At 45.6% G+C, this 71741-nt stretch overlaps 1 protein-coding gene across 2 annotated transcripts; it reads left to right on the plus strand.

Annotated features, from left to right (window-relative positions):
* The first annotated feature begins 3599 nt into the window (after nucleotides 1-3599).
* DGKE (diacylglycerol kinase epsilon) lies at nucleotides 3600-54911 on the plus strand. Of its 2 annotated transcripts, none has more exons than XM_048492284.1 (13): nucleotides 3600-3683; nucleotides 5071-5210; nucleotides 6599-7076; nucleotides 20731-20890; nucleotides 27660-27779; nucleotides 31226-31369; nucleotides 33823-33980; nucleotides 35215-35266; nucleotides 38086-38199; nucleotides 40834-40905; nucleotides 46729-46856; nucleotides 49057-49168; nucleotides 53450-54911. In XM_048492284.1, the coding sequence occupies exons 3-13, from the start codon at nucleotides 6622-6624 to the stop codon at nucleotides 53639-53641; spliced, it is 1707 nt and encodes a 568-aa protein (XP_048348241.1). In that variant the 5' UTR covers nucleotides 3600-3683; nucleotides 5071-5210; nucleotides 6599-6621; the 3' UTR covers nucleotides 53642-54911. The 2 variants fall into 2 exon arrangements, with proteins under 2 accessions (XP_048348241.1, XP_048348243.1); XM_048492286.1 differs by having other exon boundaries at nucleotides 5071-5194.
* Nucleotides 54912-71741: the final 16830 nt, after the last annotated feature.

A 71741-nucleotide genomic window follows, 5' to 3' on the forward strand; every position in this document is an offset into this window, starting at 1 on the left:
CTAGCCAAGTCTTGCCTTACCCAAGCCAGGACTGTGCGTGTCAACCAGCCCCATGGACAGCAGGATTCACACTCCGGACAGTTCCGTTGTGGAATGGAAAGGGTTACCTTATACTAAAAAAACAAGACACCACCATATAACAATGTGAATTGAAAAGGGAAAGAGGGATTCCATTTGACCACCCCAAAAGGCTATGCTGCGGATCATTGGACCTGCATGGACATCTGTGTGGGCTGCGGACTGTGATGAGAAGGACAATTGCCACAGCAACGCGTAGCCAGGCCCCACTAGTTTAATAATAAAAGGGAAAGGAAGGATAGGGGTATAGACTTGAATATGGGAGTAAATAATTTTAAACAAGAACAAAATTTATAAAATAACCTTACATATCTGTTAGTCTACATTTTGTACCCCTGCTCTTGTATACATTCAGTTTTTCCCGTTTAGCGCCATTCCCTCCTACTGGTGACCATTTTTACAGAAACATTCAAAATCATATATGAATCTGTGAGAATGTATAGAATGCCTTGCCTCACCACTTAGCAATTTCACACAGAGCAGGTCTGTAGTGAGGTGGCATGTAAGGTTTCTAAATAAAGTAAATAATTCTTCCATGGGGTTTCCTTGGATGCTTGGGCCCTGGCCCGTCCCTTCTGAAAAGTCAAACACTGCCTCTGTCTGATCAAGTGGTCACAAGTCCATGAAACCTTAAACCACTATAAATCTATTAATATTTACAGTGCTTCTTGACTCCTTTTTGAAAAGAGTATAGTTTATGGCAGTATTTCTGTATACCAGTATTTCATAGCATTGCCTGAGTGAATCCATTCACCTTCACCACTGGCTGAAGCTCACCTCTTGAACCCCAGTACCCACCACATTTACTCTACTGTACAAAGAATACTGGCGGGGGCGGAGAGGGGCGGAAAATAGAGGCATCATAATGGAAATGAAGATTATGGTAATTAAAAAAACCCCAACACCTTCCATGTGGAAAACTACAGGAAGCCAGTGTAGCCAACAGAGAAAAGTTGTATGACATCTGAGCACTGGAAAGCAATAATGTTGTATAATATTTTGTGATATTTATAATATTATGTTGTATAATATTTAGAACCTCCTCAACAAACTTCAAGAGCAGACCTACAGAGGACATTTTAAAATAGTCAGGTCCTGTCTATTGAATCTTTATGCAGATGAAGGAGGAGTAAAAATTGGTGTAATGAATATTAACATGCGTTAATCTGAGATATGCCAATGATACTGCATTACTACCAGAAAATAGTGGAGAACTGAAATGACTACTGAAGGTTTTTATAAATTTATAAAATTTTATTTTCTCACACAAAAAACAACACATACATACATACAACCCATTATACATCATTAAACCATTTTCCCATAATTTCTCCGACTGTTCCATCTGAATATCATGGCCAACATTTTGAGACCATTTAGTCATTACAGATTTGAGCACCTCATCTTCTGTGTCCCATTTTAGTAACATCTTGTACATTTTAGTGATCAGTTTGCGTTGTATGGTTTTAATTTGTGATATGGAGCTCATACTCCTTCCTTATGCAGAGTTAGCACAATAAAGATGCAGAGACAGTTGCTTACTGAAAATAAGGTTTACTAGCTATAAAACAGGGAAGGGTAACTTGGATAGAAAACAAGAAATATATTTCCAACTAGCTAGCTCCTTCAGTCAGCTTGCTGCTTGACTATCACATGGCTAACAACCTACTAGAGAGCATGTGCAGAGAGTAACAAATACTATATATCTATAGTCTACGTGTAGATCTGCATGTATCCCATGCCACATCTGCTTGACCAATAGGTATCCATTACCTGGTCACTGACTTCTGACCTCACTAACTAATTAGCATGCAACAATTAACTCCTTCACTACTGGATTGTGTGACTGGCACTTGCCAAATCCCAGCAGTTTGTCATTATTTGAACATAGATTACATTCAAAGTCTGTCACTTGTGGACTAAAACCAGCATTCTTATCATCCTCTTTAAACATTTCTAAAAGTTGATAGTAATGGAACTGATGAAGGTTAAGAGAAAGCAGAATTATAGCTGAACACCAAGAAGATAAAAGTGATGACTACAGGACAATTACACATTGAGGTTGATAATGAAGAAATTGCTCACGATTTTCTGTTCCTTGCCTCCACCATCAGCCAAAAGGGAGATTGCTACCAAGAAATCAGAGGAAGATTGGGAACGGTAGCTGTGAAGGAGCAAGAAAAGATTCTTAAATGTAAGGAGATATCACTAGCAACCAAGATCAAGTTAATTTATGCTGCAGTAGTCCCCATTACTATGGACGGGTATGAAAGTTGGACAATGAAGAAAGCTGACAGGAGTACAATAGATTTTCCTAGAAATGTGGTGTTGGGGAAGTGTTTTACAGACACCGCGGACCACCCCAAAAAACCCCACCCAAATCAATAGGTTCTTAAGCCTGAACTTTCTGTAGAAGCTAAATCATGAAACTGAGGCTATTGTACATTGTGAGAAGAAAGATGAGGTATAAATCCAAACTCTTCTGCTATAAAGGAAGCCACAGCCCTCAGTCTGCAAGTCTTGAGCAAGACTGTTAACAATAGGAAGATTGAGAGGCTCACCATACATCAGAACCAGCTTTACAGCATTTAAAACACAAACACACAGGCACATACACAAAAGCCCTAGGCATAAATAGTATTGCTATGTACCTCAGTGTTGCAATTGCACTGGAACCTTTGGCATTACTTGTAATCACACAGTGGCATTGTTGTGGCCACACGACACAGAAGCTGCTCTAGGGAACATTGCCGGAAATCCAAATTTATCCCTTACCAAGTTGTTTTAATGATGTTTTTAAGATAACATGGGCGAGGTACTCGTAGAAACACCGGGGCAACAATCAGGGCAGGCTGAAAGCGATAAGAGTCTTGCAGCATCTTCAACACTAAAAAGTTTTTCATTCAAGTGTAAACCTTTCTGGAGTATGTATTGTCGAAGGCTTTCAGCACCCAAACTTTCTGGAGTAGACTCTTCTTTGCCAGATGCATGTGTTAACTTCTCCCTGGGCAGACATTTATATATGAGGTTTTGAAGAGAGAGAGATTATGTCCCATCCAGAGGTCCCTTACTTTATCCCTTACCAAGTTGTTTGAATGATTTCTTAAGGTAACGTGGGAAACTATAGGGCCATCACAGCAGCCTGAAAGTAACAGGAGTCTTGAGGCATCTTAAACAATAAGACGTTTTTCATTCCAACATCAGCTTTTTTTTTTTTTTTGGACTACAGTCTACTTTGTCAGAGGCTTTGCCGTGCTAGTTACCATTGATGCTAAGTGGCTGAGGCGCCCTACGCTGCACAGTAATCCTATTGGAGACGGTGAGGCTTATGAACGAGCATGCGCATGCGCCGAAGGCCCGTAATTCACTCCATCCTTTCCACGCCTCTAGGTTTGCCCTCTAGCATCCTCCGCCCGACCTCTTTCTTCGACAGAAGGCTTGCGATTGGCTGCCCGTTTCCTAGCAACCCCTCATCCGCAGCTTCCCTGCTGTCGCCGCGGATGCTCCGCCTCTTGGTAGAGCTCAGCCGTGCAGGCCGCTTCCGTTTCCGCCTCCCATCAGTTGGCCCGCGCCGGTTGTGTTTGTTGCTGCTGTAGTCCTTCGAGGTAGGACTGTGGGCGGGAGCCAGGCCCTGTTTGGGTAACGTGGGGTGGGGGTAGCAGACTTACTACTAGTGGTGGTCCAGGAGCAACCTAGTAGAAGGGGGTTAACTGCCCCTGACTGTAGTTGCTGCGAAGAGTAGTAGGAGCAAGAGATACATCATGACCTACTTAACTAGTAGTAGTAGCCCTAAAATAAATTTAGTCGTGGCTGTCCCACGTGAGCCAATGGGGGGTGATGTCCTTAAGGGTATTGAAAGGATAAACCTAATTTTTGTTGCTGAAGTTTTTATATTTTTAGAGGAGTTTTTTCAGTCTTAACTCGGAATATTATTTTTAGAGGGTTGACATAACTCCGAATTTTTCATACTTACATCTTGCCCTGTGCTTCTTATGAATGGATGTGTTTGTATGTAGCTGTAGGCCATTACAAATACATTGGCGATTGTATCAAAATATTATGAGTATGTGTGGTAAATTAAATTAAAATATGCAGCACCGTCTTAAAATATGCAGCAGTATATTAATAAAACATAACAACCAAGAATCAGCTCTAAAGGCTACTCCCTTAACTCCATTTTGCATTCTTATATTTCACCCTGTGCTTCTTGTGAAATGAATTTATTTATATGTAGGTGTAGGCTGTTACAAACACATCAACAATTGTATCAAAGCATCACGAGTATGCATGATAAATTAAATTAAAATATACATGGCTTAAAATATAAGCAATATACCACTAAAACATAACAATCAAAAATCAGCGCTGAAAGACTATTCCCTTAACTCAGTTTGGCATACTTACATTTCACCCTGTGCATCTTGTGAATTAATGAATTTATTTGTTTGTATCTGTAGGCCATTAAACACAGCAGCAATTGTATCAATATGAGAGCAGCCATATATATAACTGGCTAAAATATACCAGTAAAACAGCAGCCAAGAATCATTTCTCTCTTAGCAACCACATTGGACCATATAAAGACATTCTTTGAAAAACATACTTATCCAAATCTGATAGCAAAAATATTAGTTTCTTGACATTAGATACTGAAACCAGAAGCTATCCTGGCAAGACATTTAGCCCTAGGTTCTGCGTACAGTGATCAAATATATAATGGGGGAAATCCTCCAGTGTCAGAGATCCACAGATACAAAAGTTCTGATATTTTGGCATGTGACAGTAGCGTCCAGCCAATACAACCATTGGCATTGCCCTTTGCATCTTGTGTTTATATTACACATTGGCGTTTTCCCATATTTTCTGCATAAAAGCACTGCCTCACGAGGAGCTGCTGTGTTGGACCTGAAGGACAAAAGCTTATGCTAGACTAAAATGTTAGTTTTTAAGCTGTTGTGAAACTCACTGTTATTTTTGCTGGTTTGTTTTCAGGTGACTTAATCTGGAGTTGCTAAAGTTTCCCATCTTTGGCTTTGCCCTTGTTGATGAGAAGTGACACAGGATGCACAAATGCACAATGGAAGTGGGCAGAATCTCCGTTTGTACCATCGTGGTTGTGAGTGTGTTAAGGGGTAATTTAACTAGTCATCATTAACCTTGTTTCTTTCATTACTGGTTGTCTGTAAGCATTAAAAAAATTGCCTGTGTTGTGTATTTATAGATGTGCAAGTGCAGTCTAGAATTTGGGATGTCTGTTATAATTTCCTTTTGTCAGTAGGCTTTGTGCAAGGTTTTTGTTTTGTTTGTTGTGTCATAACAGGAAACAAATAAGCTATAGCCAGATAGTGAACATACTCATCTGGCTATATCTTTAGCTTTTGGGATAAAGTGTGGTTTACTGGCTAGGAGTGGTGAGCTCTAATCTGGAGAACCAGATTTGATTCCCCACTTGTCCACATAAATGGCAGACTCTTATCTGGTGAACTGAGTTTGTTTCCTTGCTTTTACGCATGAACTCTGCTGGGTGACCTTGGGCCAGTCACAATTCTCTCTGAACTCTCTCAGCCTCACCTATCTCACAATGTTCTGGGGAGAGTTTGTAAGCCACTTTATGACTCCTTACAGTTGAGAAAGGCGGGGTATAAGTCCAAACTCATCTTCTTCTAAATTGCTATTAGAAAACTGAGATATGGCAAATAGGAAATGGAGTGTCAATATTCTAGTAATGTTTAATTTACCATTCTTTCTAAGGTGTTTGAGGAGAAGAATGTATTTGTTTTCAAGAAAACTAGGATTGAGAGCCAGCATGGCATAAATGGTTAAGAGCAGTAGACCCTAATCTGGAGAGCCAGGTTTGATTCCCAAATGGTTAAGAGCAGTGTACCCTTATCTGGTGAACCAAATTTGTTTCCCGCTCCTATACATTCCTGCTGGGTGACCTTGGGCTAGTCACAGTTCTCTCAACTCCCTCAGCTTGACCTACCTCACAAGGTGTCTTTTGTAGAGAGAGGAAGGGAAAGGAATTACTGTTTGATCCTAAGCTGAGATGGGTGATCACTAGAGCAAGAACGAATACATTCCCTCTTACTCTATCCCCAGAGAGATTTATGGCTCTACACCAGACATTGCCCAACCACTGAAGAGAGCGTATTTTATTTGCTTGCCCCAGATTCACAGAATTCAGACCTAGCTTTTTTTCTGAAGGCCCTAACTCTGGCACCCCCGTTCTCTCCAAACTGAACTACCTCCTGAACAATCAGGATCCTAAGATACTGGAAATGGTGGCCAACTTTCTGGTTAATACCTTGAAATAATTTTCTGACCTTCCCCTTTTGTATAAGTGACTCCTGATACTCCTATCAGCCGTATTATTCTGTCTAACTAGCCCTATTTGCTGTACATTATATATTTTCTCTCTCTTTTTCATCCTGATGCCTAATAAAGGTCTAGTTTGAGTTTGAATACAATTTATGCTAAAGCATCCTTTGATTGGGCCTTTGATTGTGTTCATCATTTACAGAAGAGAGAGTAAATCAGTAGAGGATGGAAAAAAGCAAAAGCAGCGGACCGACCTCCTCTTCAGGACTATTGGTGGAACGGAGTTTAGCCTTCTGGACTCTTTGCTCGATCGTTGTGCCCGTACTGATCACCTTGTGGTGCAGCTTTCGGCGGTCGCGGAGACAAGGCCTGGTGCAGGACATCTTACGCAAAAGCAAGCATGATTGGCAGTACGTGGACCTTTTCAGCCAGCCCACCTACTGCTGCGTCTGCTCTCTGCACATCCTGCAGGGAGCTTTCTGCAACTGCTGCGGTCTGTGTGTCGACGAAGGGTGCCTGAAGAAGGCTGACCGTCGTTTCTCCTGCAAGGAGATCATGATGAGAGGGGAAGGTGGGGCCTGGATGACCCACCATTGGATCCGAGGCAACGTCCCGCTGTGCAGCTACTGTGTTGTGTGCAAGCAGCAGTGTGGCAATCAACCCAAGCTTTGTGATTACAGGTAATGCTGACGATATAAATGTAATGGTGGCATTAAGGCAGTTATGGTAGCAGTGCTGTGTTCATATATTTGTATCCAGGACTTGACTGCTGAAGTATATCCTTTTGAGGTCACTCCTTGGAGATTGTTTTGTTGGCTCTCATTACAGAACAGGGTTCCCAGTGCACAAACGTTCTGTACATTTCTCAGTCAGCTGCACTGGCTTCCGGCAGCTTTCGTTCTTCAAAGTGCTCTTCAGTGGCCAGAATCATCTTTATGTCCTTTCAGGCTATCTCAAGTCAGCTAAAAGCAGTTTCTTCGAGCCTAGGGCTTCCCAGCTTCTGGAGAATGTGTAAGATGTTCGTGTTGATTTGACGCTGAGTGCTAAACTTGTGATTGTGATTTTAAGGGATTTTAATTTATATTGGTAATTTATAATTTGTTTTTAAATTTGCTATTGTATTGTATCTGGATTTGCTGTTGTACACCGCTCAGAGCCCCTTGGGGATTGGGCGGTCTATCAAATAATCATAGTAATAAATTAAAAAACAGGAACTAATTCTAGTAGCTTTAAAATATCTTTGTGTGTAAATTTTCAGGAGAGACGTACAGATCCATTTTCTTAATACTGTAAAGTGGCATAAAGATCCATCCATCTGGTTCCTTGTGGCAAGTTTTGCTCGTACCTAGCCATGAAAGGAAATTCTACTAAACTGAAAAAAAAAAGGCAAGTAGGAGCCGCGTGGCGTAGTGGTTAAGTGCTTGCACTGCCACTCACACTGTCAGGAGTTCGAGTCCCCTATGGGTCAATATCTTGGCAGGTGGCTTATGGTCAACTCAGCCATCCATCCATTTCTTGGTCAGTAAATGAGTACCTAGCTCATAGCTAGGGGGTAAAGAATAGCCAGGGAAAGCAATGGCAAACTACCCCACAAAAGAGGCTTGCCTATGAAATCACTGCTCACAGTGGTACCCCAGGGCCGGACATGACTGAAGGGGAAACTTTACTTTACTTTATTGCCTCCACCTAACCACGAAGGGAAGCTTTACTGAACTGAGAAGTTACTTGTCATTTTCATCTTAATATAATGATACTGTTAATGACTAACATTTACCAGCATTTACTGTTAATGACTAACATTTACCAGCAGCTGGTAAAAAATGGTCTGGCTTTGCACGTAAGGCTATCATGTTGGCCTATTGGAGTATGAAAGGTGAAATGGGAGCATATTGATTTTTTAAAAAGATGACTTGCGTTATCACTTAATATATTGCTTGAGTGGTTTACACAGCGCATGTAATGAAGCAAATAGCTTCTGGAGCACTATGTGAACATCCGTTTTGAATGACCGCTCCAGGGCAATTGTAAACCGAGTTGCATCTTTCTAAGTCAGATTGCTTTGGATTGTGCTGCCCCTTGCAAAAGTCAGGCCAGTTTGGGAGCTTTTACATACCATGTAGTTCAGTCTCATTTCTGAGTCATTTGTGTGCACGTTCCTCAGCTTTCTGATTGGTTGCCCCGAGCCTCTGACATGGGCTGTTACCTTAACAAAACAAATACCTTTTCTCCACAAATGCCAGTGGTGGCATGCATCTTTGCTTCCATTCGTATACAGTTTTTTTTCCCCGGATTTATATCCCGCCCTATCCCCGCAGGGCCCAGGACGGGTCACAACAAATTCATACAATTCATGAAAACGTTTAATTAATACAGTTCACTAAAACGTTTAAAATAGAAACCATCCAAAAATTTAAACAGTATTGCTATAAACTATAGCCCAATCCCAATTATATATTACAAAAAATAGGTGGCAAGATGTAGTCCCTTCTAGATCACCCTGTTCTCTTCCTGGCCCCCACCCCACCCCGGAGGCTGGAATAAGATGACTATATTCTGTGCCATTCGGCTGGCTGGCTAGGTGGAAAAGGCATGGTGGAACAGCCAGGTCTTGCAGGCCCTGCGGAACTGCGAAAACTCTTCCAGGGCTCTGACCCCCCCCCCCCCCCCCCGGCAGCTTGTTCCACCAGGCCGGAGCCAGGGCTGAAAAAGCCCTTGCTCTTGTCAAAGCCAGGCGGAAAGCTCTTGGCCCGGGGATTGATGAAAGGTTCCCCTCCAATGAGCAGAGGGGCCTTGTAGGGCAATATGGGGAGAAGCAGTCTCAGAGATATGTGGGTCCAACACCGCTCAAGGCCTGAAAGGTCAATACCAAGACTTTGAAAATGATCCGGAACTCGATCGGCAGCCCCCCCCCCCTCCTGCTGCTGCTTTGGGCACAGTCCTTTTGTATTCTCCTAAAAGTCTGTTTGCTTGTGCAGGCCATCTGAGGCTATTTATTCTGCAGTCATCTCATCTCTGTGCAGTACACTTGGCACATGCTTCCAGCCTGCAGTGATCCTACCTCATTTCAAGAAACCTCCATGAGACAGATTCCTTTCTCTCTTTCTTAAGGCCACTATGCATAGTGCTAGCTGACATGTATGTGTATTAAAATGGCTGTTTTTTTGCAGGAATTCTGAGTTGATCATCTTAAAAAACAAACAAACTATGAACCAGGCTCTTCCAAGTAGAAGACTCAATCCATTTCTGAGGTTCCTTTTTCTGTCATTGCCAGCTATGCATGTAGGGTTTGGAGAGTTCTGGTGTATCATTAGGGGCTAAACCTGATTGCAGAGTACCTTCTTAATATTATATTGACCTGGAGGGCCTTATTAATATTATAACGACCTGAAAGCATGGCACTATTTCCATTCAGTTTAAATGCAGATGGGAAAAAGATGAAGACTGCTAAGCAATGATTTCTGGGTGGCATGTTCATTGGAATGCATACAACCTGGGTCATGAAGAAGAAGAGGAGGAGGAGGAGTTGGATTTATATCCCCCTTTCTCTCCTATAGGAGACTCAAGGGGGCTTACAAACTCCTTTCATTCCCCCCCCCCCCGTGAGGTAGGTGGGGCTCACAGAGCTAGCTCAGCTGGCATGTGTTGGAGTGTACAGGCTGATCTGAATTCCCCAGATAAGTCTCCACTGCTCAGGCGTAGGAGCAGGGAATCAAACCCGGTTCCTCTGGATTAGAGTACACCTGCTCTTAACCACTACTCCACTGCTGCTAAAATGATGACATTTTATAATGTGAGCTAGAAAAAATAAATGCAAGGAGTAAGATTTTTTGGTATTTTAATGCTATACGATAGGATTGGCCTTCTTCCCCTCTTATGGAGTTATTCATAGCACTGAATTAACCGCATAAACAGCCACCATATGAAACTGAAATGCTAGATTAATCCTGGGGAAGAACATGGAAATTTCAGTTTTTCAACCAACGTGCACCAGTTCATGGTTTTGGAATTCCCCCATGAACTTCAAAAGGCCAGTTTGCACAAGTATGTCAGCACATGGCGGCTGTGGGAAAAGGCAACGCTATTCAGAACTAGCAGGATAGTATGTGGCTTGTATGTCATCTCAGCAGGCACTGGGAAGTTGACAGTGTGGTGTAAAGAGCAGGTGGACTCTCATCTAGAGAACAGTGTCTGTTTCTCCACTCCTCTACATGAAGGCTGCTGGGTGACCTTGGGGCTGTCACAGTTCTCTCAGAACTCCTTCAGCCCCACCTAACCCACAAGGTGTCTGTTGTGGGGAGGGGAATGGTAGGCGATTGAAACCCAAACTCGTCTTCTTCTAAATTGCTCTTAGAAAACTGAGATGAGTCAAATAGGAAATGGAATGTCAGTGTTCTAATAATGTTTAATTTACCATCCTTTCTGAGGAGTTTGAGGAGAAGAATGTGTTTTCAAAAAAACTGGTATTTTTGTGTTCTAGGGGAGCCTCGAATAGAATACAGAAGTCAGACTTGTAGTAATGAGTCGTAGTCGTAACGAGGGAGAGACCAGCAAGGGATTAACCAGTAATAAAAGTAGAGACGGTGGATTGCTGGAATGAACTTTGGTTAACAGTGGTGGACTGTAATCTGGAGAACCAGGTTTGATTCCCCACTCCTCTACACGAGCGGCAGAGCCTTATCTGGTGAACCAGATGTGTTTCCCCGCTCCTACGTTCCTGCCGGGTGACCTTGGGCTAGTCACAGTTATCTCAAAACTCTCTCAGCCCTACCTACCTCACAAGGTGTCTGTTGTGGGGAGAGGAAGGGAAAGGAGTTTGTAAGCCACCTCAAGTCTCCTTACAGGAGAGAAAAGTGGGGTATAAGTCTAAACTCTCCATCATCCTGAGAAGGGGGTTTGCTGTGCTCTTACATAACAAGACATGGTGGACTGAGGAGAACCAGTGGGATGCTGTTATCCCAGGTTACAGGCTCTACAGGAAAGATAGGACAGGGCGTATTGAGGGTGGGGTGGCCCTCTACATCAAAGAGAGCATAGTGTCACATAAAATAGACAATGCAGGGGAAGCTGATTCCTCTACAGAAGCACTGTGGATATCAATACCAGGGGTGAAGCATAGTTTAACATTAGGAATATATTATCGTCCCCCTGACCAAAGCGCACAAAAGGATTCTGAGATGGAAAAAGAAATTAGAGAGGCCAACAAAAACAAAAATGTCATGGTAATGGGTGATTTTAACTATCCCCATATAAACTGGAAAAATGCATGTTCAGGTCATAGTAAGGAGAGAACATTCCTGGGATATGCTTACTAAATGACTGTGGCTTAGAGCAGATGGTTGTGGAACCAACCCAGGGGAGATGTGATCCTAGATCCTAATTCTATGTGGGACCCAGGACCTGGTGCTTGGGGAGAGTCGAGGAGAGTGTTGTTATTGAGCCGATAGGGGAACAGCGACCACAATGCTGTCCCGAGATTCAGTATCTCTGCATCTGCTTGAACAGGAAGTGACAACTACTAATGTAAAGGTTACATTTGCCTTCAGAAAGGGAAATTTCTCAAAAAGATGAGGGATGAGTCTTAGGAAGCTGAGAAAGGAAAAAAATCAAGAGAGTCCAAAATTGTCCAAGATGCTTGGAGGTTATTTAAAAACACAGTCTTAAAAAAAGCTCCAGCTGGAATGTGTTCCATGAGTTAGGGAAAGGCAGCGCCCAGTCCAAAAGAAGAGCCACCATGTGTTAACAGGGAGGTTGAGGAAATTATTAAAGGAAAAAAAAGATATCTTTTAAGAAAATGGAAGTCCAACTTAACTGATAGAAGAATACCCAGAGAGAACACAAATAGGTGGCAAAAAAAAAGAGAAGCAAGTTAGCTGTAAGGGAGGCAAAAAAAGGATTATGAGAGAGCGCATGGCTGCAGGAACATCAAGAGACCAGCAACAAAACAGTTCTTCGAAATACATCAAAAGCAGGGGAAGCCAGCTAGGGAAGCGGTAGAGCCCACGTTAGATGATGAAAGGAACAAAGGTGTGCTAAAAGATGACAGGGAGATTGTAGAGAAGCTGAATGAATTCTTTGCATCTGTCTTCACCCAAAGAGGAGGTGAGGAAAATTCCTGCACCTCAACCAAGCTTCTTAGGAAGTGAATCCGAGGAACTAGCGAAAATAGTGGTGAGACAAGGGAAGAAGTTCTGGCAGCCATTGATAAAACTAAATGCTACCAAAATCCCACTGGCCCCAGATTGCATTCATCCAAGAGTTCTTAAAGAGCTCAGAAGCACTGAAACTGCTGAGAATGTTCCTCACATTAATATGCAAACTTATCCCTGAAATCTGCCTCTCCATCCCTGAAAGGACTAAGGGAAGAGAAGGCCAATGTCACACACCAATCTTTACTAAGAAAGGCTCTGGGAGGAGGGACCCAGGAAATTACAGAGCCAGTCAGTTTGACATCTGTTCCTGAGCAATCAAATTCAGTAGGAATTTATCATTAAAAGATAAAATTATTAAACATGCTTAGAAAAGCAAGACCTGCTGAAGGAAGAGTCCAGCATGGCTTTAGAACTTGCAGAGAGCAAGTCCTGTCTTACCTAAACTTACTAGAGAGTTCTTTGAGGGGTGTAAACAAGGCATGTATGGATAAGGGGGGGAACCAGTGGACATTGTCACTACTTGGATTTCCAAAAGGCTTTTGACAAAGTTCCTCACCAGAGACTGTTGAGAAAACTCAGCAATGAAGGAATAAGAGGGGAAGTCCTCCTATGGATTAAAAACTGGTTGAGGAACAGGAAACAAAGGGTGAGTATAAATGGGAAGTTCTCACAATGGAGAGATGTAGGGAGTGGTGTCCCCCAAGGATCCGTATTGGGACCAGTGCTCTTTAACTTATTCATAAATGACCTGGAAGTAGGGGTGGGTAGCGTGGTGGCCAAGTTTGCAGATGATACCAAATTATGCAGGGTGGTGAGAACCACAAAGGATTGTGAAGAGCTCCAAGCGGACCTTGATAAATTAGGTGAGTGGACTAAGAAATGGCAAATGCAGCTCAATGTAGCCAAATGTAAAGTGATGCACATAGGGGGGGAAAATCCAGACTTCACATACACGCTACAGGGGTCAGTGCTATCAGTCACAGACCAGGAAAGGGATTTGGGCATCTTAGTTGATAGTTCCATGGGAATGCCAACTCAATGCATGGCAGCTGTGAAAAAGGCAAACTCTATGCTGGGGATAATTAGGAAAGGAGTTGATAATAAAACTGCAAGGATTGTCATGCACTTATATAAAGCAGTGGTGCGACCGCACTTGGAGTACTGTGTTCAGTTCTGGTCGCCACATCTCAAAAAGGATATCGAAGAGATAGAAAAAGTGCAGAGAAGGGCAACGAGGATGATTGAAGGATTGGAGCACCTTCCTTATGAGGAGAGGCTGCAGCGTTTGGGACTCTTTAGTTTGGAGAAGAGACGTCTGAGGGGGGATATGATTGAAGTCTATAAAATTATGCATGGGGTAGAAAATGTGGACAGAGAAATTTTTCTCTCTTTCTCACAATACTAGAACCAGGGGGCATTCATTGAAAATGCTGGGGGGAAGAATTAGGACTAATAAAAGGAAACACTTCTTCACACAACGTGTGATTGGTGTTTGGAATATGCTGCCACAGGAGGTAGTGATGGCCACTAACCTGGATGGCTTTAAAAAGGGCTTGGATAGATTTATGGAGGAGAAGTCGATCTGTGGCTACCAATCTTGATCTGCCTTGATCTCAGATTGCAAATGCCTTAGCAGACCAGGTGCTCAAGAGCAGCAGCAGCAGAAGGCCATTGCTTTCACCATCATGTGAGCTCCCAAAGGCACCTGGTGGGCCACTGCGAGTAGCAGAGTGCTGGACTAGATGGACTCTGGTCTGATCCAGCAGGCCAGTTCTTATGTTCTTAAGGGAGCAGCAGTGGCGTAGGAGGTTAAGAGCTCGTGTATCTGATCTGGAGGAACCGTGTTTGATTCCCAGCTCTGCCGCCTGAGCTGTGGAGGCTTATCTGGGAAATTCAGATGAGCCTGTGCACTCCCGCACACGCCAGCTGGGTGACCTTGGGCTAGTCACAGCTTCTCGGAGCTCTCTCAGCCCCACCTACCTCACAGGGTGTTTGTTGTGAGGGGGGAAGGGCAAGGAGATTGTAAGCTCCTTTGAGTCTCCTGCAGGAGACAAAGGGGGGATATGAATCCAAACTCTTCTTCTTCTTCTTCTTATGTTCTTATGTTCTAAGTGTTGTGACAGGCACATAAATAAGGTGTTTTGGAGCAGATTCTACTGTGACAGCTATCTGGCTTTTGTTTTTTAGCTACCCTTCAATCTTTTCTGAAGCCACAGTTGCATGTCAAACCCCCTCTGTGATGTGTTGGCTAGAGCAGCTCTGCCAGAGGGCAAGGTGACTAGCTGTGGACGCAAGTGAGAAACAGCATCTCAGTGTTAGGGTGGCACTTCAGAGGTTAACCACGTCTGACTAGAGGCCACAGGTTTTTATTTGGAAGCCATTCCCCATGTTCCAGATGTAAAAAAATGAACTGTGGCCACTTAACGGTGAGGAAATGGCATTCTGTGCATTTGCAAAGGCATCTTTTTGCTGGTAACTTTCATACTGTAGAGCAGAACACTAAGAGTGCAGTCGGGGCGAGGGGAAGGCTGAAGCCAAATTGGAAGTGGCAGGGACCTCCGTCGACATCCGTGCCCATCATTCTATGGAAAGGGGCACCGACGCCAGTGGCTGGCCACTTACCTTGCCATTGGTCTGCCTCACCAGTGCACGGTGACCGAACATCGAAGCTGGCACCTGGAGTGGCTCCCAGTGTTTTTTCAGGCCGATAATACACACACACACACGCACACCCGAGCAGCGCAGACTTGTGCTACTGAAAAGCGTGTCCTAAGTCACTTGGCACAATGGGCTTTCCCAGGCAAGTAAAGGTTTTCCCCTTTGCTTGTGCTGATTGTCCCTTTGGAGGCAATGTGGTATCCCCAGTGGTATCCCAATGTGGTATCCCCAATGTGGTATACCCACCCTTCTCCTCCATTTGAACTGGCCATTAACTCAGGAAGAAGGTTCTTGGCCAAGCCTTCGCTCAAAACAAGCCAACATTGGGTGGTTATATAAATACCATTTTTAGTGCTTTAGCTAATGAAGTATGCCGCTACTTTTTTATTTTTATTTTTTAATTTTAAAAATTTTATTTATATCACAAACAATTAAAAAAATCAATTCCCATTGTACAGAAGTGTAATCCAATAGTAAAACAATATCTAAAATATTGCATTTTTAAAAAGTAAGGGGAAGGGGTAAAAAATAGGGAAAGGGAAATAAAAAAGATAAAAGAAAAGAATAAAATGAAAAGAAAAGAAAAGAAAAATGACCATGAATAATATGAAAAAGTAACTCATCTTGTTACTTTTTTTTAATTCAGAAGTGGTCTGGGGATATGACATGCAGTAAGGTTTCCGTATCACAGAAGGATGAGAATTGTTGTATTGTTAAAAGGACGGTGTGTTAGTCTTGCAACAACTACTTATTCAAAACTCCCGTATCTCCAGCTCTGTGGAATGCACCATTGCGGTTTTAGTTTTAAGCCGGGTTAGCGTAAAGGACACTATAAATGTTGTCCAAGGCTTTTTGAATTGTGTGTTCAAGTTGGAATTGTACTTGGATAATAGGAGTTTACGCGTTCTGCTTCTGGTTTTTCTTGTTTCTGGGATCTTGGTCTTTTTTTTTTTAGCAAATCTTTATTGGCATAGACAACAGCACAACAATAATAAAAAACATTAAAAAGGAAATCTACTGGCGTTTAGTAATTTCCAGGAGAAAGTCTGCCACTATCATACAGAGAGAAGGATCAGGATTGTCCAACAAGTAGTGTAATCTAAATCGGGGAGATGGGGTAAATGTAAAGGAGTAAGATTCACATACTTGGATCTGATTTCCTTGAACCTGAGACAGCGTAGTAATTGGTGGGCCAGAGATTCAACTGAGCCTTTGTTACATGGGCACAATCTTTCAGCCTTTTCTTGCTTATTAAATCTGCCATGTAACAAGGCAGAAGGCATAACATTAAACCTGGCGAGCATTATGGCTCTCCTTTGAGCAGGGTTTATTAAGCAACACAGGTAGTGTGCCAAGTGGCCCCGTTCAAATGGGAGAGAAAAATACAGGGGGGAGCATGTTTTCTTGGCTGCGTTGATTAGGGTGGAGAACTCTCTATCCAATAGTTGACCTTTTAATTTTCTATAAGCTTCTGAATAGGACAAAGGGTCTGAATAGGACAAAGGGAGGATCTTGGTCTTGCTTCAGTGGTACAGCATCAGAGCTGTATGGAACTTGAGTACTAATTCTACAAAATTCTGTGGACCCAGTCCTTTTTTTCAACTTAATTTTAAGAGAACTAGTGTGGTACAGCGAATGAAATGTCAGACAAGAACCTGGAACAGTGATGGCAAATCAATAACATGCAAGTCAAAGGTGGCGTGCCACAACATTTTGGAGGCACGACAGCATTCACCAACACCTGGTAACAACCTTTCTCCCTGTTGGAGTTTGAGTCATTTTTGTAATTATTTGTCGTTTCTTTACATCATACACAGCACCACACGTGAATATAAATGAATATCTAAAGAATATTTTCTTTCTGGTTCGCGGCACGGGATGCCGTGCCAGTAGAGTCAAGTTAGGCATTTACCATATTTTAGACATGCCAGACCCAAAAAGTTCACCATCGCCGGCCTGGAACAACCTGATTCAAATCCTTTTTGAAGTCATGAATCCAGGAGCCAATCACTCAGCTTTTTAAAAAATTAAACTTTATGGTGGCTTTCCATGCTGAATTATCATTGGTGCGTGTAAAGTGCCATCAAGTCGCAGCCAACTTACGGCGACCCCAGAAAGGGGCTTTCGAGGCAGCCGATGAAGCCTTAGAAATCTCCCTTCCAGTTGTCAACCCTGCTTCCAAGATTGGGCTATATCAGGAGTCTGCAACCTGCGGCTCTCCAGATGAAATTGGCCATCCTGGCAGGGGCTGATGGGAATTGTAGTCTATGAACATCTGGAGAGCCGCAGGTTGCAGACTCCTGGGCTATATCCTACTTTTTAAAGTCTGTGAAATATGCTCCTTTTACCTGCGGAGCCGTATGTTGCCCACTGGAAGCAATGAGTATTATACAGCCGCTGACAGGAACGGTTTTTCCACCCCCTACCAGGTGAGCCTGAAGCCACTAATGCCAGACGAACTTCCGTGTTTGTAGCCAGGCCTGAGTTAAAAGTTTTACTGTCGCTCAGACTGTTCAGCTCGTATTAAGGACCTCTTTCATATTTTTTTTTGTCCTCTGTGAATCCCAAATATGTAGCAGTTCGTAACATTTTAATATTCATAAGCTGAAACCAAAGCACACAGTGTGCCTTTTCCAGCAAGAACACCCAAAACATTTTCCTGAATGTTTATACCTGGTCTCTTCTTCCGTCTATGCTATTTAAGGATGTATTATATTAGCAGATCAGCGTGGCTTCCTGGGCGTTGTTAATGCTTGAATTTCCCCCTAGTCCAGTGGTTCCCAGCCTTTTTTCACTCACTTACACCTTGCCAACCCCTTTCTCTAAAATTGTACCCCCATATTAGCAAACCCATTATGTATTTTTTTTCACAGATCCCCAAACAGTCTGGTTCCAGACCCTTGAGTCTGGAAATAACGGAAACTGCAGATTTGCCTTTATTCCAAAAGATGTGAAGGGCAACAATGTAAAGAGGAATCTGAGCCCCTCACTCTGATCCGTCACCTATATCCCCTTGCCCCCCCCCCCCCCTGCCAATTGGCCTCTACAATTTCCACTACAGGCTTGGGAACAGGTCACACTCCTTTGCAGATAAGATCTATGTCCGGGAAGTCCTGGGGTGGAAGGGGAGGGGGAGAGCACTGGACATCTTCAAAGTAACAAGCAGTAAAACATCCCCCCCCCCCCCCCATCCACACTGGCAGGCTCAGTCCTGACAATTCACACCCCAGGCTGGGAACCACTGCCCTAGTCTTAGCATTTCTTTTATCATAATAACTTCATCTATACAGTTATCCCTTCCATATTGTTAGGGTTAGGGGTGTGGTGCCCCTCGCGATCTGGGGATTCATTTTAAAAATTTTGGCCTTCCCTTCATACCAGAGAATAAATATGATTCTTTAAAAAAATTATTTTACCTTTTTAAAAGCAATTGCGTGTTCTTATGGTGTTAAAAGATAAAATATGTTGCTATTATACAATACCAGACATGTATTTTATGCATTTCTGAGCTTCTAAGCTTTTTCCATGTCATCTGTCAGCCTTCACGTGTCGTCTGTGACTTCCTTGAAACTCCCCAAAATTCCCGTTTAATTTCTTATGCCGATCTCTAACGTATCAAAACGGCAGTGGGGAAACTCGGGATGTGGAAGGGATAACTGTACACAAAAACATTTCATTTAAACCACTGATTGGTTCGCATATTTCAAACTGCCGACACCTTTTGCTTTTTGAAACAGAACACATGAAATGTTCTGATTAACAGATGAGCATTTTTTTAGGTAGCTATACCAGACCGCATATAAATGCAGTATCCTGAAGGCTCCAACAAGGTGAAAAGAACCCCGAAAAACAAACTAAAATAATAATTTGTCCCTGAGTGAACCCTGGCCCCAGGGACCCACTCAAGCAGATAAGTCTTGTATTGCTTACAAAAGGACTTGGTTTCTGGACTATCTGTAGTAGGAACCAATGATGTAAAATGGCTAGGGTCCTGAATGTTGATAGTAAAGTCCTGGATTCAAATCCCTACAACAGTGGTGGTGAACCTTTGGCACTCCAGATGTTATGGACTACAATTCCCATCAACCCCTGCCAGCATGGCCAATTGGTCATGCTGGCAGGGAACTGGCTCGGAGGTATGAATCCACTGGAGTGGAGATGTCTCCTGCACCCTAAAGAAGTACTGCACTGGGTCCGCATACAGTCAATGTAAAGAAGTCTGTCTCAGAAAACGATGTTAGTAGGATTGTATATTCCTCAATTTGCCGAACCTTCTTTGTTGTAGAATGTGCTGCCTGGGTCTTAGAGCTTGCTTAGCCCTGCTCTCCCTCCCCCCCCCCCCCCCAATCCATTTGAAAGTAAAAATATAATGAGCTATAAATGCTCTTATATAAAAGTGCCATGTTCAATAATATCCAAATAATGATTTTGACAGGCAGCTCATGAATGATAATTCTCATATTCGTTTTGGATTATATTCTAGTGTGGAAGCATACAACTTTCTTGACCATTGCGCCTCAATTGATCCTACTAACATCTTTTTCTGAGACAAGAGTAGCTGTCTGAGAGTGTATGACTGGTAGGCCAAGATTACTCCTGATTAGTTTTTCACTTGGCAGTTTAAGGAGTTTGAACTTGGATCTCCATGAATCCCTAAGTCTCAGAATGCTAATGTGACACTGCTATACCACGCTGGCTCTCTCAGTCTAACCTCCCTCACGGGGTTGTTGTGAGAATAAAACCTGGATAGGGCCACTATATATACTGCCCTGAACTTCGCCCTTGGAGAAATGGTGAGATTACAAAATGGATAATTGTAAGGCAGCCGATGGAAACTGTTCTCATTGTGACCTTGTTAACCAGACAAAAGACTGGATACTCTTTTTAAGAAGAAGAAGAGTTGGATTTATATTCTCTCCTGTAAGGAGACTCAAAGGAGAATACCAACTCCTTTCCCTTCTCCCCTCATAACAAACACCCTGTGAGGTAGGTGGGGCTGAGAGAGCTCAGAAGAACTGTGACTAGCCCAAGGTCACCCAGCTGGCGTGTGTTGGAGTGCACAGGCTAATCTGAATTCCCCAGATAAAGCCTCCACGCAGCTCAAGTGGCAGAGCAGGGAATCCAAACCGGTTCCTCCAGATTAGAATACACCTGTTCTTAACCACTGGGCCACTGCTGGGGAAGGCAGATACCTTAATGGCAGACATTAGGACTTGGTTACGTAGAGCCTTTGCTGTGTTGATGCTTTGTAATTAATCATACCTTGAGCTATGCCTGAATGGAAATATTGGAAACAGCTCAGATGTGAGTAGAGCATATAATTTTTTTTGCACATAATAAAAGACTTGTTATCAGGCAAAACCTTATGGCTGTTTGCAAGCTGTAAGAAACAATTGGGTGACAGAGGATTTCCTAATTCATTTCGGCTCTGTGAAGCTTGGTCTCTCTATGTCTCTGTCTCTCTCAAAGAAGAACCCTGCAAAACACACACACCCACTGAACACTTCATTTCTCCTCTTCTCTTCAGGTGCGTTTGGTGCCAGCACACCGTTCATGATGAATGTATGCAGAATTCCCTGAAGAATGAGACCTGTGACCTGGGAGAATTTCGCAACTTAATTATCCCGCCATACTACTTGTTCAGTGTCAGTCAGATGCGGAAAGACAAAAAAATGGACTACGGCAAGGTGAACATTCCTCCTTCATTGTATACCTGCAGGCCGTGAAATGTAGTGTATTAATGAATCCCTGTTTTCCATTATTCCAGCCTAATTTTGTAAGGTCCTAGCTTTCCCTGTGGCATTGGGGTTGGTATACGAGATGATTTTTATTCATTGATTTTATTTAAAACATTTTATATTTCATTAAACCTTTGATTGAAACACTTAACAGATCTCTGCATCTGCTTCCAAGTACCCTCGCTGGGACCTGATTTATGCAGGGAAGGAAATGAGGTGGTCAAATGGACCACGTCATGTCAAACTACCAGTGGAGAATTCTGTTCTGGAATGTTCTGGGTTAATTCAACACAGAGTAGAAAACCAGCTAGAAACGGAGGAGAGGGGTGGTCACCTTCTCCCTGCTGTACTAGTGTTCTGAATCCAAGCATGTTGTTAACACAAAGGAGCTTTCCAAACTGAAATTGTATCACCTCCGTTCCAAGTAGTGTAATTTGTTCTTCTGCTTCAATGTTTACTTCCTGCATATGTAGATCAGGCCCTGAGTGGTGGTGGTGGGGGCGGGGGGAAGGAGGAGGAGGATTTATATCCCCCTTTAAGGTGACTCAAAGGGGCTTACCAGCTCCTTTCCCACCTCACAACAGCCACCCTGTGAAGTGTCTGGGATGGGGCTTGAGAGAGCTCAAGAAGAACTGTGACCCTTCAGCCCAAGGTGCACGAGGAGCGGGCAGTGTGTTGGAGTGTACGAGGCTGAATCTGAATTCCCCAGAGAAGCACCTCCCACAGCTCCGGAAAGTGGCCAGTAGCGGGAATCAAACCATGGTTCTCTCTGGAATTAGAGTACCTGCCTGTTCTTAACCACTACGCCACTGCTGCTCTTGCTTGGATCCATGTGCATTTTTAAAAGAAACTATATATTCTGTATCTGCTTGGGTTTCTCTTAAAGCATTTGGACTTTGCTTCCTTGTGGTGCTTAGTGTAGATGACATTAAATTGGAGAGGAAAGAAAAGCAGGCACTTGGCACCAGGAAAGCATGAAAATGTAAGAACTGATGGAAGCAAAATAGACTAGTGGATAGATAGCACAAATGCAGTTCTTGTAGGGTGGCTTTTTGTACCTATGCCAAACTCATCCAGCTTGGCAAAAGGCCGTAAAACTAATGCTTTGACTTGAAATGAAACCTGTTGATTTCAATCAGAGGGCCTTGCTTAAGATCAATATGGTGCAGTGCACTGGTGTAGAACATCCCAGCTTCTGTAAGAACTCATTGGTAGTTGAGACCAAAACATGCTTTTTTGTGAATTAGTTCCCCATCTGCAAATATATCTGAATATATCCAGAAAGTATCAGTAAGGTAGTAGTAACCTTGTGGTTACTACCTTCTGGTGGTCCCTGGCCCCAAGTACATTTGGCTAGCCTCAACCAGATCCAGGGCCAAAAATGCCTGGTGGAACTCCCTACCATCTGATGCCAGGGCTCTGTGGAATCTTAATCAGTTTTGCAGACCCTGCAAGACCAAGATCTTCCACCAGGCCTTTGGTTGAGACAGCCATGGGTCCATTCCATCTTGCTGGGCTCCCAGCTTTGTTCCACCCCACCCCCCAATACTGATAGAGATTGATTGGTTCTGTGACAGGACAGGGGTTGATGATGTCAAGTCAAGTATTTATTGTTTGAGCCATTGGCTATAACAATACAGAGATACATGCAGTTAAAACATTTAAATTAAAAAGCTGTACTTGAACCCAGTTTTCCATTAAAATATAAATTATTTGTATTCATGCAATCTCTAAATTAAAATGCCCTACATCGGAATACTTTCCACGATCAGATGTTTTTGCAGCTTCTTCAAAAGCTAGTCTACAGGTTTAAGCCTCCAATACTTTGGGTAACATCAAGGTCAAACAAGCTTTAGAAGTACTTTGCTTTCAAGTAATTTCCTAGCAGCTAGAACAAAGAGCCATCTTGTAAAGAAACATAGGAATCCAATATCAGATAGTAAGAAAATCAGTTTCTGCATCATCATCGGACAAAAAAAAACTGTCACAAGGTAGTATTGGCTCCAAAAACCTTTTCCTTATTTCTGAATATAAAGGACAGGAGAGTATGTAATGAAAGAGATCCTCAGGCTCTTGTTTTCCACAGATACAAAAGCACTGAGAAAATGGTGTTCGTGTGTATCTGCCACTAAGCACTGCTGAAGGCATTGATTGAAATATAATAGAAGTATAAGCTATTCTAAGGTTTCTTGTTAGTGTAGTGGTCAGATATGTAGCTCTAATATGATCTCTTTTAAATAGTTTATACCAGGGGTCCCCAAACTTTTTAAACAGGGGGCCAGTTCACTGTCCCTCAGACTGTTGGAGGGCCGGACTAAAAAAAACTATGAACAAATTCCTATGCACAAATGATTGCAAAATGTTTGATTTCACCTTTCAGCCTTTCTGTCATGGTCTATTTTTAGAACAGTGACCAAAGTATGTCAAGTACAGGGTGGGCTCCAAATATTGTTGGGGAGGCTGTGGAATACCTTCCCCTGTAAAAAAAAGCAGAACTTTCCCAATGAAGCATTCCATCTAACCCAGGATCAGGTATTTTCCTGGGTTCTTTCCTCCCTGGCAGCCAGCAAAGCTGATTAGCCAGCCTGGCTGATGCCAATCAATGGGAGTGAGAAGCGGAACAGAAAGCCTAGAGAGCAACCACATGGAGTGGCCGAGGAGAGGAAGGGGTGGAGCAGGAGGTTACTGCGATATGTAGGTTTCCAACTCTGGGTCCAGAAAATTCATGGAGATTTGGGGGGGGTGCCATCATGTAAGTACACGTCTTAGCCCATTGGGGCCAGTTCCTCCTACCATGAGCCCCACTGCACATGAATGGAGCCATGCAGCCTGCCATGCCTACTGCGGGACCCGGATAAATGCCTTCCAGGGGGGCCACATTTGGCCCAAGACGTGGTTTGGGGGACCCCTGGTTTATACTTCATGGAACAGTTTTTTTGTCCTGGACTACTAATTGTCTATTTATTCTGGCATCTTCTCTGTACACCCAGTCTCGGAGTTCAGCATTGGATGTTGAAACTCTTAATAAATCATCTGGAATAGTGTACAGGGTTGATGATGACTTTTAGGTTGTGCAGGGGTCCTTTATGGATACCCCGGTTTGTCACCATCAAGGATATTAATGAATTGTATTTTAAAGTTTTAAATGTTACGGTTTTGGCAGTCTTAATTTCTATGAATTGATGTTCTTAAGTTCTGTATGTGAGCCGTCCTGAGTCCGGTTTCAGCTGGGGAAAGGGCAGGGTATTAAATGTAATAAATAAAATAAAATGGCAGTACCTGAGCCCTTCGGGGGAGGGCGGTTTATAAATACAATAAATAAATAAATAAATAAATAAATACTGCAGCCCTTGCCGGGTTATTGCGAAGCTGAAGCCTTCTGCGTGCCGCGCAACTGTAGGCCAGCTTTTTGCGGATTAAAACTGGAATTTATCATTTTATAAAGCAGGGTTGTACTTATGTCCTCAGGTCCAATGGCCTGTCAGACAATGTTATGATGTACTTGCTTTTGGGTTCCCACTGTATCCTAAGTAAAGTCTTAAAGCCCATCTAAAATGATAACAATAAAACAGCAAAGTGAATAAAGAATAAAGATGCCTTCTAAACTGGAGGGTTCGGGCGGGGGGGGGGGGGGGGGGGGGGGGGGGAATCACTGATCATGTGTCTTTCACAAAGGCCTAGTCTGGTAGCCATGTTTTTTTGTAAGGAAACTTTGACCCAAGCAAGCACCTCATCCATTTTCTCCTAGAACAGGGAGGTCAAGGCGGTGGCAGCCAGGGGCCGTGTCTTAGCCTCTTCACACAGGGCTTATAAGACCCGTGAGTAAACTGAGGCAACCCCTCCCACTCCTGATCTGGCCAGATGAGCCCACTTTGGACTTTCCAGTCTGGGCAACCACCTCCTTTCCCTGGTGCTGATCTGGGCTGGCAAGATTGCTGCAGGCTTGCCAGATTTGGCAGCCCCCCACCCCAAGTGCTGACCCCCAGTGCCATTCTGGGCTGGCAAGCTGAGGTAGCCCCCCTCCCCCATTGCTGGTCTGTGCTGGTGAGCCTGCTCGGGGCTTGCCAGCCTGGGTCTCCGCCTCACACACACACATAAAGGGCCCAGGCCAACCAAATCAGATTCATGTCATATCCAGCCATTGTAAGGAATGAAATTGGCACCCGTGGCCTAGAAGGAATGGTGCTCATTTTCCTTGCCTGCAAATGGTCCCATCTGAATCTGCATTATTTTCCCCGTTTCCCCACCATTTTCCCCCCACCATTTTTCCTGCCATGCCACTATGGGGCTTTTTGCAAACTTCCAAGAAAACAAAATGGTAACTGCTATTGCAATTATGAATTCATTGCAGGAACAAGAAGTAGGAGTCAAGTTAACACTTACTGGCACATTTATTAAGTAGCAGCAGGGGCAGGCTTTTACTGCCATGTTGAGGCCCATTCTCCCACCTGTTCAAACGTGTTTCCTTTAGAGCAGTGGTTCTCAACCTTCCTAATGCCACGACCCTTTAATACAGTTCCTCATGTTGTGGTGACCCCCAACCTGAACGTTTATCCATTTTACAGATGGGGAACACACTGATGCAGAGAAGCTGACCCAGGGTGCAGAGTTGATTCCCCAAAGGGGTCCCGACCCACAGGTTGAAGAACCACTGCTTTAGAGGTTGTTGGTATGTTAGAGCCACAGCATCAGTATGGGTCCTGCAATTTATTCTTTGGCAAATCTGCAATTTATTCTTTGGCAAATCTGAACCCCGTGGCGCTTAGAAGTGGTCCTGCCATCAGCTCCTGCTCACCACCTGGAAGTTCAATCCCGAGTGGAAGTTGGTTTCAGGAAAACTAAGGTTGGCTCAGCCTTTTCATTTCTTTCAAGGGTCAATAAGGCAATGGAGGTACCCAGCTTGCTGGGGAGGTCAAATGTCAGACGACTAGGGAAAGCAATGACAAACCACTCTGTAAACAAAGACTGCCCACTGGTTGTTGTGAGTTTTCTGGGCTGTGTGGCCATGGTCTGGTCGATCTTGTTCCTAACGGAGAAGCGACATGAATCTTCAGAGGTGCATCACAGAAAGAAGTCTGTTACACACAGTGTCCTCTATCCCTTCAGGCAGTGATGGCGACAGCACCCCCCCAGAGACGAGAGTGCCCAAGGTGCAACCCAAACCCCACTTATTTATCGCCATAGAGGTGCCAACCAACAGCGACAATTTAATCTGAATACTAAGGTTTTGGTTTTAAAAAAAAACAGTTGGCTCCGAGGCGTCCATTACTCGGCAGTAGGATTGGTGGTAGTCAGTGGCTCTGCTTTGAAGCAACCGTGGAACTCTTCCAATGGGTGAATCACGACCCTAGGATGGTTTACTCAGAAGCAAGCTCCATTGCCAGCAACCAAGCTTAATCCCAGGTAAAGGATCACGTTTCAGTTCTTCGCATGAAAATCAGTGGGGTTTAACAGCGCTTAACAGGGTTACCTACACTGCTTCCCCAAAACTAGGTCTTAGGTTTAATGCTAATAATTGAGCCCAGCGGCCCAGGCCAGCCTTGGTGGTGGGTGTGTGTGTGTGGGGGGAACTCTGTTTGCGCATGCCCACAGAGAGGGCTCTGAGTGCCGCCTCTGGCACCCGTGCCATAGGTTCGCCACCACTGCCTTAAGGTCACTAGACACAGTGTGTAACAGACTTCTCGCTGTGATACATCTCTAAAGATGCCAGCCACAGATGCAGGCGTAACATTAGGAACAAGATCTATCAGACCACAGCCACATAGCCCGGAAAGCCCATAACAACCAGTTGAGTCCAGCCGTGAAAGCCTTTGACAATACAGTTAGCATTGTGATGTGGCATCACCCCATGGGTCAAGAATGACCTGATGATTGCCTTTACCTTTCTCTAAATGTTGCTTCAGCAGATGTTGTGGATAGCTGCAGTCTAGAAGCAGATTCTATCTTTCTTGTTTCACACTTGCATCTCCATAACATCCAGCAGTCCAGATATGAATCTGTCCAAGGCTTTCTGGACTACAATGTAGGAGTTGCTAGTCCTTCAGATGTTTTGAAAGAACAAGTGAATTAGATAAATACACCAATACCTGTTAAATAGCTGATGGCAGGTAGCTGTTTGAAAAATCCAAAGAAACCTTCAAACTTTTCGCATACCAAAAAAACATCGTCTTTTACTCCCCTCCCCCCACCCAAACAGTGCATTGTTCTGGAATAACTGAAATGCTACTTTGCTGATTTTCAGCAATTTGGCATTAAAATATAGTTAATTTCACCGTTCTTGGCTTCATTTCGTGATTTTTAAGAAAATGGAACAAGGCACTTTTGAAACAAGCCATTGGTGTGAATTAAATTCCATTGTGAACTGGAAAATGAGGGCTTGATACAAATGGAAAAGCTGTCAGTTTTTATGCAACTGTTGTTCTGTTCTGGCTGTAAAAACGCCATATCCCTTACATAATTGGCGCGTGTGAGCTTCCAAACAGTTTAGAGCAGGGGTAGGGAACCTGCGGCTCTCCAGATGTTCAGGAACTACAATTCCCATCAGCCCCTTTCAGCATGGCCAATTGGCCATGCTGAAAAGACTGATGAGTATAGTTCTGAACATCCTAGATTCAGTTTCTAGAAGAGGAAAAAGAGAAAAATGTCCAAGCCTCCATTGCTCTGCTTTATCACTCAGATGAAATTGTTAAGATTGGGTTTCTTTTTCTTTTTCTTGCAGTTAGCTTCCTCCTACAGAAAACACTGGACTCCGTTAATAATCCTGGCTAATACACGAAGTGGGAACAACATGGGTGAAACATTGCTGGGACAATTTAAGACCTTGCTAAACCCAGTCCAGGTAATTGTGGGGGTTCAGTGAAATTGTGGGCAAAGGCATGTTGTTGTCACACTTAAAAAATGAAACATATTTTAATCTATAACTTAATTTAGGCACCCTCCTGTGGAACTGGATTCATGAAAGCATGGTAGTTCATTTTTGGAGCAGCATTTAAGGTCTCTGTGTTTGTCTCATAAGCAGGGACATAGGTATAGATTTTTTATGGGGGGGGTTCGGGGGTGGGGCCACACCCCCACCCGCCCCTAGGACATGGCCACGCCTCCCCAAGCCCCGCCCTTGGCCTAGCGCTTATAAAAGCACCTCTCCGAGGCCGGGGACGGCAGACTCCCCTGCCCTGCCCTCCCCTGCTCCCCACCAGCTGGGCTCCCAGCTGGCAGCCGGCAGTTCCTTCTGCCCTCTCCTCTGGGCAAAGGCATAGAGGGAAAATGGAGCCTGGTGCAAATCTGAGTTTTGCCCCCCCTCCCCCTGGGCAGCCGTTGTGATGCTGGAATCCACCCCCAAACACCATCACTTCAATGGTGTTTAAACTAGAGAGCCAAAATTCTCCTTTTAAATCCACCTTAAAAGGAGAATCTGGGGTCCTGGCCTAGTTAAACATTGAAAGTGATGCTGTTTTGGGGTGGATTATCCCCCACCCTGAAACAGCATCACTTTCAATGTGGCGTAGTGGTTAAGAGCAGGTGCATTCTAATCTGGAGGAACCGGGTTTGATTCCCTGCTCTGTCACTTGAGCTGTGGAGGCTTATCTGGGGAATTCAGATTAGCCTGTGCACTCCCACACACGCCAGCTGGGTGACCTTGGGCTAGTCACAGCTTTTCGGAGCTCTCTCAGCCCCACCCACCTCACAGAGTGTTTGTTGTGAGGGAGCAAGGGCAAGGAGATTGTAAACTCCTTTGAGTCTCCTACAGGAGAGAAAGGGGGGATATAAATCCAAACTCTTCTTCTTCTTCTAAACCAGGGGTAGGGAACCTGCGGCTCTCCAGATGTTCAGGAACTACAATTCCCATCAGCCCCTACCAGCATGTGGTGTAGCATGCTGACAAACTGATGGGGTGTATGTTCCCTGGTATCTGGAGAAACACCCTATTCTAAACCAGGAGACTTCAGATTCTCCCTTTCAATCCATGCCGAAGGGGGTGGATTTAAAAGGAGAATCTTGGGAAATTTGGGGGGTGCCTGCTGTCAAGGGTGCAATTGTTAAGCTAGAAGCACCAAACTTTCAGAGTATCTTTAGGAGACTCTCCTAATGATGCCACCCAGGTTTGGTGAAGTTTGGTTCAGGGGGTCCAAAGTTATGGACCCTCAAAAGTGTAGCCCCCATCTCCTATTAGCTCCCATTGGAAACAATGGGGGATGGGGCACCCCCTTTGGGAGCCCATAGCTTTGGACCTCCTGGACCAAACGTCACAAAACCTGGGTGGTATCAGTAAGAGACCCTCCTGATGATTCATCCCAGGTTTGGTGAAGTGTGGCTCAGGGTGTCCAAAGTTATGGACCCTCAAAGGTGTAGCCCCCATCTTCTATTAGCTCCCATTGGAAACAATGGAGGATGGGGGACCCCCTTTGGGAGTCCATAACTTTGGACCCCCTGAACCAAACACCAAACCCGGGTAGTATCATCAGGAGAGTCCCCCAAACAATCCCTGAAAGTTTGATGCTGCTAGCCCAAATAATGCGCCCCCTGCAGGCCAAAAACAAAAAAACACTAAAAATGTTTTTAAAACCCACAAACGGAGGGGCGGAGCTTCGGACATGAATGGGGGGGGGGTTGAACCCAAGAACCCCCTCTCTTACCTACGTCCTTGCTCATAAGTGTAATACGAGTGTTTTGTTCCAGAGTTTTATACTGCAATTCTGCAAATTATTTTATTTTTTAAAAAAAATGCTACCCTGTTTAAAATGTTAGTGACTGGCTTTCTGATCCATATGTAAAGAAGGGGTATCACTAATCTAAGGTTGGTCTACATACACAGCAGGTGTGGTAGGATACATTATGTAACTTCAGATTGATATGAAAGGGGAAAATAATACTTCCATATAGACGCTGTCTTGGAAAAAGATGTTAGTAGAGTCAGTTCCGGTGCAACAGTTGAGAAAATTCTATGCTTCTGCATTAGAACGTAGTCTCGAACAAATATGAGAATTATCATTTATTTTCTACACACTGTCTTTGTCAAAACAAATTCACAGAATGGCCATACCCTGTCCAGGTTCAAACGTTCCTGCTGCAAGATTCATGTCGCTTCTCAGTTGTTGTTTTTCAGTTTGCTTCAAGTGAACTATCAGTGCAAACTCCTGCTTGGAAATTTGAGAGGTGTTTAGAAACAGAGGTGACAGACAGTCTCCTGGACATTTCTAAAAAAGCTGTATATTTTCATTCTTCAAAGCTTTTGTAAAATATTCGGCTGGCTTTGGAAAATAGCTGCCATCTGTTCTTTCTCTTGTTTTGTCACTTGAGCCCAACTGGGAGAATGATACAGGACGCCTTGACAGAAACCTGCTGTTCCTTGAGCTTCCTGTTATTCAAATATGTACCTCTCTTCTTCTTAATCTGAAAACACAGTTATTTCAATCTGGGCAAGCCAAGATCTTGATTAAGTTCTCTAACAGCCCAACTCAGAGGGGGCTGGCAGGTGGGGACGGCACTACTCTGATGAGGCCCCGCCCTCTCCAAACAACTTTCCCATGGGATGGGAAGCCCAAAACGAAACAAAACCCAAAACTGCCACCAGAAAATCCCCATAGGAGATCGCAGAGATGCACCACAAAAAAGTGGTGTATCTCCGACATTGGCTCCACTGGTGCACGGGGGCTGGGCGGACAGTGGATACTCCTGCAACGCAGCAGCGCCGTCCTGTGCGGCCCCAAGCGGCGTGAAGGCGCCGCTTTCCACCTCCCTTCCTGAAGGAGGTTTTTGGAAAGCGCCGCCTTCCCATCGGCGCGGTGCGAACCTCACCAAAGACGCCGCTTTCCCTTCCCATCCTCCCATTCACCTCGTCCTCCAGCGTCGGTCTGGAGGACTGCTGAGCCCCGCCCACGCTGCCCTCCGACCCCTGGAGGTCGGAGGGCAGCATGGGCTGGCCCCTGCAGCCCTCCAAACCGATGCTGGAGGACGAGGTGAGTGGGGGGGGGGACAAAGAAGAGGCGGCTCCATGCGGAGCCGCCTCTTCTATGCCGGCCTCCGTGCGAACGGCCCCCTCCCCTCCACCGGCATAATTTCTGCCATCTATCGTCTATCTATTATCCATCCACCAATCCATCCATCCATACATACATCCATCTTTTTAAAATATGGTGGTTGAGCATCACTGCATAGCTTTCAACTCTGTACAGGACTACCTTTGTTGGCCCTTTTATATAGAGGAGCGTTACTTTGCAACTTGCAGGGGATGTCCACCCTGTGAAATGCAGCACAGATAAGCTCTCCCTCTCTTCCTCCATATAGATTTTTGACCTGACCAAGACGACCCCTGCAAAGGCTCTTCAGCTTTGCTCTTGGCTGCCTTTCAATTCTGCTCGAGTCCTTGTCTGCGGTGGAGACGGCACTGTGGGCTGGGTCTTGGACGCAATCGACGACATGAAGATCAAGGTACGGTGTTTCCATGCTGCTCTTCTTTGGCAGATTTATGGAGGAGAAGTCGATGTATGGCTCCCAATCTTGATCCTCCTTGATCTGAGATTGCAAATGCTTTAGCAGACCAGGTGCTCGGGAGCAGCAGCAGCAGAAGGCCATAGCTTTCACCTCCTGCATGTGAGCTCCCAAAGGCATTTGGTGGGCCACTGTGAGTAGCACAGTGCTGGACTAGATGGACTCTGGTCTGATCCAGCAGGCTCTTTCTAATGTCCTTAGTCTTGTCCACAAGTTCATTTTTCTACGGACTTGACATTCGGTTTCTACCAACTTCTGGCACTGAAGCATTTAGTTACCTGTTAGGATTTTTTTTTAATCTTGCCCAGGCCCAACGCACGTATACTTTATGGTCACAATAACCAGTTTGCTTCACACCAGAGTGAGAGTTTAAACCCAGGCTTCCCTGTCATAGCCTGCCTCAGAACAAGGTGGTAGTAGAATGTATATTCCTCCGCCTCAGAACTCAACATGCCGGACCTTCTTTTTTGTAGAATGCTCTGCCTGGGTCCTAGTGCCTACCTAGCCCTGTTCCTCCCCACCCCCCAATACATTTGAAAGTCAAAATACATTTGGTGTGTCAGCGCCATGAAGTCAAAAGCAGAGGCACTGAATCTGAAGGTTCCTTTCCTCTAAGCATGGAGCCTTCCTTGATGGCAGAGAACATTCCTCTGGGGGAAACACACCTCTTCCACCAGAAGGCGTCTCCTCTGAGCCAGCATGTCATGGTGGTCAAGAGTGGCGAATTCTATATCTAGAGAACCAGATTTGATTCCTCACTCCCACACACGCAGGTGGACTCTAGAAAAAGAAGAAGAGTTGGATTTATATCCCCCCTTTCTCTCCTGTAAGGAGACTCAAAGGGGCTTACAAACTCCTTTCCCTTCCCCCCTCACAACAAACACCCTGTGAGGTGGGTGGGGCTGAGAGAGACGTGAAGAACTGTGACTCGCCCAAGGTCACCCAGCTGGCGTGTGTGGGAGTGCACAGGCTAATCTGAATTCCCCAGATAAGCCTCCACAGCTCAAGCAGCAGAGCGGGGAGTCAAACCCTGTTCTTCTAGATTAGAGTCCACGTGCTCTTAACCACTACGCCACTGCCGCTCTAATCTTCCCCACTCTTCCACATTCTGCCTGTGGGGTGACGGGCTAGTCACAGTTCTCTCTCTCAGCCCCACCTAGGTGCCAGTTGTGGGAAGGGAAGGAGTTTGTAAGCCGCTTTGAGACTCCTTCAAGGTGCAGAAAAGCCAACTTGAGGTTATCCAGCAAGGGGCTTTCAAGGCAAGTGAGAAGCAGTGGTGATTTGCCATTGCGTTCCTGTACAGTGTCTTCCTTGGTGGTCTCCCATCCATGAACCAATCTTGCTGATCCAAGAAGATCAGCCTGTGCCGTGCCCTTTCGTATCTCCTGTATTTCTGTGACTTATTCTGAAAAGTAACTAACTGGACCCAGCTTTCCTCTTACAAGCTGTGTTCCCTTTACCCTTCTGTCCTTGGTATATAGCTCTGCCATCTGCTTTTGTTAAACTCTTAGCTGAGCCACATACTAACGGCCCTTGAAGCAGGTTTTCAATTAACAGTATTTGAAGTCGGCCCGCGGGGGTCGCAAGGAAGAGGCGAGATGCGGTGATATCATCCGGTGGAGAGAGCCAGCAGCAGGAAGCGCGGTCCTTGGATCCGATAGCTCTGATCCGTGGGCCTGGCTAGTCCTGCCGTGTGCTAGTCCTTGGCACCTTTTATTAGGGTTTCTCTGGGGGCATGTAAAGGAGGTGAATAGGCAGGAGAGCGGGAGATCATCATGTGATGCATGATCTCATGGGGCTGCTACGTGCAGGAGGAAGCGTCCGCGTCTGGGTCTAATCCATACCTGGGGGCAAGAGCCCTTTTGTCCCTTTGTCTGGGACACCTGGTGACCGTGAGTCAGGTAGTTCATGACCTGTGACTCACGGGGGACCGGGGGATGGGGGAGCGTGTGCGCCCAGAAGGCCGCAGCTGGCACAGGCATTCCATGCGCTCTATCTGCGGTTCTGCTGGGTTCGCGGGCTCACCCCTACAAGTATTGAAGCAGCGTGTAACAGTAAGAACATAAGAACAAGCCTGCTGGATCAGACCAGAGTCCATCTAGTCCAGCACTCTGCTACTCGCAGTGGCCCACCAGGTGCCTTTGGGAGCTCACGTGCAGGATGTGAAAGCAATGGCCTTCTGCTGCTGTTGTTCCTGAGCACCTGGTCTGCTAAGGCATTTGCAATCTCAGATCAAAGAGGATCAAGATTGGTAGCCAGAGATCGACTTCTCCTCCATAAATCTGTCCAAGCCCTTTTGAAAGCTAGTCCAGGATTAAGCACGGGAAGACTTGAGTAGCGACCAGCTATGTAACATTGAGAGCCTTTAAAAATTGAGTCCTTCTGTCCGGCAGGGGCAAGAGCGGTATGTCCCCCAGGTTGCCATCTTGCCCCTGGGAACGGGCAATGACCTATCCAATACCCTGGGCTGGGGCGCTGGCTATGCGGGAGAGGTCCCCGTGGAGCACATTCTGCGCAACGTCATGGAGGCCGATGGAAGCAAGCTGGACCGGTAAGTGGCAAAGCAAAAAGTCTTCATATGTCTCAGCATCAGGGCGCTGATGTTGTGTGTTAGGGACTGAATGCTGCACCTCATTCATAGCGGGCTGGAGTCAAAGGTTCAGTTCTCTTAACAGAAGGAGAGTTGTTTTTCATCCAGCCACTGGTCGAAGGCTGCCATTGAGGGGAAGCTCACCAACTCCCCAGGCAGCCAATTCCACTGTTGAACAACTCTTATTGAAAAAAAGAATTCCTAATATCCAGCCGGTACTTCTCCGCCCATCATTTATACCCATTATTGCAAGTCCTGTCGTCTGCTGGCAACAGGAAAAGGAACAGCTCCCTGCCCTCCTCTTAGAGGCAGCCTTTCCAATACTAGAAAAGAGCAATCATAAACAGATCACACAGACTATGAAACAGCTATAGAACTGGATCCAAAGGTTTGTGTAAGCATGGAGCTTTCCTCTAGGGCAGTGATAGCAAACCTTTTTGAGACCAAGTGCCCAAATTGCAACCCAAAACCCACTTATTTATCGCAAAGTGCCAACAGGGCAATTTAACCTGAATACTGAGGTTTTAGTTTAGAAAAAATGGTTGGCTCCAGGGCGTGTGTTACTCGGGAGTAAGCTTGGCGGTAATCGATGGCTTTGTTTTGAAGCAACTGTGCAACTCTTCGAACGGGTGAATCATGACCCTAGGAGGGTTTACTCAGAAGCAAGCCCCATTGCCAGCAACTGAGCTTACTCCCAGGTAAAGGATCGCACTTTAGTTCTTTGCCTGAAAATCAGTGGGGTTTAACAGCACTTAACAGGGTTACCTACATTCCTTCCCCAAAACTAGGTCTTAGGTTTAATGCTAATAATCAAGCCCAGCAGCCCTGGCCAGCCTAGATGTGGGACGGGGACGACTCTGTTTGCGCGTGCCCACAGAGAGGGCTCTGAGTGCCACTTCTGGCACTCGTGCCATAAGTTCGCCACCACTGTTCTATGGGATCCTATAAAGAGCTGTCCTCACTACAGGTGAAAAGACACCCCACTTATGCACGGATAGAAGATGGCACCTGTCCATCTGCTGATTCAGACACGAAAGGTGTCTTTGAAGAAGGAGCTTGTAATGTGCTGCAAGACAGTAGAGCCGAGTTCGTGATCTTTGTAATGTTTCGGGCGCCTCTTTTTATTAGTGTGGTTTGGGGGTGCATTTAAGGTTCATTTGGTAAAACTGATTTATATGCGAACTGTTTCTTTCAGGTGGAAGGTCCAGGTGACAAATAAAGGATACTACAATTTAAGAAAACCAAAGGTACGACTTGAAAATGGGTGCGTTCATATTATTAGTAAATTGCCGCAAACCTAAGTGGGCCAAAGGTACACCACGATCACTGCCAACCAATTTCTAGTAGATCACCTTGGGTCTGCTGGGATCCTTGCAAAAGATGATGGGCTACGCAGATCTTGGTTTGATCCAGCCAGGGCATTTTTTATGTTCTGAAGCTACCACACATATTAGCTATGACTTGTTGCAGCCTCTTCCAACTCTTTAAAAAATATAACATAATAAAACCTTAAACCTTATTAAAAATGCATTAAAAGCCCAGCCACAGCATAAAAACACAGAGCAATTTTAAATGAATTTAACCATTTCCAGGTTAAAGTAAGAAAATGAGGGTATTGGAAATTAACCCCTTAATCAAAAGCCTGGCGCAGCAGTGGTGTAGTGGTTAAGAGTAGGTGTACACTAATCTGGAGGAACTGGGTTTGATTCCCTGCTCTGTTGCCTGAATTCAGATTAGCCTGTATACTCCAACACGCGCCAGCTGGGTGACCTTGGGCTAGTCACAGTTCTTCTGAGCTCTTTCAGCCCCACCCACCTCACAGGGTGTTTGTTGTGGGGGGGGGGGGAAGGGAAAGGAGATTGTAAACCCCTTTGAGTTTCCTACAAGAGAGAAAGTGGGGGATGTAAATCCAAACTCTTCCTCTTCTCTTCTATCAGAAACATGTTTTGACCTGGCACCTGAAAGAGAGCCTCATGGGAAAGGGCATTCCATAAGCAAGGAGCCACTGCTTTAAAAAAAACCCTGTCTTTGGTTTCTGCTGGTCTCATCTCTGAAGGCAAAGGCACAGAGAGCCTCGCTTATGAGGCAGGACTTAAATGGTGCAGTGGGCAATATGGGAGGAGGCTATTCTTCGAGCACTCTGGCTCCAGTTGGCCTTAAAAGTCAGAACCAGCACTGTGAATTGTGCCTTGAGGGGGAAAAAAGTGAAAAGGCAATGCAGATCTTTCAGAACGAGAGTGATACGATCTTCTATCGATGCCTCATTTTAGACTATAGCCCAGGGGTCTGCAACCTGCGGCTCTCCAGACGTTCATCGACTTACAAGGGGCTGATGGGATTTGTAGTCGATGAACATCTGGAGAGCCGCAGGTTGCAGACCCCTGCTATAGCCTGTATCAGAAAAATACATTAGTGGGGTTGTATATTCTTCCACCATAGAACATAACGTGTCGGACCTTCCCTTTTGTAGAATGTTCTGGCTGGGTCTTAGTGCCTCCCTAGCCTTCTCTCCACTCCATCCGTTTGAAAGTGAAAATACAGATTGGCATAATTGCTCCTGCATCAAAGTACCATGTTCAGTAATGCACAAAATAATGGTTTTGACAAAGGCAGCATGTAAAAACGAACGATAATTCTCATACTCATTCAGGACTTTATTCTAATGCGGAAGCATACAATTTTCTCAACCGCTGCTCCCCAGCTGAGCATACTAACATCTTTTTTCTGAGACAGAGCAGAACTGGAGTTTCAAAGGCAGCTCCACATACAGCACGCTATAGTAATCTAGCCTGAATGTAGTCGGAGCATTGATTGCTTTGGCCAGATCGTGTGGCTTCTCCAGAGCTGGGGTTTCAAACATGTGGGTTTATCAGACCCATGAGCCAACTGAGGCAAAAAAAAAACCCCTCACTCCCAATCTGGCATGGCAAGCCTTCTCCGGGCTTGCCAGCGAAGTCGGCCAGTGCCCCCAGCCTGGCTAAGTCACATCCAGCCCTCGTAACAAACACATTCAACACCCCTGCTCTGTAGGATTCAATTGCATTTGGGAACAGTTGAAATTTCTGGACTTTAAGGAGGCTCAAACTTGTGAGTATTTCAGAGTATTGGTAGTGCCCAAGCACTGCCAATGGACATAAAGCAGGGCTGAGTCCTGATTCTTTCTTAAACAGAAAGTGGAACACATGGGTGAAATCCTGGCTTCCCCCATCCCGCCTTTTACCTTACTGTCCAGTGTTCTGAATGGGTTTCTCCCAGCCCAGATCCCTTACCAGATACGGAAGGCCAAAAAATCTTATTTCTATAAAGCGGAGAGAAGAAAGGAGCAAAATTGGGCTTCTCTCATTAGCATGCTCCATGATTTACTTAAAATAGACACCTCCTTCCTACATATGTGAATGGGTAGACACATTAATAAAATGTACCTGGATTCCTTCCCCTGATCTGCTGTGTCCAGTTTGATGCTAAGTGTTGGACTGTTTTTGTGCCATGCAACCAGAGCCTGTGTATGTTGAGAGAGCAGCAACAGCATAGTGGTTAACAGCAGGTGTACTCTAATCTGGAGGAACCGGGTTTGATTCCCTGCTCTGCCACTTGAGCTGTGGAGGCTTATCTGGGGAATTCAGATTAGCCTGTGCACTCCCACACACGCCAGCTGGGTGATCTTGGGCTAGTCACAGTTCTTCTGAGGTCTCTCAGCCCCACCTACCTCACAGGGTGTTTGTTGTGAGGGGGGGAAGGGGAAGGAGTTTGTAAACCCCTTTGAGTCTCCTACAGGAGAGAAAGGGGGATATAAATACAACTCTTCTTCTTCTTCCCTTTATATTCAGTGAAGCGTATTCTCATATAAATAGGCATACAATTACTGCCTAAATAGACCCCTAAGGGAGCAAAAAGGTAATCTTCATATCATTTTGCTGTATAGCAAAACAGCCTATTTGTACTGAAACTGCAAATTACCATGATACAATATGTTGTTTTAGTTATATAACCAATGCTTTTGTTTTAGACTTTTTTCCGAGGGATTTTTCCCAAGCTGTTTTTCCATTTCCCCCCCCCCCCCCTGCAGGTCTTCACAATGAACAACTATTTTTCTATCGGGCCGGATGCTCTCATGGCCCTCAATTTTCACGCACATCGTGAGAAATCTCCCTCTCTGTTTTCCAGTAGGATTATTAATAAGGTACGTTGGGTACAGTGGTGGAGCTACAAGGAGAAAGGGGGGCGCTGTGCTTGGAGGGCGGGGGGAAGGGGCCCCAGGCCCCTTCCCCCGCCCCCCCTGCGGTGCCCCCACTCCACCCTTCCCACACTTACCTTAGTTCCTTTCTTTTTCCTAGAACTTTTTCAGGCTGAAAAAAAGGCCTGTTCACAGTTCCCAGGAGACCTTGGGGCTCACAAGGTCTCCTGGGAAGTATAGTTTCCATCAGGCCGTTTTTAAGCCTAAACTGTGAATAGCCTTTTTTTTCCCAGCATGAATAAGTTCTAGGAAAAGGAAAGGAACTAAGGTAAGTGTGGGAAGGGGGGGCGGGGTGCCGGGGGGGGGGGCATGGGTTGTTGGAAAATATAGACTGCGCACCGGGTGCAGTTTGACCCAGCTACGTTTCTGGTTGGGTAAAATCAGACGTTTTTTCCATTCTGTTGGGTTGTCTTTGTGTCTCTGCTGTTTACAAACCTTTGCTACCAGCAGACCACCTAACGACTCCTAAATTGCAGAACTTTCTCTCCATTTTTGATGGAGTTTTAGTGTTATATTTCAAGCAGTACATCAGAGGAATGTAGATACATTTTCATCATGCATCTGAATTCATTGGGCACGATCCGCCAAAACTCCCTGGGAATACTTTGACTGGAATGCAGGGAACATAAAGTCTATTTTGTTTAAAGGGTTTACATACATTTGTCTTAAACTGAGTCTGACCCCAGCCTTTACAGAGTATTATGGTGTTTGCTCTATAAATGTGGCTGTTACTAGCATCTAAAATAGCACCCAATTTCCAGTGTGTTATTTCCAGTGTGTTATTTTCTATTGAGGGTGATCATTTGCAGTAGGAACTGAGATATATCTGAAACTTCACAGCTGTTGCAACCTGGAGGACATGCAAATGCTGAAATATATTTTGAGTTTGAAATTGGATGCAGAAAGACTGTTATCCTGGTTTTATTATCCAGGTTTCATGATTCTGTTCCAAATGTTAACAGTAAGTAACTAACAGGATTGGAAGATGGAAAAACATGCCTCTGGGAAATTCTACTGCACTTTCTTTTCTTCCTTTCCTTAAATTCAAAGAGAAACTCACTGTTATCTTATCAGTGCTTATCAAGAGCAGCCGTTGGTGTAGTGGTTAAGAGCAGGTGCAACCAGAGCCTGTTGAGCTGTGGAGGCTTATCTGGGGAATTCAGATTAGCCTGTACACTCCAACGCACGCCAGCTGGTTCACAGTTCTTCAGAGCTCTCTCAGCCCCATCACCTCATAGGGTGTTTGTTGGTGGGGGGGGGGGGAGGAAAGGAGATTGTCAGCCCCTTTGAGTCTCCTTACAGGAGATAAAGGGGGGGATATAAATCCAACTCTTCTTCTTCATCTTTGTTTAGAATAAGCAAAACAGGATTTATAGGTCCACCATAGATACACACTGGAAGTATTTTATCTCTGAGGTGAATCTTATTGTATGCCTTGTAGGGTGAACCCTGCCTTTGGAGATCCTGGCGAGATTTTCCTCCCAAAAAATAACTGATGAATGTTTGCATTGAATGCCCCCATGGTCCTTGAAAATTTAACTAACTTGCCAGACAAGAAGGCTTATTCTTAATGGGGAAGGGTATTTAATCAGCAGAACACTTCAAAGGTCTGTGGAACATGTGGAATGCACTTTTATGGGATGCATCTGGAACAGTTCATTCATCCTTTGGGGGATGTGGCGGTATAAAAATCTAAATAATAAATAAATAAATAAATAAATAAATAAATAAATAAATAAATAAATAAATACAAGGGAAGGATGATAGAGAGCCAGTGTGGTGTAGTGGTTAAGAGCACGAGGACTCTAATCCGGAGTTTGATTCCCCACTCCTCCACTCTTATCTGGAGAACTGGATTTGTTTCCCCACTCCTACACACAAAGCCTTCTGGATGACCTTGGGTCAGTCACAGTTCTCTCAGAACTCTCTCAGCCCCACCTACCTCACAAGGTGTCTGTTGTGGGGAGAGGAAGGGAAAGGAGTTTGTAAGCTCCTTTGAGTCTCCTTGCAGGAAAGAAAAGAGGGGAATCCAAACCCTTCTTTTTCTTCATCGAGGGGTTGGAAGAAGGAAGGGTATTTTTGCAACGATTATCTTTACGAATATGCTTTTTTTAAAAAATTAAGGCTGGAGGCCTGTTGGCAGATCATTTGGAAACACCTTCATGTTCTCTTAAGAATATGGAACGTTCTTAAGAATATGGAACATTCTAAAAGAGTTTGTTCATGTGATATGACTACGGTTGAAACACTTGACCATTCTTTGTTTCTATGCCCTAAATACAATAAGATACGCATGAAATACATGAATTCCATTTTCTTGCAATGTTCTCAGTGGCATGAGTGTTATAAGATACCCAATCTCCTGAACAGCTCTGAGGTGCTCTTTTGTGAAACTGTTGCAAATTTTATACTGGAAATTAGTAATTTTAACTGTATTTCTTAACCTTGTTTTGTTTTAAAATTTTGTCCTGTTTTATATGCCAATAAAGGCTTGTGTTGTTGTGTTGTTGTTGAACCTTCATGTTTTGTTGTTGTTGTTGTTGTTTTTGCAACATTCCTTTCTCCTTATTTTTTTTGTAGGCAGTTTATTTTTTCTACGGAACCAAAGATTGTTTAGTGCAGGAATGTAAGGATTTGAACAAAAAGGTTGAGGTAAGAGTTATTTTGGCTTCTTCTTCCTCTTCCCCCTCCCTCCCTCGAAGTCAGTTTGCTTTCCCCCCCCCCTTTCTTCCCCAAGGAAAGCACTTTTAAGGCAGGAGAAGCCACGTGAAACAAGTCTAAGACCTACAGCAGAATGAGGGGGTGGAAGGATCCGTCCGCTTCTGCTTGGCCTTGGTGGGCGGGAGATCGACTTTCCATAGACTCCTTTAAAAATTCCTAACCCATATGCATGCAGTCGAGGCGTCCCAAGAGAAAATGACACCCAGGGCAAGCACTGGAATTGCACCCCTTGGGCACGATTTTCTGTAGCCGTGCCCTGGCAGAGCTGCCAACCACCTCTACGGGAGGGGTTCTTACCTGGCCACTCTGGGGGTGCGCCCTGCCAGGCTGTTCCTGCGCCTTTACTCGGTGGAAGGGAGCACCTTCCTTATGAGGAGCACCTTCCTTATGAGGAGAGGCTGCAGCGTTTGGGACTCTTTAGTTTGGAGAGGAGACGTCTGAGGGGGGATATGATTGAAGTCTATAAAATTATGCATGGGGTAGAAAATGTGGACAGAGAGACATTTTTCTCTCTTTCTCACAATACTAGAACCAGGGGGCATTCATTGAAAATGCTGGGGGGAAGAATTAGGACTAATAAAAGGAAACACTTCTTCACACAACGTGTGATTGGTGTTTGGAATATGCTGCCACAGGAGGTGGTGATGGCCACTAACCTGGATAACTTTAAAAGGGGCTTGGACAGATTTATGGAGGAGAAGTCCATTTATGGCTACCAATCTTGATCCTCTTTGATCTGAGCTTGAAAATGCCTTATCAGACCAGGTGCTCGGGAGCAACAGCCGCAGAAGGCCATTGCTTTCACACCCTGCCTGTGAGCTCCCAATGGCACCTGGTGGGCCACTGCGAGTAGCAGAGAGCTGGACTAGATGGACTCTGGTCTGATCCAGCAGGCTAGTTCTTATGTTCTTAAGGGGCCGGCGGGGGCTGTGGGAACCATTGGCTGGAGCCTCCCTGGATGATGTGGCTCTTGGGCGTCGCGTAGGTGGAGGTGGTAACCACATCTCAAGGCAGGGAGCATTCCGCGTGGCCAGTCATATCTTGCTCATGGCGGCAGCGCCTCCACCAACAGGGCCCACTGTGTGCCAAAAGGACCAGCGGCGAGGGCGACACTGCTTGCCTCAGCTTGGCTGGCCTGGCCTGGCCTGGCCTGGCCTGTGGGGAAGGTGGGGGCGGGTGACCAAAATGTGCCCCCCACGTGACACAGGTGAATGGTGAGGGAGAATACCCGCTCCCACGGTACACCTCTGCATACAATCACTGTAGGAAGAAAAGGCCTCGCATTTTACATCTTGCAAATAATCAAGCACTAAGGGATGGAATGTCCGATGACGAACCCTCCACCAATAAGGAAGCAGGACTGAGTCCTGCTCCCTTATTGGTGGAGGGTTCGTCGTCAGATATTTCATCCCTGCCCCAGAGCAGAGGCACCTTGCCGCTTCTGCTCCAGGGCTCCCAAAGCCCCCTCACCCCCACCCCCAGCAAGCCCTCCTGTCCTCTCCCGCCTCCTCCCCCCGCTCTATCTAGGCCCGCTGTATTTCATACCCTGCAGCGGGCTTTACTGCTTAGTAGCATGCTAATTGTCTATTGCAGGGAGTAAACTTTTAAAAATGTAATTCACTAAGTTTTATTTATTTATTTATTTATTAAATTTATAGGCCACCTCATCCCCGAAGGGCTCGTTTTGTCGTAATAAAAGATAATATAGTCCCCTGCTTGTTGATGGGCAGAGGTCCAAAGACCATGCTGGCAGAGTTTAAGTATCTCTCCACCGTATTTTCCTTAAAGAAATAAAAGCTCCCTAGCTACTGCTCAGGATCTTTAGATCAAAGGAGCTCAAGAAGAAAGAAAAGGAAAGAAAAAATGCAATCCTGTAGAGAGGGGGAAGGGGACCCGTCATCTGGTTGTTATGGAATATTTTCTGCCCAAAAATACTCACGAACAAGGCGGTCAGCAGTAAGCAGTTTATTGAAGACCCGAATGCAAGCGTGGAGAGAGGGCACCTTGGTGGGTGCGGCTGTCTACAGTCTGTGGCGCAGCACAGCTCAATATTAAGGCTCCTACTATGTCCCCGCGGCCCCCTCCTTCGGTCACAGGGCTCACAATCTACCAATCTGCTTCTAACACATCTCCCTAGATACATTGGGGACTTTCCATATGCAGATCTTAGCTAAGCGAGCACAGAATACTTTTATTAGGAAATCAGCTAATTCTATATGTGGCACAAACATGCGTCAATATCCTGTGTTTCTGGCTACCACAGGCCTAGTTCCCTGTTCTTTCCTCCCTTTAGTTCCTCTTTTCTCTCTGTCTCATTTTCCGTAGTGTGACCTTCACACTCAAGAAATACATTTTTCCATATCATGGTCATGGCCCACCCATCCTGTGGGGAGGGGGAGGCGGGGAATGGGAGTGGATGAGGGGAGGGAGGGAGAGGTGGTACAGTCCATTCTGCTGCAGGTATAGACCTGACCTAAGAATTTTTTGATTGGAAGTGCACTCGGAGGACAAACTACTGTGCTGGGCACATGGGAATCGCCAGTGATGGCGAACCTTTTCGAGACCGAGTGCCCAAATTGCAATCCAAAACCCACTTATTTATCGCAAAGTGACAACCCGGCAATTTAACCTGAATGCTGAGGTTTTAGTTTAGAATAAATGGTTGGCTCCGAGGCGCACATTACTCGGGAGCAAGCTTGGTGGTAGTCGGTGGCTTTGCTTTGAATCAACCGTGCAACTCTTCCAATGGGCGAATCACGACCCTAGGAGGGTTTACTCAGAAGCAAGCCCCATTGCCAGCAACCGAGCTTACTCCCAGGTAAAGGATCGTGCTTTAGTTCTTTGCCTGAAAATCAGTGGGGTTTAACAGCGCTTAACAGGGTTACCTACACTGCTTCCACAAAACTAGGTCTGAAGTTTAATGCTTATAATCGAGCCCAGCAGCCCAGGACAGCCTAGATGGGGGGAGGGGGGCGACTCTGTTTGCGCGTGCCCACAGAGAGGGCTCTGAGTGCCACCTCTGGCACCCGTGCCATAGGTTCGCCACCACTGCCCTAACCTGTGCCCCCATATTAGAATTTGAATTGACACATTAATTTTAAACTTAACTGAAAAGGATGACAAAAACTGCTATTTGTGGAGCAAATGTGGAACAACTACCTCGCCGAACACTGCGCAGAGGCCTTCTGAGCTCGAACGTTCACAAAGCAGAGAGGGAGAGCCTGTGAAGAGGCACTGCAGAGGCATGCTTGCCAAAACGACAGCGCCAGGGAAACGCAGGCTTTTCTCAAACTTAAATAGCAAAGGAAACCCACACTGCCACTTGCTATAGCATTGAATTAATTTCACAACTTTTGACTCGTGTTTGTCTTACACCAGCCATTCTCAACCAGGGTTCCGTGGTACCCTGGGGTGCCGTGAGCATGTCCCAGGGGTACCGCGGCAACACTACCGCCCCTCCCCCCTCATCTTTGTGGTGTCTCCCACCAGCCCCAGCAAGGACATGGAGCTGGCCCATGGGGCAGGGCCTGCCACAAGGTCAGCAGCCACACTCCCCCCCCCCCGTGCTTCCCTTCACCCTGGGAGGGGAAGGTGGGGGGTGGCGGCAGGGGTACCATGAGATACGAAGAGTGAGGTCAAGGGTACTCTGACCTCGAAAAGGTTGGGAAACACTGTCTTACACTATTGCAACCCAACTTACACTTGGCACACTGGCAGGCTCTCAATAAAGCTTATTCAAAATATCCAATATTACTCACTACGGATCTCCCGCTTGTTAGATCAACAGTTGAATGGTAGAGCTGGACATTATAAGCACAGTTTTGAGATTGATTCCTTAAATGATTAGTTGTTATGTATGATAGTCATGTTTGTAAATATGTTATAATAACGTGCAGCACTGGGTTTCTGTTGAACAATTACGAAATATGAAAAGCTGAATTGAATAAGCTTTATTGAGAGCCTGCCAGTGTGCCACACGTAAGTTGGGTTGCATTGATTAAACGTGGTACACACACCAAGTATTTGATGTCTTACACCAGTGATGGCGAACCTATGGCACGGGTGCTACAGGTGGCACTCAGAGCCCTCTCTGTGGGCACGCGCAAACAGAGTCGTCCCCGTCCCACATCTAGGCTGGCCTGGGCTGCTGGGCTCAATTATTAGCATTAAACCTAAGACCTAGTTTTGGGGAAGCAGTGTAGGTAACCCTGTTAAGCGCTGCTAAACCCCACTGATTTTCATGCAAAGAACTAAAGCGCGATCCTTTACTTGGGAGTAAGCTCGGTTGCTGGCAATGGGGCTTGCTTCTGAGTAAACCCTCCTAGGGTCGTGATTAACCTGTTCAAAGAGTTGCACAGTTGGGTGCTGTGTGGTTTCCGGGCTGTATGGCCGTGTTCTAGCAGCATTCTCTCCTGACGTTTTGCCTGCATCTGTGGCTGTGGCTGAGGATCTGATGTTGGGAAAGCAAGTGGAGTATATATCTGTTGGAGTGTCCAGGATGGGTGGGGAAACCTTGTCTGTGAGTAACAAAGGCGGCAACCAGGTCAATAGTTGAGGGCATCTGAATAGAAGTATGAGTAACAATGAGGACTATAGCCTGGGAGTAACCCTGTAGATAGCAAGGTCACTGGTGGGAGCATCTGAATAGAAGTATCCTGGCCTTTGTTTCTTTTGTCTATGGTCATCCTGTGTTTGTGTGGAGCTGGTTTGACACAGTCTTGACCCTAGTATTTTTCAACACTGGCAGCCAAGTTCTGTTCATTTTCATAGTTTCTTCCTTCCTGTTAAAATTGTCCATGTGCTTATGGATTTCAATTGCTTCTCTGTGTAGTCTGACGTAGTGGCTTTCAGAGTGGTCCAGAATTTCTGTTTTTTCAAATAATATTCTATGTCCAGGTTGGTTTATCATGTGTTCTGCTATTGCTGATTTTTCTGGCTGAAACCTAAGACCTATCAGCAATAGCAGAACACATGATAATCTACAGGGTTACTCCCAGGCTATAGTCCTCATTGTTACTCATACTTCTATTCAGATGCCCTCAACTATTGACCTGGTTGCCGCCTTTGTTACTCACAGACAAGGTTTCCCCACCCACCCTGGACACTCCAACAGATATATACTCCACTTGCTTTCCCAACATCAGATCCTCTGAAGAATGCCAGCCACAGATGCAGGCGAAACGTCAGGAGAGAATGCTGCTAGAACACGGCCATACAGCCCGGAAACCACACAGCACCCAAGTGATTCCGGCCGTGAAAGCCTTCGACAATACAGTTGCACAGTTGCTTCAAAGCAAAGCCACCACCTACCACCAAGCTTACTCTGGAGTAACGCACGACTCAGAGCCAACCGTTTTTTCTAAACTAAAACCTCAGTATTCAGGTTAAATTGCCATGTTGGCACTTTGCAATAAATAAGTGGGTTTTGGGTTGCAATTTGGGCACTCGGTCTCGAAAAGGTTCGCCATCACTGTCTTACACTATTGACATAAATGTACCTTTTTCCTCCATATATATAGTTTCTGTATTTATTTATTTATTGCCTGCCTGCCTGCCTGCCTGCCCCAAATGTTCTGGAACCTACCCTCGGGGGTATCCGTACCCCAGGCTGGGAACCACTGCTCTGCTGTAAGCAAAATTGCAGTTCTTGTTCGTTGGCCCGGGGAGGCAGGGTTCTGACCTTCCTAAAGGGCTAGCGTGAAACCAGTTCATCATCACCAAGTTGCACTAACCCTTTGCTGTATGTTTTTAAAGCTAGAGTTGGATGGAGAGAGAATCGATCTGCCTAATTTGGAAGGGATCATTGTGCTGAATATTGGCTATTGGGGCGGTGGCTGTAGACTCTGGGAAGGAATGGGAGACGAGCCATATCCTCTTGCAAGGTAAGGATGCTCTCTTGTTGTACCTGACTCCTTTTTACGTAGTCCTTCCATCCAAGGAGTTGGTTCCTACGTAAGTGTGGCGTCTCCCCTGGCTGCCCGTCCCCCTCAGGCGAGTGTGCCGTCCCACCTTTCTGACCTGGGGGTTGTCCTCCCCAGATGATGTTCTAAACAGTCTCGCCCACAGGGCGCCTAGATTTGGACGTGCCCTGGCACCCTTCCCCAAACCCTGTCTTCTCCCTGCGCCCAGTTGCTTCACTGAGCGGGGGCCTGTCCGCCTCCTAGGCTCTCCACCACTCCCCCTTCCCTGTTGTACCCTCACAGGGATAGGGCTCTACACAGGTTCCCCAGCGTGTTTCACAGCACAGCTGGTCTGCAGGACCCTTCCTCTCCCTGCCCTCTTTGCACCAGCACTCTCCTTTCCCTGCCTCTTTCCAGCTCTCCCTTCCACCCTCTTCTCCCAGCCAACGCCCCATTCCTTCCTTTCCCACCCCCTTATATCCTTTTCCCCCTCTCATTTCCCTGCCACGTCCCAGCTGTCGTCCCCCTTGATCCCTTCCATTGTTCTGAGCTGGGGCTGGGCGAGCCTGACCAGGCTCAGAGCCCCGCCCCTTCACTCCCCCGGCATTGCGCGTCCGTGCCAGTGGATCAGCTGGTTGACTGGTCGGAGGATCAACAGGCCGGTGAATCAGCAGCCCGTCCAGATCTCAAGGTGGTTAGTCGCTTTGGCAGGGAGGCTGCATCTCGCCAGGGTGGAGAGGCGGCAGATCGATGAGGCCGCTCACCCCGGCCAGCTGGTGCAGCGCCGCCTCCTCTCTGGAAGCGGCTGTTGTCGCGGCCTCCTTCGGCTCCGTGACAGGTCCAGGCGCTGCGCTGGGGCTCGCGCCCGGACAGTAAGGATGGCAGAACTGGTTTGCAAAAAGCCGAAGCAGCCGTAGATGTAAATGCCGGGGGGGGGGGGGGGGGGGTGTAGTTATTTATTTAATTTGTATGCCACTCTTCCCCTTACAGGCTCATCACTTTACGGCTGTCAACACATTACAAACAATAAAAACATAAGTTATATTACAGTTTTAAACACTCAAACTAAAACATCTCATAGGCATACATTTCAAAAGCCAGAGATTTAAAAAAAAAACAACAGAAAAAGGTTGGGGGTAGGGGAAAGGCTGCCTGAATTGTGCGCCTAGTGGAACGGCTCTGTCATACAGGCCCTGCAGAACTGCATCAAATCCCACAGGTCTTTACCAGGTTGGACTTGTCATGCCCCCAGAGAAGCTCCTACTATTTTCTTCAAGTCTCAGTTGTCCCTTTAGTTACAATGGGTTTAGTTCTCTTGTATAGTGTTCTAAGGGAGGGAATTTTAGTTAGACCCTGTCCCTTTAAGAAGCCCCTTAGAGGCAACAACCTGACAGTCTCTTTTTTATTGCCCAGTAGTGCTTCAGTTCAGCAGTTATAGTCTAAGGTGCCAGTGCAGTTGGAAGGCTGTAATATCTGTTACATCTAAGGTGTATAAGGTATAGAGCTGTGGTGGCGAACCTTTGGCACTCCAGATGTTATGGACTACAATTCCCATCAGCCCCTGCCACCATGGCCAGTTGGCTATGCTGGCAAGGGCTATCATAGGAAATTAGTGAATGATCCACTCTTTAACTTATCTAAGGATAAGGATTCGCCACCATTCTCAGATAAAACATCAAGGATTAAGGTGTGACAGAACGCAAGATTCGGATAGAGGACACTGAAGGAACCAAGAGGAAGCACAGATCAAGTGGACTTTCTTGGAAGAACTCAAGAAAGGATCAAGGTCTCAAGCTTCAAGCTGTTACAGTCAAGCGAGCACTTTGTTTTAGTCAGACCCTGGGAGGAGTTAGGGTCTGAATCCTTCTATGCAATTAAACCTCTCTTTTTTTAAACTGTTACACCTTTGCCTGCGTCTCCCACTCTATTCTGGCTGAGTACAGGGCATCTAGAATATTTTACTTGGAGAACAGGGCTCATGGAAGCCAGTTGGATATCTTTTGAGCCAGGGACCACTAGCAGATTGCTATTTTATCATATTATCATATTTATAAATAGAGAGAAAGACAGAGACGTACATACAGTATTGACTGCCAGGTTCCTACGTTGAATAATTCGTACCCAAGTTAACTTTATTTCTAGTTAACAAACATCTCTGCTTCTCTCCCTCTCTTGTTCTTAGGCACGACGATGGCTTGTTGGAAGTTGTTGGCGTCAACGGCTCTTTTCACTGTGCTCAGATTCAAGTGAAGTTAGCCAATCCTGTCCGGCTTGGTCAGGCCCATACAGTGAGGGTAGGTGATATGTCAAGGCATACCCACGCAACCTCTTCTCAGCCTCTTATCTCCATTTCTCCATTTCTGTCCTTGCAACAACCTCTGTGGGGTAAATTAAGCTTAGACTGTGTGACCAACCCAAGGTCACCCATCAGAGTCCCATGGCAGGATGGAGATTCGAACCAGGATCTCCCAGGTCTTTATCCAACATTTTACCTACTACTTTGCAATGGTTCTCAGCCTGTATTGTTCAGGGCTTTCGAGCTAGGCTTCTCAGTGGCACTGGAAAATACCAGGTGCCTTGGCTGGCATTCCTTGCATCCCTAAAACATATCCTCAGAGGCAACCATGCAGAGTATGTGTATGTCTTAGCCCAGTGGTGGCGAACCTATGGCACGGGTGCCAGAGGTGGCACTCAGAGCCCTCTCTGTGGGCACGTGCAAACAGAGTTGCCCCCAATCCCCCAAATACATCTAGGCTGGCCTGAGCCGCTGAGCTCGATTATTAGCATTATACCCAAGACCTAGTTTTGGGGAAGCAGTGTAGGTAACCCTGATAAGCGCTGTTAAACCCCACTGATTTTCATGCGAAGAACTAAAGTGTGATCCTTTACCTGGGAGCAAGCTCAGTTGCTGGCAATGGGGCTTGCTTCTGAATAAACCCTCCTAGGGTCGTGATTCACCCGTTGGAAGAGTTGCACTGTTGCTTCAAAGCAGAGCCACAGACTACCACGAAGCTTACTCCCGAGTAACACACACCTCGGAGCCAGCTGTTTTTTTCTAAACTAAAACCTCAGTATTCAGGTTAAATTGCCGTGTCGGCACTTTGCGATAAACAAGTGTGTTTTGGGTTGCAATTTGGGCACTCGGTCTTGAAAAGGTTCGCCATCACTGTCTTAGCCACTGTGGTTAAGAGCAGGTGGACTCTGATCTGGAGAACCAAGTTTGATTCTCCACTTCACCACATGAGCAGCAGACTCTTATCTGGTGAGCGAGGTTTGTTTCTCTGCTCCTACACATGAAGCCTGCTGGGTGACCTCAGGCCAGTCACAGTTCTCTCAGAACCCCACCTATCTCACAAAGTGTCTGTTGTGGGGAGAGGAAAGGAAGGAGTTTGTAAACCACTGAGACTCTTCGTCGTTGAGAAAAACAGGGCATAAATCCAAACTCCACTTCTTCGTATTGTGCAGTTCATTCTAGGATGTGGACATGTGGGGCAAAGCAGAGAAGGAAAACCAGCTTAGGGCCCGCGGTGCTGAATAACTGCGTGGTGTCATTTAAGTAAACCCAGGCCCATAAACCAGGGGGCATTGGAGTTAAAGACATATAAATACACGGACCACTGAGACTAGAAGCGTGATCCTTTATCTGGGTTTGTTGCTCCTTCCTGCTTTCTCCGGCTCACGTAACAGCAGCTTTTCCTGCTCTTCTGGCTTTGCTTTGTGTGTGTGCGTATTTAAATGCTACAGATCTAATGCTGGAGCAAGAGACTTCTTCTATAGAGCTTCTTTTGAATATCATGTTGGAATAACTACTCCTGGTATTGGAGTTTATTCCTTTCTTATTTAGCAGAGTGCATGGTAGGCTGAAAGCACAGCAGAAGCCTTACCTTGTGTGCGTGCGCGTGAAGGATCCCATGTGCGTACAAGCTTACACAAAAGAAAGTCGGAGCCAGTTGTCATTTCTATTCTAATAAAAAGAGTATTTATTAGTGAACTCCATTCTGGATAGAAAGGTAGGTAGGTAGGTTCACTAATCTATCCTAATCTAGCAGGATGGTGACCGATGCACGGAGCACCCATCCACCCTCTAGGCATGGTGAAAGTAAGATGGATAGGTCTCGAGAAGAAGCCAGAAGGAAGGAAGTCCCTAAGAGTATCAGTCTAACATCAAAGGGATAGAACCAGCATGATAGAGTTAAGGTGACAATTCCTAGGTCCCTATCTAGTCACTGGCTATCTAGTGAAACCCCATCTGTAGGCTGAGGCAGGAAACAGCGTAAGGTCCTTCTCTTCCAACATATCAAACACCAGGTGAAAAAAGATTGGGGGGAGCCTGCCTTCTCCCCCCCCCCCCCCCCGGCCACTTTCTTTTTTCCTGGCATCTGATAATTCAATGGACCAGTCCCTTGCTCCAGCATTAAACCTGCAGGGTTTAAAACACACACGTATATACATGAAACAAAGCCCTTCTGATTGTTCAGAAGACTCTGCTGCTCCCCTATTACGTGATTTAGTTTGATTCTACTGGGTGGAGCTCTAGGTTTCAGTTTCTGGTTCTTGTAGCGAATGCTGATGGTTGCAACAGGTGCCTTCTTTAGAAATAAAAGCTTTACTTTGTACCAACTTGTCTCTGCTGAATACACCTCAGAACTGAGTGAGTACTCTGGCCCCAATCTCTTGTGTAAACAAAAAACAAAGAAATGGGAAAATCCCACTGCAAAGCAAACAGCCTCAAGACTGATATGAAGTGCACATAAGCCCAAAGCAGACATAGCAGGAAACATGAATCGCTTGATGTAACCTGTTGCTTTGACAGAAGGGAGTCTCTTTCTACCACCATGACAAGCACTTCCCAGTTCCACTCTTGATCTGCACCACTGCAGCTCTCCCTGTAGGCGCAGCATTTGTGTCGCTTTGCTGGTGACCTTCTACCGCTGTGCCATAGAGTGTCCTGACACACTGCATCTGTGCATGGTTTGCCAGTTGCACAGTGGCAGGTAGGAAGGCGCGCCATAGGGCGATAACTGCTGCCCAGAGAATAATTGGATGCCCCCCCCCCTCTTTGGAAGAACTCTATAATTCCTGCTGCTTAAAGAAAGTTCAGAATATTCTGAAAGACCCATCTCACCCTGCATGCTCTTTTTTTGAAATATTACCATCTGGCAGACGATATAGGATCATAAAAGCAAGGACAACTAGGCTCAGAGACAGCTTCTATTCCAGAGCTGTGGCTATGCTGAACTCTGTGGTGTCGCGTTGACGTGGCTGTAGCTGTGTAGGGATGGTTGGAAGGGGGATTGTGGAAGATGGGGTGTGAGGACTGCAGAAATGTGCATTGGGGGATGTTTGTATTTTCGTTGTGCGTGCACAATGACATTAAAGTTTATCTTGTTATCTTCATTAATCAAACTGCATCATCATCATCATCATCATCATCATCATCATTATTATTAATTTGATTTATTAGACCGCCCTACCCCCGAAGGGCTCAGGGAGGTTTACAGGCAACCAAATGCAACTAAAACAATAGAATAATCCCAATTAAAACAATACAATAAAACACTAGCAGTAAAACCTTTCCATAATAAATAAGTAAATTAAATTAGGTAGATGATGTCTGGTAAAACCCCGGGAGGGGACTATCAGATTTTCAAATAAGCCAATGACATATAGGGCAACAGACTTCTTGTACTTGCTCGTTCTCTTTTTCTTTGTGGAAAATTTTATTTATTCTGCACATATAGGCAACACATACAGAAGGAGAAAAAGAAAAAGCCCAGATTTGATCTTCCTTCCCCCCATAATAGTAATAATAGTAGTAGTAGTAATAAAAGGAAAAATACACACATGCACACGCACAGAGACATATGTGTGTACATATGTGTGTGATGGTGACTTCCAGCTACCTCATTATGGATCCAAAAGCAAATCTAGTTTCGTGCTTATGGTTAATCTCTGTTGTTGTTTTTTCACTTTTGGTCCTTTTTACAAAATTACTTTAGTCTGCTGTTTTCATTTAAATGTCAAATCCTGCCATTATTTCTCTATTTGTATATGTTTTCCATGGGTAGTCCTCAAAGGGTTTCCAGTCCTTAAAGAAATTGTCCGTGTTTTTGTCTCTCATAAATGCCATCAGCCTTGCCATCTTTGCATATTCTGTTTTGTCTTGTTGGAATTTTATTCTCCCTCCAGTTGTATCCATATAAAATCCTTGCTGCAGTTGTCATGTACATAAAAAGTGTTCTATGTTGATCAGGAATACTCTCCCCCATCAGCCCCAACAAAAATGCCTCTGGTTTTTTCTCAATTGTATTTTCATAATCTTTTGCTTTTCCTTCAAAATCACATCCCCAAACAATTTGGCCTCTTTACTTGTACACCATGTATGAAAAAAAAGAACCATCATATTGTTGACATTTCCAGCATTTGTTTGATAATCGTTGTTTGCTCCTTCTTAGGAATGGATCTGCGAAAGGTGTTCTTGTACAAGAATAATGCCGCCGTCAGGCTTAATGTGCATTTCCCATTCCCATGACTCTAAAGATTTAATTTTCTTTTTAACGTCTTTCCAATTCCAGTTGATCCTGAAGAATTCGAAGATGCCGATGCAGGTGGACGGAGAACCTTGGGCACAAGGGCCGTGCACTGTCACCATAACTCACAAGACCCACGCACTGATGCTGTCTCACTCAGGGGAACAGACGGATGACGACGTGTCCAGCGTATCTGAACAGGAACTGGCCAAGGATCAGACGGATGAAGACATTTAGGCCCGGGCCAGGTTTTGACACAACCGCTAGCAAATTCGGCTTGGCTCTTGCCGAAAAGCTTTAGTGCTAACTCTTTCCGTCTCACATGAGCCTTTTAATGCCGTACCATCGCTACGTTTATAAATAGCCTAGGAGTGACAAAAGCCATGCTTCCAGCAATTAAAACCAGCCTGTTCTGGGCTTCAATTAAGCCTGCTGTAGGCTTAGATTCAGCAAGCACTTTTGCTTTGGTGTATAATATTAAGTGTGGAGGGGGAGGAAGCAATCCCTTCGTAGTAACTTATATCCGGCGCTCTGCGGGTTAAATGCCTCGTCAGGCGTTCAGAGCTTCTGGCACTTAGTTCTGGGTGAGCTGCCATTATTTTTTTGCAATTGCCTCAATTGAATTTTGAGGAACATGTTACAATATCATGCTATCATTAGCGGGCCACGTGTTCCTGGGGCGGACATGACTCTGCATGATCTCCGAACGTGAATAGGAGATTGGAAACACCTCCCAGTACTCTTTTCTTATCTTCATCCCCTTTTTGATGGTCAGAGCATTATGTTTACACTGGTACTAACATGGTTAACTCTGAATATCAAAGACGGGGTGGGGGTCGTATGCCATCTGTAGTAGAGTCTCCAGTTGTCCGTCAAGTGTTACTAAATCTTAGTCAACTAAAAACAATGGCATATCACAGCGGTTTTATACATTGACCTCCTAATCGCGGACACAGGAAAGTCTAGATCCATAAGGTGGATTTCTCACAAGTCAAGATCTACTCATTGGCATTACTGTACTCACAGCAGGTGGGGGTGTTGATCTTGCCTCCTGATTGGCTGATGAGAAGTTAAGAATAATAAGCTTGGGGAGTTTGATTGTGGTCAGCTGTTACAACTGTGGGAGTCCATAGTTGTGGATGTTGCAAGCAGATCTACCGGAGGTAGCATGCGCACAGTATGTTGATTACTTCCGTAGCGATTGCTGTATTGTTTCTTGAAAATGCCTGCTGACAACAGACCTGGCAGTTGGGAATGTATATCTCGAGGAACTGAACAATTTGTCTGGCACTGATTTTGTCCAGATATCTTGATAGAAGATCTCCAATCAGCAAATGGCAGCATGTTATCAGAGATCTATATGAATTAGAATGGTAAAGGAAGGAGCTGTGTGCACAAATCCTTACCGAAATGAGCAGGGGTCAGGCAAGGATCGCGTTCCTGTCTTGTTTCCTGTGGGGCTTGCGTAGGGGAGCATTCCTCCCACAATAAAGCCTTAGTCTTAACACTGAATTATTCATGTCACTTTAGGAAAGAGTCCTCTGTCTATCTGCCTGTCTGGAAGAGAGTATGTAGTAATGCATGTAATCTACATGGACATAGTGTTTCTGCATTCTAAAACAATACTTTTATGTAGTTTCAGAGAAGGCTGTTTAACTCATTTGAGTGAAGGGAAAGGCCTGTCAGATACTGTCAGTTTAGGCCAGTATCAATATTGATTATATAATTTAATAGTCTTGCATCGGTACCCAGGTCCTAGTCATGAAAAGCTTGGGGTTTTTTAGTTTCACGCAGCATATTTAAAAGTAGTGACTAATCAAGTAATGTTTGTCTGAAGCCAGTGCCCACCCACCCCTTCCCGCTACCCTGAAATCACTTCCCATTTAGATTTTGACTACTTCTGGAGAAGGCTGTGAGCCGCTACAGTAGCACATTTAAAATTGAATTGGTCTTTAGGCAGCATATGTTGAATATTGTTGAAATCATCGGGCGTATAGGTAGAGCAGGAGCAAGCACGCTGGCCCCACCCATGCACAGCTGTTGTAACATGCATAGACTTTATTCCTGTGACTGGAAGCATTAGAAAAAGTGGCATTCATGATACCAAGGAGGGAGCCCTGTGTGCGTATTCTGTTTGCGCGTAAATATTGGATTGACTCCATAAAGGAAGCCGTAGCCCTCAGTCAGCAAGGCCTGAGCAAAGCTAGTAACGATAGGATGTTGAACATTCATTCATACGGTCTCCGTGAGTTGGAGGCAACTTGATGACACTTCACACACACACACACACAAGCACAAGCACACAAAAGCACACACACATAGACATTTGGTTTTGCCAAACTTGTGCAGAGATTTCTGATTGAGTGGCTTCCCATATAGCTTTCTCTGAACTTGCGAAGGAGACAGGTCAAACAACAGATAAACTCTGTAGGACACTCCTATCATCCAGTTAACACCCTTGCTGATGCAGGGAATCTGTGTGTGGTGGGACAAGATATGGCATATGCAACCATGTAATAGAGTATACACATGTATCATCTTTCTGTGTGCGTGATCTACATGCAGACTCTTTTGCAAGGAGAAAATAGATCTACACAGATGTTGTATTGGCAAGGGCTTTCACAGCTGGAATCAACTGTGGGGTTTCCGGGCTGCGTGGCTGTGGTCTGATGCCGTTTGCTCCTAACGTTTCACCAGCATCTACGGCTGTCTGCGCCACAGAGAGAAATATATCTCACTGTGACATGCCTCTGAAGTTGCCTGCCATAGTGTGCTGCTGGCAGGCATCTGCTATGGCCGTGGTGGCGAACCTTTGGCACTCCAGATGTTATGGACTACAATTCCCATCAGCCCCTGCCAGCATGGCCAATTGGCCATGCTGGTGGGAACTGATAAGAATTGATAAGTCCATAATCCATCTGGAAGTGCCATAAGGTCTCCTATGGCGCATATATAATGTCGATTCCAGGGCAGGCAGAGGCCTGGTCAAGCAGGTCCCAAGTCAGGTAGTCCAGGAGTGAAAACAGGCAGTCTAGAAAATGAGGTTCAGAGGAACTTAACAGGAAGTGGAAAACACTGCCATTTCTACTGCTACTACAATTGATTCCCATACATTAACACCTGTGTTGAACAAAACCATTTACAGTGGAACCTCTGTTTTCGCCGGTAATCCGTCCGGTGAATCTCAGCAAAAAGCGAAGCTATGCCGTTTGTGCATGCGCTACGCAAACGGCGTAGCAAATTTACGCAAAAAGTGTAAATTTATGCAAACGGCGTAGCAAATTTACGCAAAAAGCATAAAGTTACGCAAACAACGTATCCAAAAACGGTGGCGCCCTGCAAAAACCGAGGCAAATAAAGAGCCGGGGGTGACCGGCGAAAACCAAAGTCGACGATTACCCAGGTTCCACTGTACTTAGTGAGGTGAAAAAGTAATTAAGGTGCCTTAATAATCTAGCACAGTATAAACACAAAACCTTCCACCATACAAAAGTACACAACACATATATAAATTCAAACAATTCCCTTAGTAACAGTCTTGACTGTATTATAGGGAACTAAAGTGATGCTGTACTTCTGTCTGTACCTTCTATCTGTACTTCTTCCTCAGTAGATGTAAACAGTCCTCTGCGAATGGATAATTCAGTATCTCATTAACACAGCTTCCTTAACCATTCTTAAGGCACAGGTTTCAGGACATGATCAGGTGCATCATTCGCAAAGGATTGTTTACATCTACTGAGGAAGTAACCTATGAAAACGCTTTGCTATCGTGAACGTTATAGGTAGAATGGCCTTCTGCTGAACACTTCCATTCCAAAGAAGTACAGCATCACTTTAGTTCCCTATAATATAGTCAAGACTGTTACTAAGGGAATTGTTTGAATTTATATATGTGTTGTGTACTTTTGTATGGTGGAAGGTTTTGTGTTTACCTTATATACTAGCGTATAAGTCTACTTTTTCAGCACATTTTTTTGTGCTGAAAAAGCCCCCCTCAACTTATACACGAGTGAGGGTCCCACTTACTTCTTGTGTGGCATTCCCCCTCTCCCGTCTTCGCTCTCCTCTGCTGCCTTCTCTGCCTCCCCCCTTTCAGCCGCTTTCTCAGGCTCCTCTCAGGCTCCTTCAGGAGCAGCAATGGCATAGGAGGTTAAGAGCTCGTGTATCTAATCTGGAGGAACCGGGTTTGATTCCCAGCTCTGTCGCCTGAGCTGTGGAGGCTTATCTGGGGAATTCAGATTAGCCTGTACACTCCCACACATGCCAGCTGGGTGACCTTGGGCTAGTCACAGCTTCTCAGAGCTCTCTCAGCCCCCCCCTCACAGTCACAGGGGTGTTTGTTGTGAGGAGAGGGCAAAAGGAGTTATGTAAGCCTTTGAGGTCTCCCACCACCACAGGAGAGAAAGGGGGGATATAAATCCAAACTCTTATTCTTATTCTTATTCTCTGCTTCGCTCCCCTCTGCCTTCTTCTCTGCCTTCCCCCTTTCAGCCGCTTTCTCTGCCTCTGCCTTCTTCTCGACGGCAGCTGGCCTCTGGCTCTTGGCGGGTGACAGCCAGTCGACCTGGGTGAGCTGGACAAGCTGCAGGATGGAGAGGTCAGTGGCAGAGACCTTGGGATTGGTGAGATGGGGGGTCAGTGGCAGAGACCCCCAAATAGCGCTCAACCATATGTATTTTTGTTTTTGAAATTTACCAGTAGCTGCTGCATTTCCCACCCTAGACTTATACTCGAGTCAATAAGTTTTCCCAGTTTTTTGTGGTACAATTAGATGCCTCGACTTGTATTCGGGTCGACTTATACACGAGTATATACGGTATACTGTTCTAGATTATTAAGGCAACTTAATTACTTTTTCACCTCACTCAGTAAATGGTTTTGTTCAACACAGGTGTTGACGTACGGGTATCAATTGTAGTAGCAGTAGAACTGGCGGTGTTTTCCACATTTGTAATTGATATCTAGTATACTAGTCCTAATCATTATTGAACTTAGCAGGAAGCCCAATGTGTGGGGCTTCCCTGTGAAATACACTCATGGCACCCAAGCAGATCCAAGCCAAAGGCATGGTTTGTATAGGACAGGGGTAGGGAACCTGCGGCTCTCCAGATGTTCAGGAACTACAATTCCCATCAGCCTCTGTCAGCATGGCCAATTGGCCATGCTGGTAGAAGACTGATAAGGGAGTTCAGAGAACCACTGAGCCTATTATCGAGATGTCCCTTGCTAATGTGGCCAGGATCCTGCAAAGACTTAGTCCTCCTCTGATGTTGCCCCTTCTAGCTCACAGAGCCTTTTGCCATATTGAGCTGCAATGCAGGCACGTCTCCTTTTATCACTGAGCTGCTGTCTCTTCTTTTGTCTCCTTTGTGCAGCTGGCCTACTACTTTGGGGTGGTTGAAGGCTCTCTCAGCTGCACTCCATCTGGCTCAGCCTGGCTGGCATGGAAGGGCTTGGCTCTGTTAATTGCAACTCATCTCGAGGAGCCAGCTCCTGGTCTATGATGTTGCCTGGCTCTGTATCTGATTCCTCATTTCCCAGGGGCTGGCTCAGGACACAAAGATGCGGGTGAAACGTTGGGAGCAAAAACTACCATACAGTAGCCACATGACACAGAACACAGATAGTGTCCATTGCTTTGTATGTCAAAAACATTGCAAGCCCGAGTTTATGGCACACCCACATACAGGAAACTTACAAGCTGAGGTGTGATTCAGTCCTTGCTTGTGGTCCTGATTCATTCTGTACATTACTATTTGAAATCAGCGCTGCTGCAGGCTTGCAGGAGTAGGACCCTGGGATTTGTGTTGTGTGTTTTGAAGTACAGAATTCAAGCAGTCATTAGAAATTCCTCCCTCCCTCCTGCAGTTTCTCCTTTTTCCAAAAGGGGGTGCTCAGCGGCCAGTGTTAGTTCTTGCTGTAGTTTTAAACTAATTTTCCCACTCGGTAGCTAATATCTTCTGAGCAAATTAACTCCTAAACTTTTTTGGTTTGCATTTAATTAAAAAGTGCTATTCCATGGGCCAGAACAGGGAAAAAAAAATAGCTGTGTACAAAAGATCCAGGTTGAGATTTTGATAAAATGTCTGCTGCGACATCTGTGGTTGGCAAATGACTTTGATGTTTCTCTAAGAACTTGCTTACACTTTGCAGTCTCCACACGAAGAGGAGGAGTTTGGATTTATACCTGCCCTTCTGTCCTAGAAGGAGAATCAAAGCAATTTTTACACACTCCTTTCCTTTCTTCTCCCGACAACAGACACCTTTGTGAGGTAGTTCAGAGAGTTCTGAGAGAACTGTGACTTGCCCAAGATCACCCAGCAGGCTTCATGTGTAGGAGCAGAGAAACAAATGCAGATCACCGGATATGAATGTACCGCTTATGTGGAGGAGTGAGGAATCAAACTTGGTTCTCCAGATTAGAGTCCACCTGCTCTTAACCACTATACCTCTCTGGCTCACATGGAAGTCCTCTTGAAAGAACCTCCATATGGCAGTGATGGGGAACCTTTTTGAGACCGAGTGCCCAAATTGCAACCTAAAACCCACTTATTTATTGCAAAGTGCCAACGTGGCAATTTAACCTGAATAACCCCCCCCCCCCCCCCCCCTCAAGCATGGGCCCAGCCTGCTGTAGCCTCCAGCAAGTCCCGTGATGTGCCACTCTGTGCTTCTCCTAGCATCTCTGCTGCCTCGGAGGCAGCAGAGCCACCTGGAGCACAGGCACCAGGCCCGCCAGCTTTGAGTCCTCCCTGATGGCTGAGGGGTACATGCACATCAGAAGTGCAGTGGCCCAGGCCAGCCCTAGATGTGTGTGTGTGGGGGGGATCCTCCCCACATGGCCGAACTTTTCCTAGTGATGCGTGCCCACAGAAAGGGGCTCTGGAAGTACACCCACCTCCGGCACCACGATGCCATGGGTTCATACACCACTGCCATACTTATAATGGGTATCTGCATAGTGGTGTGACTTGTAACGTGCAGCTTCTAACACTATGGGGGCTTTCCAGCTTCAGCATCATGAGTGTTGTGGCAATTATAGTTGGTAGACTCTCACAACTGCTGATTTGAGGCAGTTAAGCACGAATCTGCATCTAAATGATGGTAATAGATTAGCCAGAATCTACCAAGGAGATCACTGGATCCCGGTGGTGGGCAGTCAAGTCCCAGCTTACTTATGGCAACCCCAAAGGTGTTTTCAAGGCAAGATATGCACAGAGGTGGTTTGCCTGCCTCTGCCTAGTGACTCTGGACTTCTCTAGAGGTCTCCCATCTAAGTGCTCACCAGGGTCCACCCTGCTTAGCTTCTCTAGTGGTCTCCTATCTAAGTGCTCACCAGGGTCCACCCTGCTTAGCTTCTCCAGTAGTCTCCCATCTAAGTGTTCACCAGGATCCACCCTGCTTAGCTTCTCTAGTGGTCTCCCATCTAAGTGCTCACCAGGGTCCACCCTGCTTAGCTTCTCTAGTGGTCTCCCATCTAGGGTGCTCACCAGGGTCCCACCTGCTTAGCTTCTCTAGTGGTCTCCCCATCCTAGAGTGCCTCTCACCAGGGTCCACCCTGCTTAGCTTCTCTAGTGGTCTCCCATCTAAGTGCTCACCAGGGTCCACCCTGCTTAGCTTCTCCAGTGGTATCCCATCTAAGTGTTCACCAGGGTCCACCCTGCTTAGCTTCTCTAGTGGTCTCCCATCTAAGTGCTCACCAGGGTCCACCCTGCTTAGCTTCTCTAGAGGTCTCCCATCTAAGTGCTCACCAGGGTCCACCCTGCTTAGCTTCTCTAGTGGTCTCCCATCTAAGTGCTCACCAGGGTCCACCCTGCTTAGCTTCTCCAGTGGTCTCCCATCTAAGTGCTCACCAGGGTCCACCCTGCTTAGCTTCTCTCTGAGTGGTCTCCCCATCCTAGGGTGCTCACCAGGGTCCCACCCTGCTTAGCTTCTATAGTGGTCTCCCCATCTAAGGTGCTCAGCCAGGGGTCCACCCTGCTTTGCTTCCTCCAAGGTCTGAGAGGTCCGGGCCAGCCGTAATGTCAGGGTCAGCTGTATCTTACCTGTGGTGGTATAATGTTGCAGGTAGGTACTCTGGGGCCAAACACTGCAAAAACCAAACCATGTGCACGAGCCCTTGGAATTCTGCATCCATACAATTTGTTTTTGCAAAAAAACCAACCAACAACCCACACACACAATACTAAACCACAATAATCACCACCCACAAGTATAATTCCCTCTCCTAGCCTTTCCTAACATATGAGGTTGCTATGAGATCTCCCTGAAATTCAGGGCACCTACAGAGCTGCCCTGTAAATAACAACTATCTCTGGGGCTGGAGTAACATCCCCTATTTCCCATGGCAGGCCAACTCACAAGCCTACCATCTGGGCAGTCCAGCTTCCTGTGTCTCTGATGACTTTCAGGTCACTGTGATGTTTTTGTCCACCTCTACCTACCCAAGATGCATCAAATACTGGGTTGGACCCAGCAGTCCACTGATGCAAGAACCGCAGCTCTTTTATGCCCTCCACTCCCACCCTATAGTTCCTTTTGATAAGGGGAAAAGTTGATTTCTAAATTGAGGAACCTTTGTGAGATCCAGTGCAGTGTTGTGGTCGACAGTGGCTGAATCTAACCTGGAGGTTTGTTTCCCCGCTCCTCCACATAAAGCCTGCTGGGTGGCCTTGGGCCAGTCTCAGTTCTCTCAGAACTCTCTCAGTCCATGACAGATGTCGACAATGGCAAATCGCCTCCAAATGGATATGTCTTGCCTTGAAAAACCTTACAGGGTTGTCATAATTCAGCTGTGGCTTGATGGTACTTTTCACAACAACCGCAGGACTTTTGTAGACTATTACCCACAAGAGGGGTAGTTCTTGAGATGCCCCTTGCTTCAGTGATTGGGTGATAGCGATTATGTGACCCATCCAGGACTCTTGCCCAAGGCCCCAGAATCGCTAAGAGTGCTCCTGCCCAGTCTAGGTATGCAGCACAGTCTGTGGTAGAATTTCAAGGCAGTAAAATAGACTGTACCACTTCAGGTTTGGGGGGGGGGGATCATATTTTGAACGCCCCCCTGCATAAAATCAGCATCCGAGGAAGAGACACTCTGGCTTGACAGAGTGGTATAGTGATTCAGAGTGGTGGACTCTAATCTAGAGAGCCAGGTTTGATTCCCTACTCCTCCACATGAGCAGCAGACTCTAATCTGGAGAACCAGGTTTGAATCCCCACTTTTTAATCAGCGGAATCTATCTGGTGAACTGGATTTGTTTTCCCGCTCCTCCACTTGGAGCTTGCAAAGGGTTTAGTCAAAATTCTACAAAAAATGTATACCATATATACTTGAATATAAGTTGACTTTTTCAACACTTTTTTGTGCTGAAAAAGCCCTCCTCGACTTATACTCAAGCATATACGGTATATAACAAGCCAGAGACAGTATCTAGTTTACAGAAGGGAAAAGGACCTGTCTGGCTCTAGTATGAACTTTAAAACTCTATTTTTAATGAAAATAATTAAAACATTTATGTAACAGAACCACAACTGTTAATCAGCAATAAAAGTATACATATTATAAATAACAGTAACAATCAAACAATGAACAATACACACACAGAGGAAACCAAATACTATCATATCAATTCTCTGTAATAAAGTTTTTACTTTGAAAGAGATCCACTAATGGTGCAGAAGGGAAGGATACCAATGTCTGATGCCTTTAAATACTCAACTTCCGTAGATGAGTTTCTTGTATTCATAGATGGACGTACACACGTCAGGATTCAATTCAGTCAATCAGTCAAAATTCTCTCAGAACTCTCTCACAGCTCCACCTGCCTCACCAGGTGTCTGTTGTGGGGTGAAGAAGGGAAGGACTTTGTAAGCAGCTTTGAGACCCCTTGCAGTTGATAAAAGTGGGGTCTAAATCCAAACTTTTCTTCCTCTTCTCAGCCCTCTGCATATTATGCTGGTATACTACTGAGAAAAATGTAATCTTAAAAATATATATATATGAAGTGGTACAATCCATTCCACCACCTGCTTTTGCTATGTTTATTTTATGATTAATTTTACTTTATCGGTCAACTACTGTCCCCCCAAAGCCTAAACAAATAAAAATTTTGAAGCAGGCCTTCAATCTTACCGTGTTCCAGAGCATTTTTAAAATCCCTCTTTCTCTTCCCCAGGCAATTTTAAAACTGGCTCTGACATTAACTCTTCTCCTGCTCCTAGAAATGCCCTTTTGCTAAATTGCTAAAACCATTCTGCTGCCATTCCATCAACATAAGAGCTATGCTGTTGACAGAACAGTGAATCCCCAGTATTTCGATTATCAGGGAAGGGGACAGTGCAGGGCGAGGCATTAGCTGTGTCATGCGATGGTGTGTGGCACGGCTCACGCTGGTTGCCGTGCCACCGCCCACAGCTGTGCCCTACCCCCATATTCCCTGTGGAGTTTGGGGTGAAGTGCAGTGGCGGGGGAACTGCCCTGCAGTATGACCCCACGTGACTGCGGGAAGTGGCGCCTGGGGCTCTAGCCCCCCCCCCCCCCGGTGCTCTTCCTCACTATACCCATGGGACAGTGATTCCTGATTTCCCTCGCTTCACTGCACCCCCACTTGGGGTCCATTGATTCTCAGGAGTACAGTTAGGGGCCGGAGACACAGAAGGATCCAGGGTAGGAAATGGTAGCAGAATTCAAAGTGGTAGCATTGCCAGCCCAAGGGTGGCAACTGGCAGGAGAGTTTTGCAGGCTGGGACTTCCCAGTTTGGCTTCACGATGGTGACATCATGGAAATGACGTCATGATGCAGGGCAGAGGGGACACCAGTCTCCCTTCCCCTTTCTCCTCTGCCCTAGCATATGGCCAGAGGCATAGCTAGGGGAAATGGAGCCCGATGCAAAATCTGAGTTTTGCTTCCCCCCCCCCATGTTCGTTTTTGTTTTTTGTATTTTTTAGTGTATTTCAGTTTTTGACCTGCAGGGGGTGCAGTTTTTAGGCTAGCTGCATCAAAATTTCAGGGCATCTTTAGGAGTATATCCTGATGATACCAGCCAGGTTTGGTGACGTGTGATTCAGGGGTCCAGGTTATGGACTCTAGAAGTGTAGCTCCCATCTCCTATTGGAAACCATGGGGGATGGGTCACCCCTTTTGGGAGTCCATAACTTTGGACCCCCTGAACCAAACATCATCTAACTTGGGTGGTATAATCAGGAGAGTCCCCTGAAAACTCCCCTGAAATTTTGCGCTGCTAGTCTAAAAAAACTTCGCCCCCCCTTCAGGATACAAACTGAAAAAACACAAAAAAATACAAGCTCAACCAACCTAAAATTTGCTTGCTCCCCAAGTAGCCCGATTTTGTAGCGCTTACACACTACTAGCCGGTTACAGCAGCCTTACACACACCCATTCCCAGCTCTCTTGTACCTCTACGCCTATGTGATATGGCAGGTTATCCCACTTTGTCTGGCATAGTAGATGGTGAGGTTGCTTTTACAGCTCCGCTTGCACAACTTAGAATCTCAGCCATATGTTGCCCAAATGCTGGAAGACTCAGAAGTAAGTCCACTGCACGCAGTTTGCTAAGATTCTCCCAAATGACCTTCATGTTCCATGTATTGAGCTTCTGGCAGGCAAAGCTCCCACTCCACAGCTTTGGGGTGCTGTTCAGAGGAGTGGTAGGCATAATCATGCCAGGGCACATGGTGTTAAGTTATGTAATGGGATTAGGACTTGACCCAGGGTCGCTGTTTGACAAACTGCTCTGTGCTCTTGTTTTGTTTTTAGTAATTTTGTCTTCACCTCTGGAGCATGTTTTTTGCAGTAGAAATTGTATTTCGTCGCACAAGTACCTGTACAAATATCCGTATCTACATGTGTGTGTATGTGTTCATTCTCTTCAGCACAAGCACAGCAACCTTCTCAGGTATTTTTTTTATTTCTTGTGCTGTCTAAAAGCTGACACTGTAGCGCTTGCCGTGCCCACGGTAGGGAAAGTTGTGATGTCGCTTTTTGTGTAGGTTGTGTAACCAGTGTTGTATTTTGAATTGCTGTTTTTGGTAGGGCCATCTGTGTGTCGTTCAGATGGCAGAATTAGAAACAAAAGAAAGCTGCGTTGCAGATACACTCTGAATCCTGAAGGAAGTGGAAGAAGAAGAGTTTGGATTTATACCCCACCTTTTGTCCTATAAGGAGTCTGAAAGCGGTCTTCCCTTTTTCACCCCACAGCAGACAGTTATTGCAAAAGGTGGGGCTGAGAGAGCTCTGAGAGAACTGTGACTGGCCCAGGGTCACCCAGCAGGCTTGATACGGAGGAGCAGAGAAACAAATCCAGTTCACCAGATTAGAGTCCACCACTCTACGCTGGCCCTGCCTTGATTTCCTGACCCACTTCTTGTCTCAGCTAACAAATCCTGGCCAGCATGGTGTAGTGCAGTGGTGGCAAACCTTTGGCACTCCAGATGTTATGGACTACAATTCCCATCAGCCCCTGCCAGCATGGCCAATTGACCATGCTGGCAGGGGCTGATGGGAATTGTAGTCCATGACATCTGGAGTGCCAAAGGTTCGCCACCACGGGTGTAGTGGCTAAGACCGGAGGATTCTTACTCTGAAGAACTTGGTTTGATTTCCCCACATTCCCCATGAGCGGTGGACTCTAATCTGGTGACCCAGGTTTGTTCCACATGAAGCCTGCTGGGTGACCCTGGGCTAGTTCGGTCGCAGCTCCCTCAGCCCCATCGACCTCACAAGGTGTTTTTTGTGTGACAAGGAAGGGAAGGGCTTTGTAAGCTGCTTTGAGACTCCTTTGGGTGGAGAAAAGCAAGGTAGAAATCCAAACTCTTCTCTTCTACTCCGCTTCTGCAGTAACCAGTTCAAATGTTTAGGTCTTTGTGGACCTGAACCAACCAAAGCAGTTAGCTGTATGTGGAGCATGTTTTTCCGGTCTGTTTTCATCCCACCCTTTCTCTAAGGAGTTCAGGGTCTGCCATTCATTGTTCTCCCATCCTGAAGCTTATCCTCAAAGCAAACCCTGTGAGGTAAGCTAAGTTGAATGCCTTGTTCAAGGTCACCCAGAAGGTGTTCATGACAAGCAGATGCGAGAACCTCGGTCTCTCTGGCGCGGTCCGTCATTCTGTTACCCAACATTGGGTCTTATTAAATACACCCAGCATATGAAAGTGACTTTATCAAAGAAAAGTCTAGGCTATAATCAGTCTTATGTTGAATAGGTTGCCTAAGTGTTTTGATGGGAGGTTGCTAAAATATATACGTCCAGGAGAAGACTGTAACAGATGGGTTTTAATAGGTTCCAGTTCATCAATTTGTACTGCCCGGTATAGAAGTGTCTGCCTTTCTTTGTATAGTGGGCGGTTATCCCAGTAGAAGTTGTCCATTTAGGGTTGATTGATACATATGGAGCTCTCACCTTCCCAGCCCTTTTCAGCAGCATTCAGACCACACCTGGGCATTTGATTTTGCCAGGATGAGGCTGATATGCAGCCCTTGGGGATCAGCACTTCGACTAGGTATTCCAATGTAATAGGAATTGGAGACGCTGCAGATAGTCTACCCGTATGGGAAGACCAGTTCACAGAGGCATAGCTGGGCCATACTGCGCCTGGTGCACACTCTGTGTTTTCTGCCCCCCCCCTCCCCCCGCCCACACACTTAACCTTCGTTCAGTCTGGGAAAGCGGTCTGTTCCCTTCGGTCTGAAAACGGCCAGGTGGGAACTACACTTCCCATGAGACCTTGGGGCTCTCAAGGTCTCCTGGGAAGTGTAGTTCCCACCAGGCCATTTTCAGCCTGAAGGGAACAGGCCGCTTCTCCAGCCTGCACTGTTTCAATAAGGTAAGTGTGGGGCCGGGGGCGGGGGGTGCCACGGAGGGGTGGGGGCGATTTTCCGGGGGGGGCCACCACCAAGCATGCGCCCAGTGCAACACGCACACCCCGGTCCCCTGGTAGCTCTGCCTCTGCTAGTTCATGCATCTACCACCACTATGCACCCTGGCCTTTAGATGGACTGTACTAAATATGCCTTGCAATCAGCTGTATTTGGTTTCACGTGACATGTTGTATTCCCAGTTCAGTCAGCTAAAGACATGCAACTTGAATTGCTTTTTTAAACTTGTCTTGTTTTACTAAATGTCAAACACCCATTCCCGGATGAGGCCAGTCTCAGGGCAGCTTACAATAAAATTTAAAACCATATCGGTAACAGACAATATAAACACTGATTCAGCATTTAAAACCTAACATTTTGGCCCGGGTTATACATAATACAAGTTTCAGGAGGGGGAACGGTAAGAACATAAGAACAAGCCTGCTGGATCAGACCAGAGTCCATCTAGTCCAGCTCTCTGCTACTGGCAGTGGCCCACCAGGTGCCTTTGGGAGCTCACGTGCAGGATGTGAAAGCAATGGCCTTCTGCTTCTGCTGCTGCTCCCGATCACCTGGTCTGTTAAGGCATTTGCAATCTCAGATCAAAGAGGATCAAGATTGGTAGCCATAGATCGACTTCTCCTCCATCAATCTGTCCAAGCCCCTTTTAAAGCTATCCAGGTTAGTGGCCGCCACCACCTCCTGGGGCAGCATATTCCAAACACCAATCACACGTTGTGTGAAGAAGTGTTTCCTTTTATTAGTCCTAATTCTTCCCCCCAGCATTTTCAATGAATGCCCCCTGGTTCTAGTATTGTGAGAAAGAGAGAAAAATTTCTCTCTTTTTTTCCGCCCCCCACCCCCAAGCATGCGCCCAGTGCAACGCACACACCCCGGCCCCCTGATAGCTCTGCCTCTGCTAGTTCATGCATATACCACCACTATGCAACCTGGCCTTTAGATGGACCGTACTAAATATGCCTGGCAATCAGCTGTATTTGGTTTAGCGTGACATTTTGTATTCCCAGTTCAGTTAGCTAAAGACACGCAACTTGAATTGCTTTTTAAAAAATTTGTCTTGTTTTACTAAATGTAAAATACCCATTCCCGGCTGAGGCTAGGCTCAGAACAGCTTAGAATAAAATTTAAAACCATATCAGTAACAGACAACAATAAACACTGATTTAACATTTAAAATCTAACATTTTGGCCCGTGCTATACGTAATACAAGTTTCAGGAGGGAAGCCGGCTTTTTTTTTAATATATATTTTTATTGGTATTTCAGAATTATTACGGATTTATATTGTATACTTTATATACATCCTCCATATCCTTTCCCCCGCTTTTTTCCCTCCCCCCCCCCTTCTTCTCTTCTTTAGATGCGCAGCAGCAGGTCCATTCTTTTCAATCTTCTTGTCCATTTTTCTTCTGTAATTCCAATTTCGTTTAACCAGTCTTTGAATTCCATCCAGATCCACTTCATATCGTTTAGTTTTTCTTGCCCTATTTGATTTCTTGACATAGTGTCAAAAATTTCTAATTGTGTTTGCTCCCATATATATTCCAACCATTTCTGCATTGTCCTTTTTTTTTTTTTTTTTTGGTCTTTCCACCCCAATGCTATTACTGCATGGGCCGCTCTGAGGGAAGCCGGCTTATAGATGGACCAAATGGACTCGTGGGAGGTCTTGACCGAAGGCCTGGTGGACCATCTCCCGGGTGAGATCCCACAGGGCCTTGGTGTCAGCCAACAGAGTGTTCCACAAGGCTGGAGTCAGGGCCAAGAAAGACTCTGGTCAAGGCCAACCCAATGTCCTTGGGGCCAGCGTCCATCAGGAAATTACTGTTTTCTGCTGGTTTAAGTGTCTGAAGAATATTAGCTCTATTTAAGGTAGGATTTAGGAAGCCATGTCAGGATCTTGTGATCCCAATTCAGAACCTTCCCGTTAGACCGTGTTTCTCGCAACCCCGTACAGCACCACACAAAATATATTTAATTTATATCCGTGAGACTGTGGAATGTATATGTCTGCCCCCCCTCCCCCCGCCCACACACTTACCTTAGTTCAGTCTGGGAAAGCGGTCTGTTCCGTTCAGTCTGAAGACGGCCAGGTGGGAACTACACTTCTCATGAGACCGTGGGGCTCTCAAGGTCTCCTGGGAAGTGTAGTTCTCACCAGGCTTTTTTGAGGGTTCATCTGCAAATGTTCAGTGACATGCCTTTTAAAATGTGCATGTGTACGCAAGAATATCATATCAGTTCAGGCCTTCCACGGTTCAAGTATGTTCTGCTCCCCCCCTATTGTTGTCGAGTTTGCAAAGAGTTCCAAGTTGTTGGTTTTTAGCTTTTAACGAATTAAAAACGTCTTCATGTGGATATCAAGTATTTTTAGTTTGCATATTTTGTTTACATTCCTTACTAGCTCCATATTTTCTACTAATAGCTCTCGGAGATCATTTCCCACAAAGGCTTTTATGCACAAATGTGCTTCCACCCTTCGTCATTTTCCTTTCCTAGGAGCAGCAGTGGCGTAGTAGTACTCTAATCTGGAGGAACTGGGTTTGATTCCCCACTCTGCCGCCTGAGCTGTGGAGGCTTATCTGGGGAATTCAGATTAACCTGTACACTCCCATACACGCCAGCTGGGTGACCTTGGGCTTGACACAGTTCTTCTGAGCTCTCCCAGCCCCACATACTTCGCAGGGTGTTTGTTGTGAGGGGGGAAGGGAAAGGAGTTTGTAAGCCCCTTTGAGTCTCCTTACAGGAGAGAAAGGGGGGATATAAATCCAACTCTTCTTCTTCTTTCACCACTGCTCATCAGGAAACTTCTAGTAGTATAAAAGAAATGCCCATTAGAATAAAAGCCATATAAAGCCTTTGATTAAGACCAATCACAGTTGTACAGAATCGAGATTGGATTGGCTATTAAGCCCCTGGGGAAAGTCTGGCAGAATTGCCTAGGGGGGCTCCTTCTGGCTACAATGGGTACAATGCACAGCTTGTTTCAGGCTGCCCCCTTGATCTTATGGGGCGGGGGGGGGGGGAGGAAGCCATCCAGTTGAAAGCCTACAAACTGGTATACTCTGTCTCAGAAAAAGATGTTAGTGGGGTCAGTTGAGGTGGAGCAGTTGAGAAAATTATGTGCTTCCAAATTAGAATGTAGTCCCAAACAAATATGAGAATGATAATTCATTTTACCATGCTGCCTTTGTGAAAACCATCGTTTGGTGCATCATTGAATATAATACTTTGATACGAGAGCATTTATGCCAAAATGTCTTTTTACTTTGAAACTTTCAAATGGAGGGGGGAGGAGAGCTAGGTGGGCACTAGGACCCAGGCACAGCATTCTATGACATATATCCCAACCAGGGTGCAGAGGCAAATCTGTTGGTGGTCCCCAGCCCCTCTATGGTGCAACTGGCTTCTACCCAGGCCAGGGCCTTTTCTGCCTTGGCCCCCTGCCTGGTGGAACACTCTCCCTCCAGCTATTAGGACCCTCCGGGACCTTGTGCAGTTCCGCAGTTCCCAGTTTTTTGTGGTACAATTAGGTGCCTCGACTTACATTTGGGTCGACTTATACACGAGTATATACGGTATTACTTCTTGATTTTATTGGGTTTTATTATGTTTTATCGTGTTTTAACTGTTGTACAACGCCCAGAGCCCTCTGGGGGTGGGCGATCAATCAAATAAAAGAAATAAATAAGGTCCGGAATGTTGAGTTCTGTGGCGGAGGAATATACAACCATACTGACATCTTTTTCTGAGACAGACTATAGTTGAACATGCACTAGAGAATATTTCTTCTCAGAATACACTCAGTTGTAGGGCAAGTTGAAAGACCTACCATTCCTGATCAATATCTAGTTTCTAAAAGGGCCACCAGTTAAGCAATTAGGTTAGGTTGTAAAAAGCAGACTTCTAGAACAGGAATACCATATCTTGTTGGGCCAAGCAAATAAATCATGCTCACCCCTTTCTGTCGGAATAGTACCAGAACAGGGGCACATAGCCAAATATCTTGAACTATTAACTGAACCCCAACAGAGATGGATTATGACAAGGGCCAGATGCAATACTTTTCCATCGGCCATTACAAAGGGTCGCTACCTATCTATCCCTCTCCAGGATCGGGTCTGTCCACACTGTAAAAACCAAGTGGAGATTCTTGCTCACATTATACCTGACTGTCCAAAATATGTGGGTATTAGGAATTTCTCTCCTGGGCAGGTCTTAGACAAATCTGAAAGAGACACTGACAACTCTGTTGTGGAGCTTTTGTTAAATAACACAGAGGCCATGCTCTTGGAAAAAGTAGCAAAATTTCTTTTACAAGTGACAGAATTTTCTAAGTAACGTCCAATGCTAGATACAGTTTATCTGACTGTGTTTTGAATGTACTTTTGATTTGTACTTCATAAATGTCTGTAGTGCTCTGGAGCCTATTTTAAT

Source organism: Sphaerodactylus townsendi, linkage group LG03 (genome assembly GCF_021028975.2).
Source record: "Sphaerodactylus townsendi isolate TG3544 linkage group LG03, MPM_Stown_v2.3, whole genome shotgun sequence".
NCBI classification, from domain to species: domain Eukaryota; kingdom Metazoa; phylum Chordata; class Lepidosauria; order Squamata; family Sphaerodactylidae; genus Sphaerodactylus; species Sphaerodactylus townsendi.

Excerpts from the sequence above, each read along its gene's own strand:
- DGKE (XM_048492284.1), top strand. The coding sequence starts at position 6,622 with ATGGAAAAAAGCAAAAGCAGCGGACCGACCTCCTCTTCAGGACTATTG. Across the intron at positions 38,200-40,833 it reads CCAGTAGGATTATTAATAAG|GCAGTTTATTTTTTCTACGG; the intron begins GTACGTTGGGTA and ends TTTTTTTTGTAG. Across the intron at positions 46,857-49,056 it reads GAGCCATATCCTCTTGCAAG|GCACGACGATGGCTTGTTGG; the intron begins GTAAGGATGCTC and ends TCTTGTTCTTAG.